At 44.6% G+C, this 72,089-nt stretch overlaps 4 pseudogenes, besides 1 other annotated feature; all 4 read right to left on the reverse strand.

Annotated features, from left to right (window-relative positions):
- MYLKP1 (myosin light chain kinase pseudogene 1) lies at positions 29,054–39,578 on the reverse strand (annotated as a pseudogene).
- Positions 31,710–32,211: an enhancer, noted in NCBI's record as "H3K4me1 hESC enhancer chr3:75380355-75380856 (GRCh37/hg19 assembly coordinates)". NCBI's record gives its function as "activates a minimal SCP1, AML or CMV promoter by ChIP-STARR-seq in naive H9 embryonic stem cells {active_cell/tissue: H9 hESC(naive)}" and the evidence as "EXISTENCE:reporter gene assay evidence [ECO:0000049][PMID:30033119]".
- Positions 48,749–49,270, reverse strand: OR7E66P (olfactory receptor family 7 subfamily E member 66 pseudogene; annotated as a pseudogene).
- Positions 56,991–58,016, reverse strand: OR7E22P (olfactory receptor family 7 subfamily E member 22 pseudogene; annotated as a pseudogene).
- On the reverse strand, positions 70,918–71,868 carry OR7E55P (olfactory receptor family 7 subfamily E member 55 pseudogene; annotated as a pseudogene).

Below are 72,089 nucleotides of genomic sequence, written 5' to 3' on the forward strand. Positions count from 1 at the left end.
ATATACAGAAACATGATACTAATCAGAAATATACATATATATTTGTCTATATATTTCTGATTAGTATTTATGAATCTAAAATCATATTTTATACACAAACATACTCCCTCCTCCCCCATGTATATTTTCCATCTATAGCAGTATTTTTTTCTGGATAGATAGACATTGAGACCTTATTTTATTGTCAATATAGTAGTTTTCTTTTTTTTTTTATTATACTTTAAGTTCTGAGATACACGTGCAGAACGTGCAGGTTTGTTACATAGGTATACACGTGCCATGGTGGCTTGTTGCACCCATCAACCAGTCATCTAATGCTATCCCTCCCCCAGCCCCACCAACCCCTGACAGGCTCTGGTGTGTGATGTTCCCCTCCCTGTGTCCATGTGTTCTCATTGTTCAACTCCCACTTATGAGTGAGAACAAGTGGTGTTTGGTTTTCTGTTCCTGTGTTACTTCGCTGAGAATGATGGTTTCCAGCTTTTTCCATGTCCCAGCAAAGGATATGAACTAATCTTTTTCTATGGCTGTATAGTATTCCATGGTGTATATGTGCCATGTTTTCTTTATCCAGTCTATCATTGATGGGCATTTAGGTTGGTTTCAAGTCTTTATAGCAGTCTTTTTGTGAGTCAGACTTGTTCTTTAGCTTGGAAATTTCTTTTGTATCTTGGAGCAATTTTACTTTGGTTACTCTGTAAGCTACAGCTCTAATTAATTTTCCCATTGCTTGGCTCCAGTTTTGGTTTCTTTCAGGGCAATAGTTTCTGAAGATAACAACTATTCTGAAGAGTAGTTGAAGAACCACAGAGAGCCTATCAGTATTAGGGGAAGTTATAAGGTTGTGATTACTCTAAGTCAGGGGTCAGCAAACATTTTTTTAAAGTGCCAGATAGTAAATATTTTTTACTTTGCAGGCCAAATGGTCTTTGTTGCAACTACTCTGCCCTTGTAACACAAAAGTAGCCATAAACACTAAGTAAATGAATGGGCACAGTTATGTTCTGATAAAACTTTATTTACAAGTCCCCTGCTCTAAGTGAACAGCAGAAAGAGATTCTCTCCCTTGAGCATGCTCTTTGTCTGTGTTTTTTCTTTTTGTCTTCATATCACCATCTTTCCTCCACACTTGTCTTTATTCCTTTTTCATCATAACTTCCCTGTTTCTCACTTTCTTTTCCACATCTTGGTCCTTTCTTGTCACTTGCTGCATGACATGTCCTCCAGGATGCCTGGCAGATCCTCCTAGTCTTGTGGGATGACATCAGAAAGGAAACATCACTCCTCCTTGGGGCCACTTGGTGACAGAGTGTTTCCTGGGATGACTGGATTACGTGTCTGGCCGCTTTTTAAGTACACCTAACTCTTTGTGGATAGCTTAAGATATGTTTTAGTTTATTAGCTGCATGATTCCTCTGGCTTCCTGGGATCTGCATCTCTGAGATGACTAAGGGGGTCTTTCTTTTAAAATGCCAGTGGAAACTGAGGCGTATTTGAGTGTTCTTTAGTTTGTTGAGTTCTCCCATCTCTTCCAAATAGGTGAAGGCTGACAGGGAACATGAATGTGGCATCTGTAACAGCAACTTCCTGAGGATCTGTAGGAAATTGACATGATTTTACCTCCTGGAGATTTCCTCATTCAGACAGGTTTTTGATCACCACATGCTTCCCCCAAAGACAGGATGAGAGTGAATGGGCTTCCACTGCAGCAGGAAAGATTAAGAGTAGAGGTCAGGAAGAACTCTGGGGCTGTCACAACTGTATATTAAGCAAGGCCAAGACCAGGGGATGTTTTGGCATTCCGTTGGAATTGTTAAAAGAAGAGGACAGATTTTTCCTGTCCTCACTCTAAACAGAAAATAGTGTGACAAAGGAAACAGCTTTCTGTTAGAAATTTCCTGTGCAGTATGGACTGAGGGCTGGGAATCAAGATTTGAGACCCAAATATCTTCCACCAGCTTCCTCTATGCAGACCACCCTTCAGGGTGCTGGCTGCTTGCTTCAACAGGGAACACACCCACCCTTCCACGATCTGAGTGATGCTGATATTCTTCTGGCTTCAGAATTCTCTATTCCTTTCTTTTTCTCTCTGCTGTGTCTTTCCCTCAGCTTTTTAGCTATGCACAGCCGCTCCATTTTGAAAACAACAGAAAAAAATAAACATTTGGAAACTTGACCATCCTGTCTAGCTATTGTCTTCTTTCCTTTTTCACTGCCCACACTTCATGAAGAGATGATTCCTCTTTGCTGTTTCCATCCCCTTACCACACACTGGCCCCTGTCCTGCCTGTGGTACGGTTCTACCCTCTGCTTTGCTCCCTCACCACACACTGTCTCCTATAACCCAGTTCTAGGCTCCTCTTTCTCTGCTGAAGCTCACTTAAAACCTGCCACTTACCCAAATTCTGTTTCCATGTCTTAATCCTCTCTGCCCCTCACTTTCCTGTGTCATCTGACATGTTTGACCCCTGTCTCCTTCCTGACACCCTCTCCCCTAGTCTACATGGCCAACATATTCCTGTGACTTGTCTCTTTGGCCTATTGTTTCATTCAATCATTGGCTTCACTTCCCCACTTTGCCAGGGGAGGCCAGTTGGCAAGCTGTTGTAGAAATTCAAGACCATAGAGCTGAAGGCTGGGCTAGGATGGCATTAGAGGGAAAAGAGGGCAATGGATGTTCTTTCAAAGGAAAACAGAGGGTTAATGATAGCACGGATGCAGGAAGTAGAGGAAGGGGAGGAACCCCACAAGTCTCTCAGATTCTAGTCTGTGAAATTAGAATAAAGAACTCAAAAAGGTGGAGAGAGGTGCTGGTTCTAAGGCACATTTCATCTGAGTAGAAAGCAGGACATACAGATAGATAATTCATCCAAAGAGGAAAGTTAATGGAAATGGATAGAAAATATTTTATCTCATTCGTTCTTGGTGCTTCAGCCAGCTCCTAGCTCCTTAATCAATATTCCCAGCTGCCAAGCCCTGTCTCAGCTCCTCTGCCAACTGGACATCACCATAGTAATTGGACATTACTAATTGCAGATTGGACATTACCACCTGGATGCCCATCATCACTTCAGGCTCCTAACATAGGCGAGGAAATGTGTGTGATAGGGAAACAGCATGGGAACCGGCCTAGGACTCATAAATTCTGGGGTCTGCTGTGGATCTTCGGGCAAGTCACTTTACTCTCTACTTTTCGGTCTTCTCATTGTTGAAATGAGGGGTTTGATTAAGTAATATCTTAATCACTTGCCCCATCTTTCCCCAGATTAGTTTCTCCTCTCTCTCTAGAGGAAAAATTTCTCCTTTAGAAGCCAATTTTTCCTGTTATGCCATTGTTCTCTCTCGGTTACCTAGTGTAACCTCAGAGGCTTCTTGGACTCCTGCTCACCCCGCTCCCTCTTTCCTGCCCACACCTGCTTCTCTCCACATATAAGGCATCAACACATGCTATTATGTTTCTTTTCTCATTGCCTTCCACAGCTTTCCATTTCAGTCACAGCCACAGCTTCATTGAAGTCCTTATACACTATTCTACGGACTCCGAACTCCTTCTTCCAGTCTTCTAGGCTCATCTACCTTCTGAAAACACTTCTTCCATCTTGTCCCATCCTGTCCATTCCTTCCTTTAAATCTTTGAGTAGGGGTGGAGGAAAGGGGGTATGTGTCAAGATGCCTTTGGAGCGGTTTCTAAATACACAGACATAAACATAGCTCTTCCCTTCCTCCACTCTGGCATTCTTATGCATCATGTGAAAAAGTTTCCCCAGGTTATGATTTTCTCTCTGTATCTCTCTCTCTCTCTCACATCATTGTAAAGAATCTACATTATGAAAATTTAAATATTTTATAGACTATAAAAGTCCCCTTAAGATAACTGGTATTTCCTTGTTAGCACATGTAGCTTTATCCCATTTACTTAAAAAATTGCCTTTTAAAGAGTTTTATTGTGGTATAATTGACATTTGACAAATTGTGTGCATTTAAAGTGTGCAATTTGATCAGTTTCGACATAAGCATACAGCCATAAAACCATCCCTGCAGTCAAGAACATATCCATCACCTCCAAAAGTTACACTGTTCCCATTTATAATCCCCCCCTCTCCCCTCAGCTCTCAGTCCCTGACTCTGGTCATCTCCAGACAATCACTGATCTGCTTTCTGTCAGTATAGTTACTTTGCATTTCCTGGAATTTTATAAAAATGGAATCACCTAGAATATACTCTTTGTTGTCTGACCTCTTTCACTCTCCATAATTATTCTGAGATTCATCCAAGTCCTGCGTAGTATTCTGTTGTATAGTTATATCATAATTTGTTTATCTGATCGCTTGTTGATGGATTTTTGGATCACTTCCTGGTGTTGGCTATTATAAATGAAGTTGCTATGAACACTTGTGTGCAAATCTTTACATGGATATATGCTTTTATTTTTCTTGGGTAAACACCAAGAGTGGAATGACTGTGTCACATGGTAAGTGTATGTTTACCTAGTTAAGAAACTGCCAAACTGTTTTTTGAAATAATTGCACCATTTTATGTTCGAAGTGTAAGAGAGTTCCATTTTGCATCCTCTCCTCATCCTCACCAACACTTGATATGTTCGGGCTGTTTGGTTTTAGGCATTCCAATAAATCACGGCATCTCATTGAGCTTTTAGTTTGTATTTTCCTCCTGACTAATAGTATTGAGCATTATCTCAAATGCTTGTTGGTGTCTGTATAGCTGCTAAAGTGAGTGTCTAGTCAAATCTTTTGCCCAGTTTTTAAAGGTTAGGTTGTTTGTTTTCTTATGAATGTCTGAGTGTTCTTTATGTATTCTGGACACAGAGGGATGGCAGTGTGAGACGGACTTGGCCCATCTTTTTTGGTTTGGAGATGGAGGAAGGGAAACACAAGCTAAAAAATGCAGGTGGCCTCTAAAAGCTAGAAAAAGTAAAGAAATGCATTCTCCCCTAGATCCTCCAGAAATGACACATCCCTGCTAACATATGTTAGCCCAGTGGGACTCATTTCAGACTTCTGACTTCTAGAACTCTGAGGTAATAAAATTGTGTGGTTTTAAGCTACAAACTTTGTGGTAATTTTTTACAGCAGTCATAGAAAACTAATACAGATTTTCAATTGTTCAAGCACCATTTGTAAAGACTATCATTTTTATACTGAATTCCCTTTGATTTTTTCATTCTTGAAAATCAACAATAGCAATTGGTGATATACGTATGGGTCTGTTTCTGGACCCCATTTTATTCCATCAATCTATTTGTCTATCTTTACACCAATACCACATTGTCTGGATTACTATAGCCTCATAAGTCTCTTGAAATTGGGTAGTGTAAGTCCTCCAACTCCTTCTTTTTAGTTGTTTTGGCTTTTCTAGGTTCTATTCATCAAACCAACTTGTAAATGTCTACAAAAAAAAGCCTATTGGGATTTCATTGAATCTACAGATCAATTTGGGAAAAATTAATGTCCTAAGGATTTTGAGTCGTCACAAAATTCCATGACACAGTATTTCTCTCCATTTGCTTAGATCTCCTTTAATTTCCTTCAGCAATTATTTTATCTTTGAGTGTATGGATCTTACATATTTTAAAAATTAGACTAAGGCTTCAAATTTCATATTTCCATGCTAATATAGTGATGTTTTAAAATTTCAAATTCTAAATCTTCATTGCTAGGTTATAGAAATACAATTTAATTTTTATATTGATCTTGTACCCTGAAATCTTGCTAAACTCATTATTAAATCTAGTAGTTTTAAAAAATATATTTCATGGAATTTTCTAAGTCGCAATCATATCATCTTTAATACAGACAGTTTTACCTCTTCCTCTCCAATTTGGAGGCCTTTAATTTCCTTTTCTTATTGCACTGTACATCCAGTATGACATCTTGCCTTCTTCTGATCTTAGGGAAAAAGCTTGCTGTTAACTATAGATTTTTGGTAGATGCTCTTTATTAAGAGAGCCCTTTCTATTCCTAGTTTGCTGAGAGTTTTGGTCAGAAATGCATATTGGATTTTGTCAAATTATTTTCCTGCATCTACTTAGATGATCATATGCTATTGCTTTTTAAAATTTTAATTTAATTTTATTTTTTGAGACAGGACCTGACTCTCATGCCACCATGCCAGCTACTTTTTGTATTTTTTGTAGAGATGGGTTATGCCATGTTGCCCAGGCTGGTCTCAATATTCTGGGATCAAGTGATCTGCCCACCTCGGTCTCCCAAAGTGCTAGCATTACAGGTGTAAGTCACCACGCTCAGACTAGTATTTCTTTTTAAATATGGTATATTAGTTTCCTAGGGCTGCTGTAACAAAGTAGTGCAAAGTGGGTAGCTTAAAATAATAGAAATTTATTCTTTCACAGTTCTGGAGAGAAGTCTGAAACCAAGTGTTAGCATGGCCATGCTCCCTCTGAGACTCTGGGCAGAATCTTTCTTTGTCTCTTCCTAGCTTCTGGTGGTGGCTGTCAATTCTTGGTATTCTTTGCTGCTGCGTCACTCCAATCTCTGCCTCTGCCATTACATGGCATTTTTCCCTATGTGTCTCTGTCTTCATATGCAGTTTTTTTTCTTCTTATCGGGACATCAATCATATTGGATTAGGGACCATCCTAGTGACCTCATCCAAATTTGATTATATCTGCAAACACCGTGTTTCCAAATAAGGCCACTTTCACAGCTACCAGGGATTAGAACTTTAACATACCTTTTTTGGGAATACAAGTCAACCCGTAACATGGTAAGTTACATTGAATAGTTTTCCAAATGTTAAGCCAACCTTTTATACTTGGGATAAACCCACTTGGTCATGATGTATTATCCTTTTTATATATTGTGGATTTTATTTGCTAAAATTTAATTAAGAATTTTACATTATATTCCTAAGGAATAGTAGTCTACAGTTTTTTTTTTTTTCTTACATGGCCTTTGTTTAGTTTTGGCATCAGAATAATGCTGGTCTCATAGAAGTTGTTGGGAAATATTCCCTCCTCTTCACTTTTCTGGAAGAGCTTTTTGTTGTTGTTGTTTTTTGTTTGTTTGTTTGTTTGTTTTTGAGACGGAGTCTTGCTCTGTCGCCCAGGCTGTAGTGCAATGGTGAGAACTAGGCTCGCTGCAAGCTCCGCCTCCCGGGTTCACACTATTCTCCTGCCTCAGCCTCCTGAGTAGCTGGGACTACAGGCGCCCGCCACTACGCCCAGCTAATTTTTTTGTTTTGTATTTTTTAGTAGAGACAGGGTTTCACCATGCTAGCCAGGATGGTCTCAATCTCCTGACCTCATTATCCGCCCACCTTGGCCTCCCAAAATGCTGGGATTACAGGCGTGAGCCACCGGGCCTGGCCTCTGGAAGAGTTTTTATGGAATTGATATTATTTCTTCCTTAAATGTTTCACAGATTTACAAAAAAAAAGCCATATGAATCTTAAGTTGTTTTGTTGGGGGGGGCGGTGTGTGGGGGAAGCTTTTGAGCTACAAATTTAATTTCTTTAGTAGATAAATACCTATTTAAGTTAGTGATTTCTCCTTGAGTGAATTTTAGTAGTTTGTGTCTTTCAAGAAATGTGATCATCTTGTGAAAGTTGTCCAATTTGCTGGCATTAAGTTGTTTATAATATTCTCTTATTATTTTTACATTTATAGAATCTGTAGTGATGCCACCTCTCTCATTCCTGCTGATAGTAATTTGAGATTTTTCTTTTATTTTCTGATCTGTCTGGGTGGAGGTTTTTTGATTTTATTGATCTTCTCAAATAACCCACTTTGGTTTCATTGATTTTTTTGTTTTTGTTTTCCTGCTATTTTATTGCTTCTGCTCTGATCTTTTTTATTTCTGTTCTTCCACTTTGATTTCACTTGCTCTTATAGTAGAATAGGAGCTTATTGATGGGAGATCTTTATTTTCAAAATAGGTATTTAGCACTATAAATATCTTTCTGCGTTAGCTGCATCCCACAGATTTAGTCTCCCTTAGCTGCATCCCACAGATTTTTATATAATGTGTTTTCATTTTTATTTACTTTGAGATTCTTTCTAATATCCCCCTTCGAATTCTTTTTTTTGGGGGAGCCGGCAGGGGACAAAGTCTCACTGTGTCACCCAGGCTGGAGTGCAGTGGCACAATCTTGGCTTACTGCAACCTCTGCTTCCTGGGTTCAAGCGATTCTTGTGCCTCAGCCACCAGAGTAGCTGGGATTACAGGCGTGCGCTACCACGTCTGGCTAATTTTTGTATTTTTAGTGGAGATGGATTTTGCCATGTTGGTCAGTCTCATCTTGAACTTCTGGCCTCAAGTGAGTGATCCACCGGCCTCAGCCTCCAAAATTGTTGGAATTAAAGGTGTGAGCCACGGTGCCCAGCCCCTCCTTTGAATTCTTAGTAGCTCAGTTGTTATTTAGAAGTATGTTATTTACTTCCCAAATATTTGGGAGTTTTTTCTAGATTCTTTTTGTTTTTGATTTCTAGTTTAATTCTGTTGTGGTCAGAGAACATACTCTGTATGACTTAAAAAAAAAAACCAACTGAGGTATAATTTATATAGCACTTTGCATGATTTTAATCCTTTTAAACTTATTGAGATTTGTTTTATGGCTTAGCATATGGTTTACCTTGATAAATGCTACCTGTGCATTTGAAAAAATGTGTATCTGCTGTTATGAAGTGGAATATTCTATAAATGTCAGTTCGGTTAGGTTGGTTGATAGCATTGTTCAAGTCTTCCATATCTTTACTGATGACCTGTCTCCTTATTCTATTAATTGCTGCATTTTTCAGATATTAAATTATCTGACTATAATTATAAATTTTTATATTTCTCCTTGCAATCCTATCAGCTTTGCTTCATGTACTTTGAAGCTGTCTTATTAGGATTGTTAGGTCTACTTGATGAATTGAAATGTCCCTCTTTATCCCTGGTAATATTCTTTGCTGTGAAATCTTCTTTGATATTAATATAGCCATGAACATTTAACATTTTGATAGAAATTGCCAAATTTCCTCTCAAAAAAGTCTATGTCACTACATAAGGTGTTCCCCCATTCTTGTCTGTATCTTGAGATTTTGATATGAACCTTCCTCTAAACATGTAATGTTTCTTCTGAATTGGGGTGAGCTAATGCCTTGCCAGGCTACTGGTTCTTTAGCTGCACAATGGTGGCAATTAATAGCAGCTCTCCATCACATATGTGTGTTGGGGGGGGGTAGGGGAGCAGACAAGTTAAGGGGAAGGAAGATTTTGAAAAGACAAGTGAGAAGCATTTTCATTGTCAGAAAAGGCATAGGTAAAGGGGCATCTTGAGCCAGTTCAAGATACTAAGGCCACATGAATTAGATCTCAGGGCGGTCAACTTGTGATGTCAGAGTCACTACAGAGGTCTGATAGATGTACTCAAGGTTGGAGACAGGTCTGATAGGTGTATCCAAGGTTGGAAACAGGTCCTTTTTTTTTAAATGGGTGAAAAAAAATTAGACTATTTGTGTCAGTGAAGAAAGTGATGAGTACAGGGAGCCAGGAAGTGTTCATTAAAAACTTATTTAATTCATTTTATTTGTCACTAGGGTTACCCAGTTAGTGGATCTGCCTTGGCCCCAAGAGAGAGGTGGAACCAAATATGTTACTGGAGACAAACAGATCCAGGAGATGCTGTCTGATGGGTTTCAGGTCATCAACTTTAGACCAGTATCTGGTTTCCCTATTAGGCGTGTTTTAACCATTAGGTCAGGCCACCACCTCTCCAACTGTCTGGATGAGGCAACAGTGAACAGCGCTCAACAGACCTTATTGAGAGGTGAAGCTGGCTGGGCTTCTGGGTCGGATGGGGACTCGGAGAACTTTTCTGTCTAGCTAAAGGATTGTAAATGCACCAATCAGCCCTCTGTGTCTAGCTAAAGGTTTGTAAACACACCTATCAGCACTCTGTAAAAACGCACCAATCAGCACTCTGTGTCTATCGTACATATCCAGTGTTTTATCCTGTATGTTTACTTGTGTCTCTCACATGGTCTTGGCTACAGTGGGGCAGGAGCTACATTGGGAAGGTGGGTCTTTTTCACTCAGGAAAGACTGCTTTGTACTAGATTTATACCAGAATTGAGTGGAAGGAGTTCTGGAGTAAGAGAGAAGGTTTCTTATTTTTAAAGACTAAGAAGGAAAATCATAGCAAGGAGCATATAGCATCATGATGATAGGGCTGGGTGCTGATGTGGCTTCAGCAACAGCATATGAGCCAACACTGCAACAATTTCAGCAAGATGAGCCTGGCCCTGTGCAAGGAGGATGTGTGAATTCAGAAGGGTTACATATTTTGGGGTGAAGTTAGGGAAATTTGTATATAGGTTGGTTATTAGATGATGTTCAGAACTATTATTAATTTTGTTAGATGTGGTAATGGTATTGTAGCTGAGTGCCCTCATATTTAAGAGATTCATATTGTAGTATTTATGGGTGAATTGTCAGGATGTCTGTAATTCACTTCAAAATAACTCAGCAAAAATGATGGAGCAAATATGGCAATAAGCTAATAATTGTTAAATCTAGGTTATGGTGACTAGTTATGGTATTCTTTGTACTTTTCCACATGACTAAAACATTGCTTAGTTAAAAAAAAAGAGTACAGGCTCTGAAGCCAGACTGCATGGGCCCAAATCCTGGCATGTGGTTTTAACCTGTGTGCCATTTTCTCCTCTTTAAAGTGAGATGAGATAATAAAGGTTCCTACTGCACAGGGTTGTGTAAAGATGGAATTGTATAACACAGAATGCTTAGATCAGTATCTAGTCCATAAATTCTCAACAACTGTTTATTATTATTACTAAAAAGAAACCATCTCAAGAAGTTGAGATTTCAAGCTTAGAGTGGGGCTGAGAGAGAACATAACTTTTCTGGAAGCCAGTCAGAGACATCCAACTCAGCTCACCTACCAGTTTTGGTGAGTTGGTGGGAGCAGGAGAAGAGCTGGGCTTGATGGGGATCCAGGATCCCTAATGACACTCTTTTCCTTGGGAGGGTGGCCTGAGTGTTGTCAGGGAGAGGGGCAGCGGGTCATCTCCCACAAGAGATATTGAGTCATCAGGCTAGGTGGGAGAGCATATTAGACAATGACATGAACATTGTGTTGTGTTGCTCATCTGTGCTCAGAACTGAGAGTTCTAGCCATTATGATTTTTTTTTCTTTCTATGTTGCACAGGAAATTTTGCAGGGGATGAAGAGGGGTGTAGAGAAAAGAAAACTCAGCTTCTGTCTGGAAATTCCGCCGCACCAGAGAGAGTCCTGAATGTGCTGAGTTGCATAGTATAGAGATTTTCAGAGCGAATCAATTGTTCAAAGATGACACTAGGGTGAAAATGGGTTCATTAGATGTACCAGTCAGGGCTTTAGCAAGAAACAGATGACCCAGGCATGTTGGGTAACTTGAGGAAGGTTTAATGAAGGGACTCTCTTTTTTTTTTTTTTTTTTTTTTTTGAGACAGAGTCTCGCACTGTCGCCCAGGCTGGAGTGCAGTGACGCAATCTCGGCTCACTGCAACCTCCACCTCCCAGGTTCAAGGGATTCTCCTGCCTCAGCCTCCTGAGTAGCTGGAATTACAGGCACCCACCACCACGCCCAGCTAATTTTCTGTATTTTTAGTAGAGATGGGGTTTCACCGTGTTAGCCAAGATGGTCTCGATTTCCTGACCTTGTGATTCACCTGCCTTGGCCTCGCAAAGTGCTGGGATTATAGGTATGAGCCACAGCGCCAGCCTAATGAAGGGACTCTTTACAAAGGTGTGGGGAGGGATTTAGACTTGAACAAGTAAGGGAAGTGGGTGGTTACCAGAATGTGTGTGAAAGAGCAACCTCAAAAGGAGCTATGACCTGGGTTAAGGGACATAGCGAGCTCATGGGCAGCCGTGACAGTGTCTGGAATAGGGAACTCCGCAGCTTCACCCTCCTTGCTTCTTCTGATCTCCTGCCATGACTTTTCAAAGGCTGAGCTCAGCAGAATGCCAGAGGGCAAGGGAGCCTTCATATGATCCATCTAGGTCAGCCTTGGGCACTCAGCCAGCTGGAGAGGGACAGAAGATGTGCCTGGAACAGGTGGAGAGTGATGGAAGGGCAAACAGGAGCCCCTGGTTGACTAGGAGAATATGAGGCTTTTAGGAGACACAATTTTCTCCAACCCCACTTTCAGTTAGTTTCCCAGTACTAATATGTGAGCTAGGTGATCTCCATGCTCTAGCTACATAAGCTCCAATATCTTTACACAAACTCCACTTTATAAGGATGCAGTGTTAGCTGCAGTGCAGGCTGAAGCAGACTTTAAATCCCCAAATGGGAGATCCAGAAGGTTCCAGAAGAGACATTAGAGATAATTTAGTCTATTTGCCTCATTCCTTTAGATTAAAAAACAGTTCCCAGGAGGCAAAGTGATTAGTCCACAACTTCTTCGTGGCAGAGCCAGAAAGGGGATGCTCATATCCAGGCTCTCAGTAAAATGATATTTTCTGAGGCCCTAATCCTACTCTGCCTTCAGATATGATATTAGCACTTATCCTCTCTTCCTACATCCCTGACCTTGACTGTTCTTTCCTACCCCACCCACCCCTGTTGTGATGGGGAATTACTCTGATGCAATGGTGGCCTTTTCAAGTATGCTCTACACATAGTTGTCACCCAAACCAGGGGTCATGGAACTGGAAGCTCACAGCCAAATTAGGATGCTCAGATCACATGGTTTATTAAATCAATTTGAAGCACACAGCAAAACAAAACAAAAAACCCAAAAAACAAAAACAAGAGGAAAGATATGGGATAGGTCTGTGCACTTAGGATAAGGTAGAAATGGGGAGAAGGATCACATCCCTGACTTCTGGGTTACGTATCAAAGTCTATGTCCTGTGTATCTCTCTGCCACGTCAGCCTTTCTTGCTGATGATGTGTTTATGGAAACCAGAATTGAGAAGTGAGCAGGAGGGCACAGCAGGCAGGAGGTACCTGTTCCTAACATACACTCACCTTTTCAGAGAGGCACTGGGGCAGCTATGCTGGCCAGGGGAGCCACTCACCAGTTATCCTGATGAACTGCTCTGGGTTCTGGGTGCATGAATTGGGCAGAGGACTGGTGAGGCCTGACTAGGATGTGAAGACACAGTTTGAGAGACTCCTGACGTAGTCTCGTAACTACCCACCTGCTTCCTGATGTACTGCACGTGTTTCCTGAGGCCCTATGCCATAGCTCAGCTGGTTGGCAGTGGCCTTAAGGAGGTCAAACCATGGGTCTGATTCCTATGGGGCCCAGCTAGACTTACACAGAGGAACAAATGGTTTCTACTCCATAGGCAGTGCCTCCTTTAACCCTGAGTGGCTAGTCTGAAAATCTCATCATTGAGGGGGCAGGATGACAAAGTTTGGATAACTTAACCAAATTCCAGTTCTAGGATCTAGATCCCAATTCTAGAAGTTGGGGCTAGGGATATGGTCTTCTTTCTGGGAGGAAACCACCCACCTCCATCTGTCGAACTCAGTATACTTGTCTGGGCCCTTGTCAGCCTCCACTTGGTGTAACCTGCCTTTCCACAGGTAGCATCCTCTGTGACATCCAGTGAGGTTGCAGCATGTGAGCATCCAGACCATCTTGTGAAATTAGAACTAAAACCAAAAAGGCTGGTTGGCCCAGTGACACCAATGACAGTCCCACCTCCATCTACATTTCATGTTCCTGGGAGGCTTCTTTTTTGCTGAGTGTGCTATAGAGTGAGATTTAATCTTTAGAGTTCATCTAGCAGCACCTCTGTTTCCACCTGACATACTCAATATCTGTGCTTAGGCAAGAGACAAAAATAAGAGGCAGCTAGTGCAAAACCCCCTTCCCCATCTGCCTTCATCATAGACTAACATCGAGGCCTCTGCCCTTCCATGTCTGGAGATGATGGAGAAGCCTAGTAGATTTTAAATATTTATTGATTTACACTCTTTCCCCAGCAGTTGAATAATGCTTATTGACAGAAGCACTGGGGACATATCCTTTTTACAAAAAGAAAAAAAAATATCATGGCGCTTGGAGGAATTGGGGAGGGGTAAAGAGGAGCCCGCACTGAGTGATGGCCTCAGGAAGGAACAACGTGACATTTTCCACTGGATGCATGAGGTAGCAATGTGATTTGTGATGTGAAAAGGGCCTCCAGGCCCTGGGAGTGCCTGCATTGAGACTGAAGACTGAGGATGTAAAGTGGGTGTCTGACCTCCTGCTTTGGTCTGTCTGGATGTGGAAGCATGAATAACAGTAAGGACAATAATCATTAGTAATCATACCTAGTATTTATTGAATACCCTCCACACGTTTGGTATAAAGTTGAACATTTTCACAAATATCTCATTAATCTTTAAAATGACCTTTGTGGGCCCTATTTTTAAGATAAACAGACCCAGAGAGGCTAGGAACTTGCCTAAAGTCACACAACTGTTAAGTGGCAGAGCTAAGACTTGAACCAATTAGTCTATTTGTCTATTTCCATAGTCCACATTCTTTCTATTGGATCACCCTGTGGGAAGAAGGAATTCATGGAAACCTGGCAGTAGTAGTAGGAGGTAATACTGAGGGAACATGGTTAAGATGTCTGAGAGACTGGGGATCTCCCAGAGCTGAGTCGACACGTGTCCCTCTATGTCGTGCACAGCCCAGGGTTAGTGCTAGAGAGAATTACATGAAATCTGCTGCTCCCTTTTACTTGTAGCAGGGAACAAGGCATGCTTGAGAAAAACAGGCAGGTTGGATTTTTAGGTGTATAGGGCAAAAATAGAAAATCAAACAATGTAAACTGTAGTAAAGTGAGAGAGTTCTTCACTGTGCAATGGGGAACCATTGAGTATTTTGGAGTGAGAGAATTATATGGTAGGACTGCTTTGCTTTAGCAAAATTAATTTTTTAGCAGTGTTTAGAGTGGATTGCAGAGTGGACTAGGGTAAATGCTCTAAAGGAGTAGATACCACATGCAGCTGAAGCTCAGAGGAAAGGGAGGTGAGCTTTGCCTGGGGGAGTTAGGGAATGGTTTGTAGAACACTTGACCTAGGCCTGGAAGGATGAATTTGGTGAGTCAGTGAGTGGGGCGACCAAGATATTTCTGGAGGAGAGACTGGAGAACCTCCTCATCAGGCTGCTGTGCAAATGGGCTTGACTAGCAGGCATGTATTTAGATACCATCTTGCTTTGAAAGGAATTTACAGTAGCTTAAAAAATGTGCCATGACAAGATAAAATAAAGAAAAATAAGGAGGTGATGAAATAGAGGCAGAGGAAAAATTAAGGTAGGAAAAATGAGATGAAGATAGGATTACAGTTAGTACAGTTAGCTGGATTTGATCCCTATATTCTGGGGACTTGCTCTCTAGGGCTTATGGACAGAGACCACTGTTAAAGATAGCATGTGTGGAGTGAAAGCAGAGACTGTGAAGTGGTGATGGCTGAAAGACTTGCAGCCCTGAAAGTCTCTGCTCTCAGTACCAAGCTCAATGATCCGTGCTGAGAGGTCCAGGAAGCATACACATACATACTTACCAGGTCCTTGCAGAACCTGCTGGCATTCTTTGTTTACTGAGAACATACCATACTGAGTCTAGATTCCAAGGCTTTGTTCCTGCTGGAACTTTTGCTTGAATGTTCTTTGCATCCTAGCCATTGTCTTTATGAGGCTGCAGCATATCCCACTGCCTATGGGGAAGAGATCTTCTATGACATCACCCTGTTTCCATCTCTGATCTCTCTGAACACGTTCCATGACTTGTCATCACAAACCCCCTTTCGTTATTGCTGTTTCACATGGTAGGTGTTTGCTACCCAGCTAGACAGACGTTAAGCTCCTGGCGGACAGCTGGGAACTTGTTTCCTAAGTCTCAGTGCCTATCCCAGTGTTGTTTATAAAGTAGCGGCTATGTAAATGTAAGCTTGACCTTCCCTTCCTCTGGCATTTGCCTTGTGTGTCCATTTCAGTGGGTCCTCAGCCCAGTCAGGAGGTCTTGGTTTTAGGACTCCTCTGTCATTGTCGTGGGTCTGTCCCTTCTCCTTTCTAGGTCTCAGTTTTGCCACCTATAAAAAGAGAGGATTTCACTGAATGACTGTTAAAGTCCCTTTCACATATATAATATTTGTGTGATTGAAATTGACTTAATTAGGGATAGTTTCTGCCTTGTCTTGCTCGCTTCAACTATCTTTTTTTTGTGTGTGTGCTGATATCTGTCATTGAAAGGTTTCTATTCATGTTTAAACCTCATGTTTAAAACTTAGCATTTCTATGTGGAAGGTGATCAGTAAGGGGAGGGAGGCAGCCTTGTGCCTGATTAGATGACATGGGTGGCATGGTGTACATGCCTGCATAGGTGTGCTGGGATGCTTGGTGATCTGAGCTCAGTTAGGTGTTACGTGGTGGGTGACTTCTGTAATGGTGTCATCCCATCCCTTGCAGGTATAAGTTTGCTGGAAATTCATTGACTAAGCACTTTCCAAATGCAATCTCTATTTCTCCCAACAACTCTGAAATGTAGTAGTCACTCCCATTTATAGCTGCAAAAACATACCCAGAGAGGTTAAGTGATTTGCCAGAAATGTTCAAAACGAAGATCTCACCTAAGGCTGTCTGGCTCCAAAGCTTGGGTTCTTTTCATCAACATTGCCTTGCAACTCAACCCAAAAGAGGAGAGCTGAAGACATCTGTCTTAGTCTATCTGTGCTGCTATAGCAAAATACCTGGTACTTGGTAACTTATAAAGAACAGAAATTTATTGCTCATAGTTCTGGAGGCTGGGAAGTCCAAGATCAAGGAGCTGGCAGGTTTGTTGTAAGGATTCAGTCTCTGCTTCCAAGATTGTGCCTCGAACGCTGCGTCCTCTTTTATGAGGGCCTTAATCTCATTCATAATGAGGGGAGAAGCCCTCATAATTTAGTCACTTCTTAAAGACCCCACCTCTTAATACCATCACATTGGCCATCAAGTTTCAGCATCTGAATTTTGGAGGGGATCCATCTGAACCATAGCTCTTTTCATCAACATTGCCTTGCCCCTCAATTAAACCCAGAGAAAGAGAGCAAAAGATGTCCATGTCACAACTATGTAGGAAGGTGAGAATTTCCCAAATTACAAAGTGTCTCCTCTGTTAGAATTTCCCTTGGGCACATCAGGTCTTGAGTCAGAGAGATTCCTAAAAGACCTCTTGAAGATCTCTTCTAGGCTAAGGAATCTGAGACTTGAGGAATAAGATGTATTTCTATGCCAGGTTTCAAGTTTCTTTCTTCTAACAACTAAAGCTGGATGTTTTTTCCATAGGCTGTTGACACCAGGGAAGAAAAAGAGGATATTGTACAGGATAAATGTAGTGGGAGAGGAGCTATTCCTTTTTAAGTAGTGGATATCAATTTCCTAAATACAATCCAGGAACATATTACACTTCCTTCTGCAAGTCCTTGTAAAGGCAGCAGCTCAGTGCATTCTTATTCCTGGACTTGTTCTGTTCTGATCTGCTCCCTGTATCTGCTCTCTGTGTCTCTTTCTGTTCCTCTGTCTGTCTGTCTCCCTCTTTCCAACCAACACTTGAAAGTGGTCTCTTCCTGTTGATAAAGCAAATATCTGCAGTTTCACCTGACAAGTCAATCAATGCCATTGATGAGGTGGTTACTGCAAATGAATTCCTGTTCTACTTGTGAGATAACCTTGAAATGAAAGAGAAGATGGGGATCTTGGCCCAGGGGAATTTAGCCCATAGAGGTTTCCTGGAGGTAACAGTGAAGCCCATCCTCCCACACCCCCAGGAACCTGGAAATAATAGAAATGAAGCTGCCTCTGAAGGTTCAATTAGGTCCATCCATGTATCCCCCATGGATGTGATCTACCATCTGTAGCTATGGACCAGGAGGTGTTTTGCAAGTATGTGAAGCCAAAGACTCCATCAGCATGACCTGGAAATAATCTCAGGGATATTGGCTGAAATGAGATTGTAATTTAGTAACATAAAACCTAATTAATTGCTCTGAGTGCAATTTGGAGAAAGATTGTATAGAAGGTGCTGGCCAGCCAGGGCACTTCTGAAAGGCAAGTTGAAGCAGAAGCTGGTGGTGCCCATTCAGACTCTGGCTGCCCACCAGGGCCCTTTGGTTCTCCAACAGGATGAGCACTATTCTTGCTAGTCCATCCTATCATGGCCTGCTGATGTTGAACCATGACTTGCTCTGCAGACTTCCCAAGCCTTGATTACATGTTCATCATGCAACGTTCTGATGACAGCTTGGCATCTCCAGTGCATCAGCCTACACTGATTACAGTGAACTGAGCATTCCAGGGTCCTGTGGCAGTTGCGTTTCACTGTTACTTTTGGCACTCAAGATATGGAGTTTCTGGCTTATACATCAGCCTTGTGAGCTTGGTTAATACGAATCTTCACCCAGTGATAGATCTGCTCCCAAAGTCCTGACCCAGTCTAGTTTCAGAGCACACACACTTTACCTTGTGGGTTAATCAAGAACAATGTCATCTGTGGAGCCTCTTGGAAGCAGTAAATGGCCCACTCCTTTTAAAATTGCAGGCATGCTGCCTTTTCTATGCAAACTTTACTCAAGAACAGGCAGCAATGACATTGACACATAGGAAGGACTTCACAATTTATTAAGCAATATATAGACAAGCCTAAGAAAATAGTGTGCAAAAAGATACTATAGGCACAACTAAGAGCCAAGGAGCTGTAGAACACAGAACTACCATCAGTCACCCCCATTTTTTTTAAGTAGCCTTTTAAAAGCCGCATTTAGACTGAGGAGAAAATTTAAAAAGGAATAAATCTTCTGTTTAGGAAGATGTTAATATTAGCTAATATCAATGGATTGCTTATTATGCACTAACTACTGTATCAAGCTCTGTAAAATAAGCATTACCATAATTGATCCCCAGAACTACCCTTTTAAGCAGATAAACACTATTTTACCTGTTTGGCAAAGGAAGATATTGAGCTCTGAGTTCACTGAACTCATAATTAGGAGTGCCAGGATTCGAACCTATGCACATAGCTACTATAATTTATTGGAATAGGCTTTTGCAGGTGACACAACATGGAAGTCCTTTGTCTCTGACTTCTCCATCAAGGCACTGACCTCAAGCCCAGAATAGTGTAGTAACTTTCAAGTTCTCATCATGCTATAGGATGACTGAGGGGAGAAGTTCTGTGGCCTGTAGTTTGAAAGGAATGAACGGACTTGGACAGCAGAGATAGAGGCTAAGAAAGTGTTGCAATGCCTCTTACCAGGTTGGAGGTAGTAGGAGAAGCAGAATAGATGGATGGGATAGGTTACAAGGGAACAGTGGGGCTAGGCAGGGGATGCTGAGCTAACTCAGGTTTGCATTTCTACAGTCAGCTTCCTGCTATATGCCCAAGACAGAGATGCAGTAACAAAAATGGAAGGAATGGATAAATCCAATTATACTCTATTGTTTGTTTTAGAATTCTCAGTTCATAGCTTCAGAATGACTTTTCTATGAATGTTTGCCCTGAATTTCTAAATCTGGAGTTCCATGAATTGAATGGGCACCGTCATGAAGAAGGAAGGGCAGGGCCATGGCAGGCCTGACTGGTCAGGGTTTAACCAAATCAGTGGACAATCTCTTTGATAGTCTAGTCAGAAGCATTTTCTGTGAGTTAAATCTGGATTTGTTCCTGTTTTCCAGGCATATGTAAGTTTTGGAGCCCACAATCACAAGGTCCAGAGAATGGAGCCCAGAATTTATCTTATCTGGAGAGAGGAGACTAAGAAACTATTATGAAGTAGATAGATCCCTCACGCTGAAACTCAGTTACCTCTTCCTCATCAACTCTTAGAACCTGGAAAGACTGTCCTATCATTTCTCTTGGTCTGTGCTTCTTTCTCCTGCCTGGAAAGTGTAGACCCATAGAGTACCTCACATTAGCTCCCTCCTACAGATTATAAGAATGTTATATAAGACAAGTTCTAGTGTCCTGATGGCTTATGAACAGCACTTTCAAAATTTCTTTAATTTGGAGACATGTCAGTGTATTTTTTCATTTTGTTTCTGGCCTCCAAGTAGTTCACTGAAAAAGTGTTTTTCCTGTTGTGTTGTTGTTCAACTTAAAAAAGCTTTTTACTATAGTATCTTGGAAATTTCATGTAAATTAGATTTATGTAAATAGACAGATTTTCATTAGTTCACATTCATATTTACTCTCTCAAAAACTATTACAAACAAGCTTTGCTTTTATAAGAGCCTTACTGTCTTTTCCTTTCATAGATCATGCTTGCTTGCATGCTCAGAAGTCCTATTCTTAAGCTATGTCCTGCCTACTTTCCTGGTATGAAAATTAGAATTCTCCCTGGATCCTTTCATATGAATGGAGGCTACATGGGCACTCTGCCAGTTCTAGAGCATGAGTGACTTTGTAATCAGAGGTTACACATTTTGGGCAGCCTCACCACAGTTTCACCCTTGACTTCCTTTAGGACTCCCAGGTGGATGCCATGTGGTTCTGGTGATTTATTTACACTTCATTTGTCAGTCAGGTTCCCATGCCCTCACTGCAGTTTCAACCCTGACCTCGCTCCTGTCCATCAAGGAGAGCAAGTTGGGAAGGATTTTCATTCTTGAGGACACCACTTGTACTAAGAGTATCATCAATTGTTTCCACTGATTTGGTCCCATTGGAACAAAATAACCTTTGGGATTGACCTTGGCATTGGCATCTCTCAGGTTTATTTTTGGTCTCATTATTTTCCTGGTTGTTCCATTTTTATGAGCCATTTCTTTCTCCAGGTTCTCTGTGAAATCTCTATCTGGTCATGCAGGGATGCTTGCTTTCTTGAGGGTCTGCTATTTTAGGCCCTGGCCTCACCCCATCTATCCTGGAATTCTAATACTATTTAAAAATAATAGACTGTGACTTTATAAAATTTTCCTTTTCATCTTCCCTTAATAATCTCACTCTCTTTCTCTGAAATTTGGCATTCGGGTTTGGGGTGCAGCTTGAGGCAGGAGCAGGACAAGCTGTAGAGAGGGAGTATTGTGCATTCTTACCAAGAGGCCCTTTGGCAATGCAGATGCAGAGCTGAGCATGCTGTCTGAGTCAGGGCAAACTCTGTTCCTGAGGCTTGTGTTCTGAGTCAAGATCTGCACCAAGGACGGCCCAAGGTTGCCAGCGTTGTGAGTGTACCCCTGTCTCTGCAGTGTGGCCTATGTGCAGGCTTCCTTCCACACCCCATCTCGCATACTGGCCTGACATGCTTCCTGTGATGAGGCCAGAATCTCTGCAGGACAGACTAAGAGAATGGGCTGAAGTGGCAGCACTAGGTGCCCCTAGTTTGCAACTTCTGATTCTGGTTCAAACTCCTCGGTTTACAGATTAGGAAACTGAGATCCAGAGAAGTTAAGCTTCTGGCCCAACGTTACAGGGAGTCAGTGAAGGAGTCAGAGTCACTACCTGTGGCCTCTAACTCCTGTCTGCTGCTATTCCACTTCTTAGTGCTGGTTTAGGACCAGACATTGTCTGTGCTGGGTCAGGCTGGCCAGAGGAGAGTGGACCTGGGTGGTAATGGTTGTGTGATGCCTCATGTCACATTATTAGCCCTCTGCTTTTGTGAGTTGCTGAGCTCAGATGGCCCAAATGGGTGGGAAGGCTCAGGGAATTCAGGAAGCTTTTTCAGGTAGCAGCAATGCTTAGGGAGAGGAAGAGAGTGGGGAGGATTTAGGCTGCCCCCTGGTTTGGAGCTCCTGAGGACTTAAGGCTGCGGTACTCCCACCCATTCATTCCTACTCTTTCCCATGGCATGCACATATGCAGAGCCACTTCCAAATCCGCATCCTGCCAGTCATTCAGGTGCATAGCTTGGGATCATCCTTAATTGTCCCCACTCTTCCTCTGGAATTCCTCAGCTCTGAATCCCCTTGCCAGTCCTACCGCCACTCTCCAGTTCAGAAGTTTAATGATACACCATTGGGACTATTGCAATAGGCTTCAAACCTGACTCCCAATCTATTCTCCCCATTACTGTCTGATATGTCTTCCCAAGCACAATCTTTGAACCTTGGCATGGTCCTGCTCAAAGTAGCTCCCATTGGATAAAGTAGCAACTCCTTAACTTGGCATCCCAGGCTCCAAAGCACCACAGCATTGCTGCCATCGTCATAAGGCTGGCCTGGGTGTGCATCCCAGCTCTGCCACTTATCAACTGTGACATCATGGGCAATTTTCTTGACTTCTATGAACACGTTTGCTTCTTTTGATAGGGGGTTTTACATGGAATTGTTTCAAAGACTAAATGAGATCATGAATGTAAAGCAGTTAGCCTGGCATATACTGACTACTCAAAGGTATTATTCAAGGACCTCTACGCTCTGGCCCCGGTATTACCTGTCCCATAGGCTTAGCTCCAGTGTGAACTACTTGGTGATCTCTGTGCCTTTGCTCCTGTTTTTCCATCCTCTAATATTCATCTTTTTGTGGTGCTCCTTTATATATTTTGTGCCATAGGTATTTGTGTATTGTCTTGACTTCCTTACTCAACTGTATGTTGTTAGAGGGCAGGACTTGGGTCTGACTCCTTCTGTACTATACTAGCATAAGAGACACAAAGTGTTTGTGGAATGGATATTTACCTCAGTAAAACAGCTGCCTAGACTGGGGTTCCATATTAAATAGTTAATTGATAATGTGTTTATTTATAATAGCCTCATGGATATTTATTGGGTCCTACTGTGTTTAGGGGCTCATTGGTAAAAGCATCAGGTACAGTCTAGGCCCTGCCATGTAATGGGGAAACAGACTGGTAGAGTGGCCATAAGGATGGTGACAGGGCAGGTGCAGGGCTGTGGTTGGGGAGGTACAGGGCTGTGATGGGAGACACTGAGGAGGCTATGGGAGCACATAGCAGAGACAACAAACATAGTCCTAAAATCCTGAGGGCTTGCTGGAAGAAGAGGTCTTTCACCTGGGACTACAAAGATGAGTAGAACCTTGACTCAGGCACATAGTAAAATTGCTTTAAGTCTCAGTTTAAAAAAATCTTGTTTTATTTGCATTTACTTGCAAGCACTTACAGAAATACTTCCTTAGTACTAGGTTTTCTGAAGTGATCTCTCACTCTCAACCAAGGCAGTTGTTAACATTTGAAGGTTTCTAGGGACTGGGATGAGGGTTATTGATTGTATTCAAATTTTACCAAGCCAACAGCTGTGGCTGGAGACAGAAAGTTTTCTCTTTTAAGAGCTGGCTGGAAGATTATTCTCTTCTATTTGGGAAAAGATAATCATATACTTTCAGGCTGTTGGGGTGGGGCCTATTCTGTTTTTGTTTGTTGCTTGCTTGTTTTGTGGCTTCAGCTGTGTGGATACAGAGCAGGAAGGCTAGAAGCAGGAAGAGGCTGGGGTGTTTTTCTGACCCTACAGATAGTTCTTCTTGGGTCGAGAAGAAAGACTGTAGTAGCAAACATGATCTGCAGCTGCAGAGAAAGCAGAGGGGATTTTTGCATCAAGGACAGACATGGGGATGAGGAACTGTATACAAGTCAGGAAACTTGACACCAGAGAGAGGAGGCCACAGAAGATAAGGGGTCTCCGTAGACCCTGTACAAAAGAAATGTACAAGAGGAAAGTAAATGGATTAAGAATCATTGTGATGGAATAATCAGAAAGATTATGAATGATACATGTTTCTTTAAAAGGGATTACTTTTTTGGCTTAGTGCTTGCACTCTATTCTCTTATTTTATCATTTTATTTTTAAAAGTATTAAACTGTGCTAACTTCTTTTTAACCACACCTAACTTTTAGGACCCAGAGCCCAAGGCATCTACTGCCACGTGGTGGTACAGTATACCACCTGTGGGATTTGGAATTGATGAGAATATACATTAATTGAAAATTGATTCTGCAGTCAAAATATGGAATCATAGAACATAGAGTTGTTGGAGATATTAAAGATTACATAGTTTTTCTTCTAATAAAACCCAACATCTTTTATATACAGTATTTTAGTTGAATACCTCCAATAACAGGGAGCTCATGATCTGGCCTGACAGGCTATTTTGTCATTCATTCTTGTTAGTTAGAATGTTTTTTCTATTTATTTATTTATTTATTTATTGATGAAGTTTAGCTCTTGTTCCCAGGATGCAGTGCAACGGCACGATCTCGGCTCACTGCAACCTCTGCCTCCCTTGTTCAAACGATTCTCCTGCCTCAGCCTCCCGAGTAGCTGGGATTGCAGGCATGCGCCACCACGCCTGGTTAATTTTGTATTTTTAGTATAGATGGGGTTTCTCCATGTTGGTCAGGCTGGTGTCGAACTCCCAACATCAGGGATCCACCTGCCTTGGACTTCCAAAGTGCTGGTATTGCAGGCGTGAGCCACCACGCCAGACCTATTTATTTTTTAATAGAAAAAATCACTTGTATTTATTTGTCTTCATGTTTACCTCTGGAGAAACTCAAGTTTAGTGATTCATCTATATAATAAGCTTTCAAATATTTGCAGGAACGTGTTTGTTTCCTCCGTAATCTTTTTGTCTTCAAGTTAAACAGTTGTAGTTCCATATTTATTATTCTGATGTCATGCTTTTCAGAATCCCCATAGCATTTCTTTCCTCTACTTTCTTTCTGTGTTGCCAGTGTTCCTGCTGCCAGAATTGGATCCAACCCAGTGTTCCAGACATGATCAGCTTAGTGAACTCTAGTACTTGCAGGCTGTCTGAACACCAAACTTCTAACACCTTCTGTATAGTATGAGTTAGCTTTCTGTAGCCTTTCCACAATGCTGACTCCTCTTAGGTTTGTGGTAACTGAAAGCCCAAGAATTTTTATCCTTTCCCACATTGTAAAACTTTTTTTTAAAAGCTGAAAGCAAGGCTGAACTTTAAAAAGAAAGCTTAATTACACAAGTTTAACACAAATACATTCTGAATTTCAGAGGTTACTCATAAAGCCAAAGCCTTTCTGAACTCCATACTAACTCAGTTTCTCTTTGGAGGTAGATCCTGGTATTAGTTATTAGGGGTCCTTCCAGACCTTTCTGTGCATTTACATAGATAGATAGATATCAGCAGAAATGTGTAAATTGTGTATGTGTGTTTGAGGTTAACATATCGTTTTGCAAGTTTCCTGCATGCAACATGTCCTGGAAATCTGCCTAGTATATTTCACAGTGTGGATATTCCGTAGTTTTCTTAACAATTCTTTGATTATTTCTCTTTTTTAAAATCATCATAAACAGCGTCTCCTTGTACGCATGTACAAGTGCTTCTCTAGGGTAGATACAAAAGACTGAGTGAGTGGTACATGCATGTTTATTTTAAAATGTAGATCTCAGATATGAAATTTGCCCTTGTTAATTTTGACCTAGTGTTAGTATCTGCCCAGATAATTTTACATCTTGATTTGGGTCATCTATTATAATATTAAGCCCACTATACCAGTTCTGCATCATCTGCCCACAGTATAAGCATATCTTTGATCTCCTGATCTAAGGAAATGATTGTTTTAAAAGTCAAACACGACAATCAAGGGAGGAGTTCTGTGGCCATTACCAGAGACCTGCATTCCATCTAAAGCTCACTGTATTCTCCTAACAAACACTTTGGTCTGTGCAGTTTAACTACAGCAATTCTACCCAACTATACGCTCATCTCATTCATTTTTCACCATTTTATATACAAGAATTTCATGGAGGACATTTGTAAAAGGCTTAGCAGAAATCCAGGCTCACCTTCTATGACATTCTCCTGTCTACTGTAGCGGGACTGTCATGGAGAGAAATGAGAATAGCACATATTGCTCCCGGGCACGTGTTATTTAAAATAGATCCTGGTAACACTTTAATGAGCAATGTGTTTATGTACCTCTATGCAAGAGTGTATTCAGTCTCAAAGATATCAAGAAAAAATAAGCTGTCCACTCCCAGTTGCCTGTCTTGCCTACATGTTCTCAGTCTAGTTGGTCTCCCAGGGAAACTGTCTGATGGCTGAGACATAGCTGCTTTAGTGACAAGCTCATGGGTTATATTTCCAATGTTATTCAAGCTAATTTGTCCTGCCTCAACATAACATAACAGAGGTAAAGGGGCCAAGCACAGTGGCTCATGCCTATAATCCCAGGTCTTTGGGAGGCCAAAGCAGGCAGATTACTTGAACCCAGGAGTTCAAAACCAGGCTTGGCAACGTAGGGAGACTTTGTCTCTACTAAAAATACAAAAATCAGCTGGATGTGGTGGCACACACCTGTAGTCCAGCTACTGAGGCCAAGGTGGGAGGATCCCTTGAGCATGAAAGTGAGCCAAGATCAAGCCACTGCACTCCTGCCTGGGTGACAGAGTAAGACCCTGTCTCCTCTTTCCAGATCTATTGAGAAAAGACTCCTTCCACCTCTCAGAATGCCCTACTCCCTGCGGAGGGACCTGCTTAAGTGGTGACTGATAGACAAGGCCTTAAGATAAGCTTTTTCCTTAACAAAACACCGGGCTCTTGAAGTCTTGGTGAGTGAAGGGACAGAAGGTGGGGCTGATTTTTTGAGACAATGCACTCTCCTGTATTGAAACAAGGCAGGTCCATTGCAAGGTCTGCTTCCACCACTGCAGGGAAAATACCAGAAACCTGGCAAGGCTGGGGGCACCATCAGTGTTTCAACCTTTGGACAACTGTTAACAAAATAGAGGAGTAAATAGTGATTAGTGTTTTCTATTGATAGACAAATTCTCAGCTGCCACCAGTATCCTGACAAAATAATAGGAATTAACTAAGAGGTCATATAGCACAGTGGTCTAGGCATGGGAACTCAGCCACCTGAGTTCAAATCCCAGCTCTGTTACCCCCAGCACCTTGCATTTGGCAAGGTACTTAACTTCTCTGTTAGTTGGACAGTACAGTCGTCGTTGGGAGGATTAAATGGGTGAAAAGTGTAAGAGGCCTAAGATAGTGTCTAGCACGTAGTGTTCAAGAGATGTCAGCTATTCTTTAAACACAATTTAAAAATATTTAGAAGATGTCTTACAGTTTGATTTGGGGCTTTCTCTGGAATCCCTTCCCACCTCTCCTGGTCTTTCTCTCCCCTCCATGTGCAGCTTTCCTTGGATCATTTCTTCTGCTGCTGCTCTGGATCTGAATTGTTCCCTCTGGGACGGTTTCCGTGGAAAGGGAGGCTGGAGTGGCTAGGATCTCTAGGCTCTTTACCACTCAGGGACCAGCAAGGAAAACACACTACATGCACTCAGGGCACAAGAAAACAGTGGCTAATGGCTCAGAAGGGTTTCTGAGAGCAGGCCTGGGGTCTGCCTTACATCGCTTAGTTGAGTGAATTATTTGTAAATGGCTGTTGATGGCTCTGGGTTTAAACCCCATGCAAGCCTGAGAGCAGCTGCTCCCAGCCGACTTAACCTCAGTTTCCCTGAGGCTGGAGCAGCCACAGACCTCCCATTGTGCAGGCCTGTGTGGCTGCACATGTCCTGAGGATGGTGGATGCCACTCTGCATCCTGCCTGGAGAGATCACTGTAGGGTGACCTGGGAAATGGTCCCAGTCAGGGTTTCTAATCAGTTTTACCAAGGACTTTCCAAGTGGGAGAGCCCCACAGGGGTGGCAGGACAGGCTGTGGCATCTGCTCCTCTGGACGTCTCACCCCAGCCCAATAATCCCCCACGCCTCAGGGGAGAGGGGCTGAGCCAGCAGAGGTGGGGGATGGAGGAGACGACTTCTGGAGGACCCTGCCAATCTGAGGACATCCACATGGAAAAGTTACTGCGTCAACACATTAGCAGAAAATAACACACTTTTCTCTCTGCCAGCCAGTGTCCGCTTCACTCTTTCAGCGCTGAGGTTCAACATGCTCAGCTGCTCCAGGTGTGCTGTCCCAGATGTAAAGGGTAGACAGACCCTTACTGGGGGCTGAGAGGGATTGTGTGATCTTCAAATGCTCCATGTTGCTTGTGAGGGGAAGGCAGGTGAGGGAGGTGAGGGAGAGAGTGGGGAGGGTGCTGCCAGGGGACAGGGAGGGGAGCAGCCCACGGGGAGAGCACTCTGACACCTCAGCTGACTCGGATTTGACAGGACCTGTCCACTCTGGCCTCTTCTGTGGCTGCCCTCTGGCCTGAAGGGCGAAATGTCACTTCCCGGGAGCTTCTTTGTACCCTGCCCTGGCCAGAGCCACCAGCATCAGCTCAGACCGGACTCTGTTCTGCGTTGGCAACCTATCCCTCCGCTGGCTGCCAGAATGGGGTGTGGAGGTCGGCTGGCCTCGGAGCTCCCACCCAGACTTGGGATTTACAAAAGCACTTCAAACCAAATTCAGGGTCCAGAGAAAATCCTCCTATGTCACCCCCATCTCTTCTCCAAGTATAAACTGGCCCCTCTGAAAACTCCAGACCCCAAAAGCCCACACAGATGGAAGGATTTGGGGGCCCCCTCCTCTCCCCACCATCCAAGAATGTGAAATACCAGCAAACAAAAGTCTCATGCAAATTAGGAAGCGAGCAGCTCTGTCTGCCCATGAGTGTGTGCTGTAGGGGCTGTTTTGGGATTTTGGCTTTCCTGACAGATCCCTTCAAACCCACAATGCTATCAAGACTTAAGTTATTGTTGACCCCAACTCAGAGCTCCGTGCCATCTGGTCACTGCCCACCCTTCCCCTAACCTAAGACGCTGCTCTAAACAGCTCTTTACTCAGAGCTCCTCGCTGGCTTGAGCCTCCGTGTCCCCCACCTCCAAGCCTGTGAACAGAGCCCTCTCCACGCTGGAGCTGGGAATTAACTCAGGCTCAGGTCTCCTCTGGGGAGCCACAGGTGGGGGTGCCATGAGAGGGCTCTGCCAGACGGATGCCGAGATGTGGGCATGTGCCACAAAGACCAGGATCCCAGCCCTTAGCCCCAGCCTTGGTGCATGTACCCAAGGCCCCTGAGCAGGGACCTATCCTTGAGTGAGCAGGAAACAGGGGCACGACCCTCCTACCCAAGCTATGGGCTGCTAACAGAGGTCAGCGAGACCAAGGCTGCATGAGCTAGCAGTGGCCCTGGTACAGAGGCCCCTTCTTCTCCAACCCCCACACTCATTTACCTTCCTGGGAGAGGACGATGAACTTGGTGGTCTTGAGGGTCTTTCCATTCAGCGTCCAGGTGATGGTGGCTGGGGGGGGTCAGAAGACACCTGGCACTGGAGCAGCAGCTTCTTGCCCTCTGCCACACGAACATCTTGCAGCTTCTCCTTGAAGGCTGGGGCTGTCTGTCCCCTGGCTCTCTGATCTCTTTTCATTATCTGTGGTCCCTGAATGGCCTCTCTTGCAGTTCACATCATTCTTAAGGTCTTTCTTGAGTTCTTCTTTGCTAGTGGATTTCAGGGTCTCAGCAGGCTTGGTGTTGCCCACGGGTTTCAAGGGTCCTGAAGGCTGTGCATTGCTCAGGGGCTTGGAACTTGCCACTGCCTTGGCATTCAGGGTCTCAGCACTGCTGCTACCATTCTCTGCTGGTAATTTCTTCTTGCCACCCAGCACTGAGTGAAAATCCGGGGTGGTAGGTTTTGGCAGTGGCACCTTCTCAGGCATGGGGTCTTGGAGTCCCCTTCTTGGCCAGGACAGAGCAGAAATCGACCTGCTGGGGGCTGTGCACCTTCCTCTCTTCCTCGCACACAGTCTTTGGCTTCACTTGCCACTGCAGGTTGGCACGGAGATCCATCTGCTTGGCTGGGATCTCCTTCAGGTCATCTTCCGATAGTGTCTTGGTACTCACCTTCTTCCCCAGGAGGTCTCGGAAGTCCAGCTGCTCCATCTCTTCCTGGTGGATCGCCTCCTCAGTGTGCTGCCTCGTCTCCATGCACCTCTTCAGCACCCCTCGCATGTCCTCGCCGTCTTCCTCCTCTGGCCAACCCTGCCCTCTTGCTGGCCAGCCAGGCATCAGGGACCCATAGCGGTCACTACCACCACCATCAGCACCAACTCCTCCACCACAGAGGCCCTCACAGCTGGCAGGCTCACTCCCCCTGCAACCAGTGAAGGGAAAAAGGAAAGTAGCAGGAGGAAAAGGGGCTGGGTAAGAAAGAAACGTCAGGGGAGAGCAAATCCCTGAGGGAGGGTAGAGGGGAGCGGGAGGGGAGGGGGGAGGCTGGCCAGGCTGTGTTTATAGATGGGAACATTGGTCAGAGGTGCTCACTTGCTTAGTTGGTTTATTACATCGGTAATGACTTCAGTAGCCTTATAGGAGTGTGTGCAAAAAAAAAAAAAAAAAAAAATCACCCCCTCCTTCCCCTGCTCTCCCTCCCTCATTCCCCTTCCAGGCTCTCCTGTCTGGCTTTGGCAGCCTCAGCTGCAGGGCACAAACAACTAGGGCTGCTGGGCTGGAGCTGCCAGGGCCAGGAGGAAGGTGGGGATGGGAACATGGCCTGGTGGGGCAGCTCCTGGGGGCACTCACTGCAGGAGGGCTTTGGCAGGGCTGTTCTCTAGCATCAGTGACATCTGGCAACTGCATTTGCCAACCCGGTTCCTGAGGAATTCCAAAGATCAATAAAGATTAAGAGGCCCTCTGGACAAAGGGCCTGTTCAGTGTGGATTTGATTGCAGGAATTCATCAACTTGGCTGTGACATTCACCCCAGCCTTAGATTTAGGGCAGGACCCTCTCATTCTGTGGTCACCCTTTATTTTCTCAGCTCTTATTTAAAAAGAAGAAACAAAGAATCTCTGGACAACAGCCAAGGCAGGCATCCAGAAGTAGGAATACTTTTCTGTAAGTATATAATATAATCAATCAATCGATCAGCTAATAAAAGGGGAAGGAGAAAGGCTAACACTGCTAGGGACTGTGATGGAGCAGCTCGGTCTAGACAGATAGGCCCTGGTGGTGGGCCTGCTCAGTGACCCTGACTCTGACTCCATGATCCCTTAACAGGGAGGTAGTTCCTTTCCCTCTCCTTCTCAGGAATGGAAGCACCCTCAACCCCCCACTCATTGATAATGCTCTCAGATCAGAAGTTTTTGTGTTAAAAACCCAACAAGTGTTTTCCTACATGAGTGGCCCTTTCTCTTCTTCCTTCAGGTGGGGAGGGCTCTGGATTCTTCCTGTCCATAAACCTGGTCAGTCTCCTGCTGGTGCACAGAGGCTCAGGCCCTCTGCTCAGGGGAGGGGCTGTACCCTGCCTGGCTGCAGTGCAGTGGATTTGCAGCAGATTGTCCCTCCAACCCCATAAGGCTGCCACCTGCTAGCATTTCTGAGCTCTGACCAGCCAAGAAGGTTCTGCTCAGGCTAGGGGAAGGGGTGGGGGCAAGTCTGCAAGCCAGAGGTGACTAGTGATGGTTATAACAACTGCATTTCATACAGCACCCTCCAGCTTTCATGACACCCACACACAGTTCTTTCTTGATATCTACAGCATGCCAGAGAGGCATAGAGTACTGCCATGCCCAATTTAAAGATAAGGAAAGGGGGCTCTGGGGTGGGACCCTCAGGGTCTCTGACAACAGTGCTCCCACTCATGCCCCTGGATGTGGCTGTCTCACTAGCACTCAGACCCAATAGCAGATGTGCCAAGCTCTGTGACAGATTCTTTACATGAAACATCTCATTTAATCTTAGAACAGCTCTGTGAGATTAGAGTCAGCACTGTTTTTATAAGGTAAGAAAAATGAGGCTTATAAAGGTAAAGTAGTCCAGGTGCAGTGGTTCACGCCTGTAATCCCAGCACTTTGGGAGGCTGAAGTGGGAGGATTGCTTGAGTTCACGAGTTTGACACCAGCCTGGGCAACATAGCAAGACCTCACCTCTATTAAAAAATAATAATACTAAAGGTCAAGGTTAAGTAATTTGCCTAAACTCACAGAGCGTGCTAGTGGAGGGAGGGGTTGGGACCTGTGACGCTATGACCTTTGCACCCCACCCTACTGTGCTTATCAGTACAAATCTGGTCTGGGACATGTGTGTGTCCATGCACGTATGTAGATATCAACCATACACATGATGCACACATATACTGGTCTAGCTGGTGGGCACCTGCCCCTGGAGGTCTGTGTTTGGGAATATGTGCACATATGAGTTACACCCACCTGGACAGGCATCTGAGCATGTGTTCTTGTACGTTCTGCTGGCGTGTGTGGGTCTCCACCTCACTCTGCCTGGCCTCCCTCCCAGTGGATGGACACTGGCAGCCCATGGCCTGGCCCAGGATTCTCAGGGGCTCTGGGGTGCTGCTCACCATTGGGTGCTGGCACCCATTTGAAGCAAGGAGAAGCCAATCATTGCTATCCTCCAGCCTCCCCTCGCCTGCTGGGCTCCCCTCTCCTGCTGAGCTCCCCTCCTTTGTCCTTCTCCCCAGTGCCCTCGTGCTGTCCCAGGCTGTGCTGGTGCAGGTGCCTTCCTGACTGCCTTAGCTCTTTCACTTCTCTCACCACCCTGGCCATGCATCCCATAGCCTGTCCCCTCCCAGCCACCCTCCTCAATGCTCAGGCTCTCAGAGGGCACAGATTCAAGGTGCAGGGAGTCTCAAGTCTGGAGAATTTTGAGTTCAGGGTGTTCCTTTGCTCAACAAACAGCAGTTAGAAACCTCATGGGTGCCAGGCCCTGGGAAGACTAAGAGGTCCTCAGCGTGCCCCGAGTTCTCAACACTCAGAAAGGCTTATGGGCTTTGGGTGAGCTTGTAGAATAACCATGTGAGGTCACCCTGCTTCTGCCAGGCTGCTGGCCAGTGTCAGGCCACTCTTTTCCTACTTTTAAGCACAGCCTTGTGGTGCCTGGATTGACATGGAGCAGGAAGATGAGATGCCCAAGGGCTGTGTTTGCCTGGCAGTCCTTTCAGCATCTCCTCAGCAGAGTTTCCTCCTGTCACCAGTAGAACACAGCCCAGATGCAAACATCAGGAGCAGACACTGCCCAGATGGCTGCTTTACCCCAGCTGAACTCCTGAGAGGCTTTGGTGGTGGCCAGCCCTGTGCACCAAGCTGGAGTAAGCCGTCTCTCCCCATGGGGGAAGCAGATGAGGGCTTCTTTCACTTTCCATGACCTGTGCTCAAGGTGGGGAGCACAGACTCAGATAAGCTTCTCAAGGGCTCCTGACCAATCTACCCCCAGGCCTTACCCTGTGGCACCCAGCAGTCTAAGGGGTCAGAGGAAGGTGGAGGACTTGGTACCAAGGCTGACCCATTAGGTGGAACATCCGGTGGTGAGGGTGATCTAGTGGTAACCATTCCTACAGCCATACACTTAAATCTCTGCTGGGCCTTAAAGACAAACCATGGGTTCATTTGCAGCCTACAAAGTTCATAGTGGCCTCCTGCCTGGGACCCACATGTCAGATCACCTAAGCTGCTGGAACAGGGTCTTGGGGCCATCTTTGACATCTGCACATACCTAGTTACAAAATCAGGGCTGGGACTGAAGATGAGGCCCCATCCCAGGAGCTGCCACAGAGCATATGGGGCTATCATCCTATATACTGAAACTTTCACAAATAAACAGAGTCCTTTTGCCTCGGCTTACTAAGCCCTGAATAAGAGTCCCACTCTTTGATTACAAAGCCTTGGATCCTGTCCCACCCTGAATCATCGACCTCTTGGATGGTTTTATATGGAAAAATCAGTTTAAAGAACTAATTTCCTGGCAAGTATCAAGTGTTTCAAGTATTCCAGCTGGAATTTTGACCTGACTTTTTGTCATTTCCCCTTTTGGCACAGTAGACAAGAGCTAGGAAGGGAAGAGAGGCAGAAACTACCCACCCATACCTGCCTCACAACCCTAGCAGGGACAAGCAGGATCTGCCCACCCCTCTGCCCTTGTACACCAGACCCCCGGCTCCCTCCCAGCCATCCAGTCGTTCCCCTCGAAAGGCACCCTGCTCTAGGTCTAGGTCACTGGAGGAGCGAGGTCTCTGGCAGGCCTGCCACGTACCCTCAGGAAACTCTACTGACTTGCTTCTTCTCAGGTGGGGACAAAGCCAAGGCCAGGGCAGTGGCCTCTGAAAGGAATGAAGAGGCTGGACTTTGGGGAAGAAAAAGAGGCAAAGGCTGCAGGCTGGAGGCTCTAGTGTGGTTTCCCAGGTCCTTCCAGTTCCCTGTGCACTTGGGAGAAACTCCCCATGCAGAGCCATAAGGAATGGAAGAGCATCTGATTTAAGTCAAAAGATGAGGGCTTGAACTTGGGCTCTGTTACTTGCCTTTGGGTGGCCACAAACAAGTCCATGACCCTGAGACCTCACTGTCCCCCGTTATTAAACAATGATGAGGCTAGATAACTTCTGAAACCCCTTCCAGCTGGGACAATCTAAATTTTTTTTTTTTTTGAGACGGAGTCTCGCTCTGTTGCCCAGGCTGGAGTGCAGTGGTGCGATCTCGGCTTACTACAAGCTCCACCTCCCAGGTTCAGGCCATTCTCCTGCCTCAGCCTCCCGAGTTGCTGGGACTACAGGCACCTGCAAGCACACCCAGCTAATTTTTTGTATTTTTAGTAGAGACTGGGTTTCACCATGTTAGCCAGGGTGGTCTTGATCTCCTGACCTCATGATCCGCCAACCTTGGCCTCCCAAAGTGCTGGGATTACAGGCATGAGCCACCATGCCCGGCCGGGACAGTCTCAATTTTATGACTGTCCCCAGCTGGCCCCAGATAGTCTGCCTGCCGACCTCCTGGTGCACGCCTCCTCTCTGGCCTGGCAAACTTCCCACAGCCCTTTGCTTGGCTCTGCCCCCACCCCACCCTTTCTTGCTCAGCCTACTCAATAGCTAAGCCTTATCACATTTGCCAAGACTCAGCCTTCCTTCTCCATCAAAATCCCAAAACAAGCTCATCTCCTCTAGGATGTCTGGCTTGAGTAATGTAAGCATTATCTCAAAGTGCTACTCCTTCTATACGACAAGATCATCAGCACATATTTTTACACATCATCAGTTTCCATTCTTTGTACTGACCTATGGGGTAAGTGTGTACCTTCTCCCCATTTTGGAGGCAGAGTGGCCTTCCTGGTAATAACTAGTTCAAGCATAAGGCAAAGGCAGTTGATGCATTCTGAGTGTACTGCTAATAATAGTAGGGTGACCAGCAGCTCACAAGCATCCCATCACTTGACCGCAACAGACATGTCATTGAGCTCAGCTGAGATTAGCCTTGCCTAAATCAGCAGAACTTTCTAGGATACCCAAAGACTCCTAAGAAATAATAAAACTGCTTAAAAAATCTAGTTATTTTTAATAGTTATTAAGTATTGGGTTGGTTTGTTACGCAGCAAAAGATAACTGATACAGGTATAAAGCACATGGTCACAAAGGACCTAAGGGGATAGGGTACATATTAGGTTTTGCATTAGCCTTGGCATTTAGCTCTAGAGCCTATTTGTAGCTCAGAGCTGTGAATATGATGGCTCAGTATGGGGAGATGATAAAGTACAGGCAAGAAAGCCACTTGCAAAGTGGTCATGCACCCGGGCCAGGACAGGTCTAACCATCCTCAGGATGTGGCACCACCTCCTATTTGTAGGTTAGGTGCAGACAAATGCTCTTCTTCGATGCTTACACCAACCCCAGGACCCACAGAAGGCATTCTGTCCCCACCAATCCAGGGCTGGCATAGGATTTTAAGAGACAGAGCATTTTCAAGGTAAAAGAGCATTTCTGAATCACATTCATCTAATAAATAGCTACCCAGTGTGGACTATGGGCTCGCCACTGTTCTAGGCCTGGCAATGTAGCAGTGTGCCTCATGGAGCTGACCTTCCTGTGCAACCTAGCAAGACCTTGAAAAGGAGAGAAGAAGGTAATGGGGAAATGTAACCTCCCTGTGGTAGTTTTAAAATGTCTGCAAATTCTTCTCTCCAAGAGGCGGAACTGAATTTACCTCCCCTTGAGTATGGGCTGTACTTAGTGACTCACTTCTAACAAAGTCGGACGTGATGGCATGTGGCTTCCAACCGTAGGTCTTAAAAGACACTGCAAGCTCCGACCTGGGCTCCCTCTTTGATCACTAGCTCTGGGGAAGCCAGCTGCCATGCTATAAAGACACTCAAGCAGCCCCACGGAGAGGTCCACAAGGCAAGGAGCTGAGTCCTCCCACCAACAGCCAGTGAGGAGCCAAGGCTTCCCACCTACAACCAGTGAGGAGCTGAGGCCTCCTGCCACAGTCACGGGAGTGAGCCTTGGAAGCGGATCCTGCAGTGTCAGTCGAGCCTTCAGAGACTGCAGCCCCTGCCGACATCTTGACTGAAACTTCAAAATCATCCAGCTAAGCTGCTTCCAAATTCCCAGCTGGGAGACGATAAATGTTTCAAGCTGCTAAGTTTCAGGGTAATTTGTTACACAGCAATAGGTAACAAATGCATTCCCTCTATCCCCCTGCTTTTCCAACTTTAATCCATTCCTCCTTCCTTCATACTCACCATACACCACATAATGGGGGAACAGGGATGTAACAAGACAGGATTCTGGGGAAGTGAGCTCAAAAGGGAAGGTTCTAATGAACACTTGCTATACTGAAGTGTAAGATGCAAAAGCTTGTGAGCAGCACTGAGCCCGCACTTGCTTTACCTGGAAGTCCAAGCCCCACATTGGTTTGTGCTTCTTCTGGCTGCCCAGACCCAGGTTAGGGGAGGTAGGAATTTGGAGGGAACGGTTAAGGGAGGCTGGCCGGACATGCAGACTCACTTGAGCAGGATCTCATAGTGGCCGGCATGCCAGGGCTGCACCATCTTTAGAACCAGGGTGAACACGTCCTCATTCTGAAGCACCTCGAAGTGGCCATTGTCTTTGGAGACGGCTTTGCCATCTCGGAGCCAGTGCACGGTAGGAAAGGGGTCACCAGCTATGGCGCAGGAGATGAGGACACTCTGGCCCAGGGAGGCTGTCACTGAGCGAGGCTTACTGATGAACCAGGGCTGGGAGCCATCGTGAGGCTCTGGAAGTTGGCAAAGGGCAGAGCTAAACAGGGAGGCCCCTCAGCAGGCAGTGTCCACTCAATTCTCCATGGAGGTGAAAGAGGGAAGATAGCATGTCACCCAAGTAACAGCTTGTCCAGAAATCACTGCGATTGGATACACAAATGCAGCACACCCTTCTCATTGCACATCCATCTCCGATATATTCTCAGAGGATAATATTAACATGACTGTATATCCAACGTAAGGGGACATAGCCCAGAAGGCACAGGGGCACCGAGCCAGGTGCTAATGATCTGTATCCAATGCGTGTGATTAAGAGTTGTCACTCACTTTATGTGTGCTTAACTTGCCTCTCCTCTTAAATATGTTATCTGATGGCAAGGACCCTGTTAAGCCCATAACTCACCTCAAAAGCTCTCGCTGCCAAATTGTTCAGTGTATTACAGATTTCCCTCTTAGTACTCTATGCACCTTGGCACCAGTAATCCAGAGAGGGCAGGGACTTCAGAAAGCTGGGAAGGACAGCCCCACTCAGTCAGAGCTTGTGATGTTGGACAGGGAGCTGGCCTCTGGGACTGGGGTGGGACTGAGGGAACAGAGGGCCTACAGTGGGAAGAAAGTAGCCTCATGTGGTTTCCTTGCCTCCAAATCACTTTTGGAGAGGCCGCAGCAGCACCTCCTTCCCACTCGCTCTGAGTGGGTCAGCCTCACCTTGTACCATCAGCATGGCCTGGGTGCGGACCTCTTCGGCGCTGTTCCAGGCCTCGCAGGTATACATGCCCGTGTCCTCCGGGAACACTTCCTGGATACAAAGGCTGTGCTGAGTGCCTCTCTGTTCAAAGTGGAAGTCCTCTGACTCTTGGATCTCATTCCCATTGTGCAGCCAGATGACTTCAGTGGGTGGATTCCCTGAACCAGGAGGAGGGGAAGGGGGACTGGTTAGGGAGGTCCTTCCCGCCATGCAGCAACTCTGCACTTAATACAGTGATATTGGATGAAACACTCCAACAACTCTCTATGCTTCCACTTCCCCATCCGTAAAACAGGAATTCAAACAGGATCTACCTCGTGGGTTTGTTGGGAGGATGAAATGAGTCAACCAAACCTCCCTTAGCAGCCCATTAGGACAGCAGATTAGAACAGCATCTGGTACACAGAAAACACCCCATACATGCTCATCAGAATTATTTAACATAAGATTTGGGGAAAATACTAAAAACCCAGAAGTGAAAATATGATTTCAGATATGAAACAGAAAACCCAGGAAGAATAGTTTTTAAAATTAGAATTCAAGCTGCTTGATAATCCTAAGTGGTGACTGGACTCCTGGGTTGAAACTGAATGTGTTTTCTGCTCTGCACTGCTTCACATGGTGCACCCACATCTAGGCAATGGTAACTTCATGGTAACTCCCTTGCAAATTTTCAGCAGAGAGAGACCTCAGGTAGCATTTCATTTTTCTATCACACAAAATATCATCCCAGGGTAAAGATAGGTACCAGCTTGAGCAGGATTTCCAAACATGGCTCTTGATGGATAGCATTTTCAGTTTTTACTGGTCTACTTTTCTGGGTAGTTTCTGGGGATTTTTTGGAGCATAAAACCATGGGCATCTGTGAGGCTTTCCTCTGATATAAGAGCTGAGCTGTTAGGCACTGCTTCAAAGGAGCAAGGGCCCTGGAGGAGGCTGCTGAGGCAGGCTGTGTGACACCAGGCCCTGGAGAGGTTCAGGAGAGGGCATGGCATGTCTGCCATGGGTTAGACATCAAATGCCTGGAGGCAGGTGCAGAGCACCTCCAATCTCTTTCAACTCAAGGACTCAGTGTGCAGCACGGTGAGTGTGGACAGGGGAGGGGACCCAGCCCTCTGCCTAGGACCATCAAAGGGTGGCTTCTAGCCCGCAGGAACAGGGAGTCCATCTAAGCATCCCTAAAAGGGCAAGTCCACAGGATCTCTGATGGCCCATCTGGTTTTGCTTATGCAGCTCAAGAGGGACTGAAAAACTAGGAAAGCGACCTTCAGAGTGTCAGAGGCACTGATCAGTGGCCAATTACCAGTTATGCACTCAGTGGAAAACTCTGGCTCCTCAGCCATGAGCGATGTGCCAGGATCTTCTCTGGGCTTCTCTCACTCACCTCTAGCAAGGACTGTGATATCTCAGACCAGGATACTAATCACATGCTCTTGTTTCCCTGCCTCTGTTTTAGAAGAACCTCTGCTCTATCATTTCACCGCAAAATTTGAATAGAGCAACTGAGAAAACATCTTCTGAGATTTGGGAAGTTCTCACATAATGTGGTTTTGTACCAGTCTTTAAAACCTTCCAGCTACACTGGCCACACTATAATTTCAAATTAATCTCTCACTGCTCTAGCTCTATGGCCATCTTCTTCCTCTGGACCATTTAATCGGAATCTAGAAAATCCTACCCAGAGAAAGCAGAAAAGAGAGGACAAGAATCTCCATTTCTTTGGGTCCATCACCTGATGGTCATCTGATTTTCTGGTGGATCAAGGATCTGAGCGGGTCCTCGGAGAGCAATACTCATTGCAACCAAGACCATTTTCATGTTAATCCCCGAGAGAGAGCTGCAGAGACAGACCTGACACTTGGGCCATCATAGTGACCTGGCTTCCATCCATGACTTTGAGATCAGAGAGGCCCTGCAGGAAGATGGGTGCATTGGGCTTGCTGGGAGCCACAGGCAGAAGGTACTCGCTCTTCCCGCTACTCTTCTTTTCTGTGTGGTAGAAAACAGAGTGTGGGGTGAACGTTCATGCATTCATTCAACAAACACAGACTAAATGACCACTTGGTACATGACTGTGTTGATGCTCAGGTTCCCACCAGAAACTGGCAGCTAACAGATGAAGAGTGTTTGGAGTTCCTAGAGATCATTAGGAACAAGATGCCTCCAATTTCTCTGCTTGGCAATGATGAGGTTCTTGCCTGATAGCCAGGAATGAACAATGAGTGCCTATAAGTTTGTGAGTTTTTAAAACATTTTATTTATTTTTCAAATAAATGATACCCTCACATGGCACAAAATTCAAAAGATACCAAAGAGTATGGCAAGTCTCCCTCCCACCCCATCCCCTGGCCACCAGTGATCTCTCCTCAGAGGCAACGAGTTTTCAGTTTCTTGTTCATCTTGGCAGAGATGATCTACGTGTGTAACATATGGAAGCAAACAGCATTTATTATCTTCTTAAAAAGTAAATGAAAGCACGTTATACAAAATAATTGGCATGTTTTTAACTTAACAGTACGTCTTGGTGTCTCTCATAAGGCAGAACTGAAACGCTTCTTTGTCATTTTCTATAATTATATGGTGCTCCATTCCCATCCTAGGAAGTTTTAAGCACCTCATGAAAGCCAAGGACACTACACTCATTAGAACGGCTAAAAATAAAAAGACATCACATCCCAAGAATTGGTCTTGACAAGGATGTGGAGCAACTTGCAAATCTCATATATGGCAGGTGGTACAGAACCTCCTGAAAACAGCTTGGCAGTTTCTTAAAAAGTTAAACATATACTTCCCTTAGGATCTAGTCATGCTACTCCTGGGTATGTCCCCGAGAGAAATGCAAGCACATATCCATACAAAGTCGTGTACACAAACTTTCAGAGCAGCTTCATTCACAATAGCTGCAAACTAGAAATGACCCAAATATCCATCAACAGGTGAGTAAATAAACAAATTGTGATATATCCACACAATGGAATATTACTCAGCAACAAAAAAGAATGAACTACTGAGGGCACCACAACAGGGATGAATCTCACAATAATTATGTTGAATGAAAGACACCAAGCTGTAGGACCAGCTACTTGGGAGGCTGAGGTGGGAGGATCACTTGAGCATGGGAGGTTGAGACTGCAGTGAGCCATGATCACACCACTGCACTCCAGCCTGGAAGACAGAGTACGACTCTGTCTCAAAAGCAAAAACAAACAAACAAAAAAAAAAAAAAAAAGGAAGAAGCTAGACAAAGAGAGAGTACATACTGGATGACTCCATTTATATAAAATTCTAGAAAATGCAAAGTCCAGTGACAGAAAGCAGGTCAGTAGTGGTGTGGGGCAGGGGACGGGAGGTTGGATTATAAAGGGGCATGAGGAAACATTTGGAGACAATGAGAATTTCACTTTAAAAAATCATGGCAAAGGTTTCATGTGTGTACATATGGCAAAACTTAACAAATTAAACAACTTAAGTATGTGTAGTTTATTGTACATCAATAATACCTTAATAAAAACTGGGAGAAAAAATCAATTTCTCAGAGAGGGAGTGCGTCGGCAAGTCGAGGAGGGTGAGAGGCCTGGCCCCTCACTCACATTCAGTTTCTTGTGGAGGTGGCTGCAGCCTTTCCTCATTCTTGGAATCCCCGCCTCACAGGAGCTGAAGGGGAGGGGGCTGTGGAGTGGCTGGTCCTGCCGTCCACATCTCACAGGGAACAATCCTGGTGCAGGACAAGCCATGGGTGCCCAGCCTCTGGTATCTCCCTTGGTCCTATGAGCCAGGCAGCTTGACTTTCAGTAATGCCATTTTAGCATTTTTTGTTTTTGTTTTTGGCAGATGCAGCTGTTGAGAAGGGGAGGGTTAGGATATTTCTAACTTAAACCCTAAGTTTCTGGGGAAAGCACCGCCGGCATTTTGGGTTTTTATCAACACAGGACCACAAATACTAGACCTTCTTCAGGAAGCGGAGCCATGGGGAGGTTTCCACGGTATGTAATGTATCTGGGCAGGTGTCACCTCCAAAGTTGCCACTGAATTTTTATCCACTGCCACTGAAAATGAAAGCAGGCCTACTGTAGAACTCTCCTAGCCCAGCCTCTGGGAACCTGGATGGGGAGAAGCTGGGAAGGTCCAGGAGGCTGGAGGAAAACCCCAAAGCAGGTGCAGTTGAAGGGCATGGAGCCTGAGTGTGACAGCAGGTAACCCCCAATGGTCCCTTTCGAAGATGGGGCTCTCAGGCCCCTGCTGCTCTCCAATGCTCCTGACTCAGCATTGCAGCCTTTGATGGAGGGCTACCAGGGGCCTTGGCAGAAGCTCCAGGAGTGGGCTTGGGGACATAAGACTGGAAATACACAGGTCTATCTCGTTTCTCTCACTAGGCTGCAGCAGTCAGGGAAGCTGGCTGCCTCAGGAGAATTGAGGAATTTCCTGTCTTGCACAGACTGAGAAGGCTCAAGGACAAAAATGTTTTTGTCTTTCCACAGCACTCCCTATTCCTGCCTCTCTGCAATCTCAGCGAGTCCCCAGCCTTACAGAGCTCCGTGCAGATGGGCTCAAATTCCTAGGTGCTACCGAAACGTCACCAACTCCAGCGCACTCCCCTTTAAGCCTGTGGCAGTCTTCTCTTCAACCCCACCTTCTCTGGGTTCTTCCCACCGCCCCTGTTTCCTGGGGATTTGGCAAAGCCAAGCCACCCTGTGGGTCTCAGCCATTGGGAACTAAAAGCCTATCTTCCCCTCCCTCCCCTGGGAGCTCAGAAGTATGCATGAAAGGGTGGCCTGGGAGCTGCCTCCCACCTGGCAGCTCACTGGTTCCACCTGCAGCCGTGGAGGGGATCCTGGCCTCAGGCAAGTCTGCCTCCGTCTGAAGCCCCGCTTCCTCATCGGTCTCTAGGGGGAGTCGTGGTATCATCACAGGACTTTGGGTAGTTTTAAAGAGATAATAGGTAAAAATACTTTGTACAACCATTCATTATCAATGAGAATATTTGTATGAGCCTAGCATGAGAACTGACTCACATCTATCCACTTGGGCTCAATTACTCGATGGGTTTATCAGCAGCCAAAGAACAAATGGAGTCTGGGCCTCACCCAAGGATTATGGACTCATATTTATACAACCTGAGGCAAATACTGTTAGGAATACAAATGCATTGCTTAAAAATATCATGGTATATATCTCAAAGTAATTGAGGACAAGTTTTCATTGCACCCCCTCCAGGAGATGACTGAGTGAACTTGGGAGGAACAGCTGATATTTAGTTCTGGTGTCACTCATTGCCTCTGGCCCTGTGTTTTGTTCCCCAAAGCCCTACAGCAAGATTGAAGGGAATATGGAAATGATTGGGAGTGAATGTTCAGAAGGAGCCTGTTCTCAGACCGGCAAGGTGGGACCCAGTTCCAACTCACCACTCCACTGTACTGGTGTAGAGACCAGAATAGAATTAAGGGGAAGTGACTTGGCTAAAATCATGGGGCCAGTGTGGGCAGACCCAGAGCCTTCTGGCGACAAGGCTGGGATGTTACGTAGGCATCTCTTCAAAGGGAACCAGTCTCCACCAATGGTGCCCATGGTGACCGCTCCAGGACAAACACACTGTCAGCTGACCCACATCCTAGATCCTTGACAACTGAGAAAAACTAAAGCAGAACAGAGACAAGCCAGGTGAAAAGGGCAACACGTGTGTGTGTGAGTGTGTGTGTGTATTTCAATTCATTCCAAAGCCAAACAAATTATTCTAGCTCATCTCTGGCCTCTAGACTCTATCAGTTTCTGCTCACTCTTCTGTGGACTTAGGAAAAATACAAAGGGACAGATGGAAACTGCCATTCTTAACTCATGGCCCTGGCTGTGTGATCTGAAGCAACCTTCCCAAAGCAAGCCTTGGTGTTCTCTCCTCCAAACTTATGGCAACATAATACTGAAAAGTGTGATGTCTACATCATCAGTCTAATGCATGGTAATATTGCAGGGTTTTACATGATTCAAAAATAACAATATAAAACAGCTAGAACAATACATGGCATACAAGAAGTATAAAAAAATCAATGTTTTCTGACTTTCCCAACCCAACTGACTCCTTTGGTTGTGGAAATTCAACCTGATAATAACTGCAATGAGAAAAACCCCCCAAACCAGAACTTTCGTGTAACAATGATTCCTTATAAAGCCCAGTGCTCCAGGATTCTAAAAGATGTTCACAGCTCATTCAGTGTTATCCTCAACATCTCAGAAATATTGGGCAGATTGTGTCTGTTTTACAGTGGAGGGAGCTGAGACTCAGAGAAAGAAGCTCACCTGTCCTAAGGTCCCGGGGCTGCGATGCCCCACGAGGAGGGGGATGCTACTGGCAGGGTCCTGGTCTGAGTGCTTTCCCTTGACTGTCCTGGGAGCAGAGGCAGGTCTCCTCATTTCTGCGAGGAGCTTTCTGTCATCATTCACATCCATGTCCAGAGCTACCCGTTACCCTGGGAGTCACTCATCTCTGCTTGTCCTTTGGCCTCCTTCTAGCATCATCCTGGTTTAAGGACCAGGGTCTGAGGCAAGAGGCCCCCGGTGGCAAGGTTGTCTCAGAGAGCCCAAGCCTTCTTCATCTTGGGAGGACACACACTGGCCATGGCACACAAATAGCAAGGGATGCTTTGCTGGGACCTGCCCAGCTCAAATGGGGCCACACTAAATATACCCTGGGTTTCCCCACAGCTGTGCCTCCTGCTGCTCTACTGAGACTGAGCCCAGAGAGGGCCTTCTTTCTGGAGTGCAGAAAGGGCTGAGTCTCCTTGTTTTCCTTGCCTAGGATTAAGGATCTAAAGCGTATATTTCTGTTGCTCTGTTACTTGGTATTAGCCAATTCATTCACAGACTCAGTCATTAAACTGCCACTGTCCCATTTTGACAGAATGGAAAAGGATTGATCCGGCTATCCTCCAATGGGAAAGACAAGCACAATGACTAAGAATAAGCCAAAGCAGATGCTGACAAGTAAAAATGATGCCATGTAGACAAAGCTGTTAATAGGACTTAAGAAAGAGCAAGAATGGGAGAAAGGGAAGAACAGAGAGAAGAGAGAGAGAATGTGAGGAAAAGAGAGGGGGAAAAGGGAAGCAAAGGAAGGTGGAGAGAATGAGAGACAGACAGATATATGCACTCTGCCCTTTATGATTCTACTGACCCATGGATTTTTTCCATCCTTGCCATTTTGGCTGTTTTTGACTCATTAGAAGTTGTTTTTGAAGCCAGTTCCTAGTCATGAAACTATACATGAAATGATTGCTCTGGTGAAGCAAAGTCATCAAATAAATGACCTATCAGGATCCCAGGCAGCCATGCAAAAAGCCCATGGGCTGAAGCAGGTGGGGGCCTGGTGCTGCTTCTGATCGGCTGGGCTACTGTGGGCAGCTGACACCACCTCCTGAGCATCACTTTCTTCATCTGTAAAGTGAATTTGGAAGTGTCAAGTGGAGTTGTGAGAATTAAATAAAACAAGCCAGCTTTTCTAGCCTATTAGACTTTTCCTATCAAACAATTCCTTCTTAAAAACAAATTGATAGTGGTTTTACTTTAAAAACCTTAATATAAATTGATACGCAACATGGCGTTTTGGAAAGCTTTTATTTAGAGGACGAGTTAGACATCCACAGAACGGGAGCAGTTTGTTACCTCATGCACTAATTCTTCTTGTAAAATAACCAGTAAAGCCTCTTCTTCAAACCCAGCACCAGGAGCGAGGCCTTTACCTCCTCTAGGACCTGACACTAGGAATCCACTGCTGCCTTTGTCCTGGTGGCTGGCCAGGATCTGGCATCTCCTTCTGCACTACAATAATTCTGCTGTCTTCCCTTCACGGCCCTTGCTTTTCTTTCCGTGGTTTTAGCAGGAAAAACAACTAACTTCTGAATTTCTCCTTATAAGTGTGTTTTTCTACCTGCCAACATTTGCTGGTCAACTTGCTACTTTCTGAAGCCCCATGCTCCTGGATCCAAATTTGCATTCAACGCATGTTTGCCTTAATCTTGGATCTACCAAATATTTTCCTTAAGCTTTGAACATGAGCTGTATTCCTTAGTTATTACAATGCAAAATACCATTCCAGCAGCAATTCTGATTCACTCCAAACCCCGTTATACTATGAAAATTCAAGAAATCACCAATTGAGGGGGCACCATGGAAGCACAGTTCCCCCATCTTCCTTTATTTGGAGTTGAAAATCCAGCATGGTCCAGGGATCACCACCAGCCTCCTCCTTTCCCTAAATTCCAGGATTGTGAACTCTGGAGGATTCATCAAAGGAGAGTTACATTCTCCCTGCTGACATGCCACACAGCCCCTTCCCATTTCCAGGGGGTTTGTGCAAGCTGTAAATCCCCAGGGCATCTGAATTCCCCTTAAACAAAAGGCTGTCTCCTAACCAAACAGAACCTTCTTGAAGTCAGCAAAATGGCTACTTTGTGGCATAAAAAGGATTCTTCTTCCCAGAGCCTTGTTCTCTTTTGGCCTCCCTTCCTCCCAGAACTTAAGAAGCAAATAGGAAGAGAAGTGTGCAAGGAAAAGAATGAAAGGAACGAAGATGTATAATATCCCAAAAAAGATCTCTGACCAGTCATTACTGGTCAGGGTTGCTAGCTGGGAAGCAAGGATCACTGAAACCACAGCATTTTCCCTGTCTTAGAAGTTATAATCACACTCTAAACATAAAGGTATGGCACCTAAACTACCCACTGTTCCCTCCCAGTGTGGGCCTGAAAACCACACTCTTAGTTACACTATCATCACATGGGTCACATTTTGCCACTAGGAGCTCAATGCTGCGATTCTGAATAGCATTCTTGATCTGGGTCTCCATGTAATTATGACCGACTATAGGCTGTAGAGGTGGAGAGTTATAAAGCTCTATAATGGCCCTATTAGTAAAATGAGGCTCAAGTTCTATGGTATGGGCATAAACTTACAAGTATATGCTCAGAAGTCTTTCTGTAACATGAAGAACCCACATGGTACACAAACCCAACTCTGTACTCTACCTACATAAAATGAAAATATTGGTTATAAATTTTAACACCTACTGTGTACACCTACTCTGATACTATTCCTAATATCCTAAAAATAAATAGGACTCCCAATATCACAGTTGGTGTACACACTGTGATATTATTTGTAATATTCCAGTGGGATGTTACTCCTCAGGTCACAGGGGGTTAATAGCCTGGGTCAGTATTCCTCATATTCCAGGGCAGTGATACTCCTAAAGTCACAGGGTGTGTACCCCCTGTGATGTTATTCATCCTATTCTAGGGGGATGTTACTCCTAATGTCACAGGGATGTACACCCTGTGATATTATTCATAGTATACCAGAGGGATATTAGTACTAATGTCACAATGCATCTACACCTTGTGATATTATTCATAATATCCTAATGTCACAGGGGGTGTGTTCCCTGTGATATTCTTCCTAACATCCTAGACGGATATTGCTCCTAACGTCACAGGGTGTGTACACCTTGTCACATCATTCATAATATCCTAAAACCACGTTATTCCTCAGGTCACGGGGTGTTCACCCTGTGATATTATTCATCATAGTTTTGTGGGATGTTACTCCTAATGTCACATAGAGTGTACACAGAGTCACACAGTGATATGACTTGTAATATTCTGTAGAAATTTTACTCGTAAATCACAGGGGCTGTACGTACCTCCTGTGATATTATTCGTAATATTCTAGGGGAATGTTACTACTATTGTCACAGGGGGTGTACACACTGTGATATGACTCGTCATATCCTAGCGGGATGTTACTACTAATGTCTCAATGCATGTACACCCTGTGATATTATTTGTAATATCCTAAAGAGATGTTACTACTAAAGTCACAATGCATGTACACCCTCTGATATTATTCGTTATATCCTCGGGGGATGTTACTCCTAATGTCACAGGGGGTGTACTCCCTGTGATATTATTCATAATATCCTAGGGGGGGAATTATTTTTAATGTCACTGGGGGTGTATATCATGTGTATTCAATGCCTGTGATACTATTCTTAATATCCTAGGGGCATGTTCCTACTAATGTCACATGGGGTGTACACCATGTGTGTACACCTGCTATGATATTATTCCTAATATCCCAGGGGAATGTTACTCCTGATGGCGCAGGAGGTGTACACCACGTGTGTACATGGCCTGTGTTATTATTCATAGTATCCTAAGGGGATGTTTCTTTTAATGTCACAAAGAGTGTACAAAATGTCACAGAAGTTGTACACCTTGTGACGTTATCTGTAATACCCTAGAAGGATGTTACTCCTAATATGTCACAGGGGTGTACACACTTTGATATTATTTGTAATCTCATAGAGAGATATGACTTCAAATATCACAGTGGATGTATGCACATAGTGTATACCCTGTGATATTATTCATAATATCCTAGGGAGATACAACTCGTGATATCACAGTGCATGTACCCCGTGTGTACACACCCTTGATATTAGTCATCATATCCAGGGTAAATATTACTCCTAATATCACACAGTGTGCACACCCTGTGATATTTTTCATCATATTTTAGGGAGATATTGCTTCTAATTTCACAGTGGGTGTACTCCATGTGTGTAGACTCTGTGACAGTATATTTTATATCCTAGGGAGGTATTACTCCTAATATCACAGTGGGTGTTCACCCTGTGATATCATTCTTATTGACCTTGCTGCCTTTTTTAACCCACACTACAAAAGGAATGGAACAGATAAGAAGATATTGAGATTAGACCGTGCTGCCATGCGGCCGCTGCACGACACTTTTAATATCCCTGTTTCTCAGGCTGTAGATGAAGGGGTTCAGCATGGGTGTGACCACCATGTACATCACTGAGGCCACTGCAGCCTTTCTCAGGGAAGATGACACATCTGAACTGAGGTACCCTCCAAAGCCTGTTCCATAATATCAGCAAACAACTCACAGATGGGGAAGGCTTTACACCTCCCACAGATGATGAAACCCTCAGAATGGAGGAAACAATTACATGGTAAGAGAAAAGGGTCCCCGAGATGGGAAGAAAACCAAATATGGCAGCGGGGAAATACATGATTATGTGATTGGTGAAGGTGTCACAACATGTGAGATGGGGGAGTTGAGAAGGGTCACAGAGGAAATTAGGAATTCCCACATTCTTGAAGCAGGTCATTTGTAAGGCAATCAAGTTGTGCAGCTGAGAAAAAGAAAGAAAAAAAAGACAGCAAAACTAGGAAGCCACAGAAACACGGGTTCATGATGGCTGAATGATATAGAGGGTGACAGATGGCTACAAACCAGTCATAGGCCATCACACTCAGGAGCATGTCTCTCTTCCATGCCTCCAAAAATGGCAAAGAGAGACATCTGAGTCAGGCAGCCTGCATAGGAGATGACTCTGCTGTGAGATTGGATTCCACAATCATCTTGGGGACCGTGGTGGAGGTGAAACCGATGTCAGGCAAGGACAGGTTGGAGAGGAAGAAGTACATGGGGGTGTGGAGGTGGGAGTCAGGGCTGATGGCCAGGATGATGAGCAGGTTCCCCAGCACCTTGACCAGGCACATGGACAGGAACAGCCCAGCGAGGACCGGCTGCAGTTCTGGATCCTCTGAGAGTTCTAGGAGGAGGAATATAGAGACACCTGTTAGACTCTGTCAGTCTGTAGAGTTTGGACACCTTTTACCCAGAAAAGAGGGTTGAAAAATCGGAAACAAGTAAACCAACACCCAGCGTTGTGTCTGCATTTTGGATAGAAGCAATTCACAAGTAATGTTTTCAGATTTCAGAGCAATCCACGCTCAGCAATATTTTGCAGTTCTGACAAACTCAATTGTCTTCTAATGCTTTCATCATTGATTTCTGTGTTATTCACTTCTTGCTGTACACACCTGCCTTAGAGACACTAGATTCAAGAATGTTCCAACAACCAGATCATTATATATAACAAATTGGTAATTGCTGGAAAATACAGCCTATCTTTTCCGAAGAAAAATATGTAATAAAACCATTCTCTTCACTTTAAGAAAAAGGTTATCCTAATTAAAGGAAATTAAGACCTCAAATATTTTATTTCATTCGAATAGATTGATACAAATTCCTTTGATTGAGAACATTTATAAACACCGTATAACAGCTGAGACCATGCCATCTGGAAATGAAATGAAAGTTGATAGTTCATAAGCAGAAAATAGTTCCACAGGCCAGTTAGGTCCTGGTGATTTCATCATTCTGTTTTCTAACTTTTCTCCTTGAAGAGATAATTGCTTACTCAAATCGGTGGGTCTTGTTTTAAAATTCATGTAAGCTATCACTCCTGTCCTTAGCTGAGGTAGACTTAGACTTTTCATCAGAAAGTTTTTCCAGACGCGGTGGCTCATGCCTGTAATCCCAGCACTTTGGGAGGCCGAGGAGGGCGGATCACGAGGTCGGCAGATCAAGACCATCCTGGCCAACATGGTGTAACCCCACCTCTACTAAAAATACAAAACCTTCGCCCTGTATGGTGGCGCGCGCCTGTAGTCCCAGCTACTCAGGAGGCTGAGGCAGGAGAATGGCTTGAACCTGGGAGGCAGAGGCTACAGTGAGCCGAGATCACTCCCCTGCACTCCAGCCTGGGCAACAAGAGCAAAACTCCTTCTCAAAAAACAAAAAGCAAAAAGAATCAAGTAAGTCGAAGTCACACTGATGACAGCCAATTTTTGTGAACCAAAGAAGTGTCAATTCAATAATTAACATAGATTTTTACTTTTGCTATCTCCTACGTACCAAGCAAGATATAGCCCCTGCGGAATCAGAAACAAAAGAGACTCGCTTGTTCCTCCCACAATACTCAGTACTTACTGAGATAAGGACAAAATAAAATGTCCTGTCTGGAATGCAGGGAAACCAGAACTTCAGGTCAGGGGATATTTCCGTTGAATTGTATGGAATTTAAGCCTAAAATGTTAACGAATGTATCTAAAATTCAGTTTGCCTTTACTTTATGCATCCATCATGTAGAGATCACGAAGCAGGCACCCATGATCGGTTTAATCATCGCTCACTTCCATTGGCTCAATTAGAAATCAACTCAGATGAGAGTGCTGAGTCTCAGAGGATGGACATCTCACCCCTTACTGTACAGATAAGTAGAAAGGGTGGTATTGAAAATTAATGGCCAGACTCTGAGTCCCGGGTACTATACATGATGGTCTTCCAACTCTCAAAAAGTTGTGGGTTTTTCTGTTTCTGTTTTTGTTTTTTTGAGACGGAGTCTCGTTCTGTTGCCCAGACTGGAGTGCAGTGGAGTGATCTTGGCTCACTGCAACCTCCGCATCCCAGGTTCAAGCTATTCTCTTGCCTTAGCCTGCTGAGTAGCTGAGATTACAGGCGCCCGCCACTACGCCCGGCTCATTTTTTTCTCTTTTTAGGAGAGACGGGGTTTCACTATGTTGGCCAGGCTTGTCTCGAACACCTGACCTTGTGATTCGCCTGCCTCAGCCTCCCAAGGTGCTGGGATTACAGGCGTGAGCCACCGCGCCAAGCTTCCAAAAGTTTTAAGCAGAGCTCAGAGGTCTTAACCACAGGCACATCGGAGGAGCATTTTTGAAATGGTTTCCAGCCTCCTCAATAGGAGTGGAAGCCAAACTCCGAATTTATGGCTCCTTTGAGGAAGTCGAGAGCTGTAAGGAAAGCCAGAAACAGGGGCAAGGGAGAGATGCATCCCGAATGATCCTCTCCCAATTCTTTCTGGAATTTTTGATGTGATCTCAGCTGCCCTTTCTATACTTGACACAGTGATTGTGGCACCCACTGGTCTAGCTGTGGTCTACAAGGAATCCCCAAAAGGAAGGGCACAGTGAACAGGGGCATAGGCCTGAGTGATAAGGATTTGAGAGGGCAGGTTGGATGCAGGGACAGGACTGGCCAAATGCCATGTGTCTGGATTTAGACTGCCTGGTTCAAATTGGACTCCACCCTTTTTGACTTCATGATCTTGTAGAAGTTATATGAAAATGCGTTGCTCCTTTTCTAGTCTGTAAAATAATAATGAAATGTGCACTAATAACTGGGAGACTATGCAGATGAAATGAAACAGGCTGCATACACCACAGAGCTCAGAGCCTGGCCTTTAGGAAGCCCTCAGTAAGGGTTCATGACGCCATGGTGTCTGTCATCATCCTCTTTATCCTCATCATCACCTTCATAATCTTTTTGTTGTTCTGAGGGAATAGTTTAGAGGGATTCCTTCTCTGCTGTCATGGGTGAGATGTCTATGAAAAGGACAACCAGTGGGGGAGGAAAGCAACATTTTGAATAAGATTTCTGAGACCCCCCCACCACAACCAGGAGCAGTATCTCCACAGTCTGCTGAGCTGACAGTTGGCACATTGGTCTCCTCCCATCTGCCCACCACACTCTCCTGTTTGTCCTGAGGATGAGGAAACAAAACAAGGCTCCCGACCATCCCTTAGCACTCACTGAACTGCCCTTCCTCTCTGCTGGGCCATGACCACGGAGAACAGGTCCACTATCCTCCCTGCGTGGTGCAGTTTGGAGGCCCAGACTCCGTCCTCAAGGCTGGCCAGAAGACAGGGTGAGACATGAGCCTCCTGATACAGGTGACGGGTGTGGAGCCCACAACACTGGAACCTCACACTGCAGGGCTGGAGGCACAGACTGAGTATTTACTATTCTATGGCCTGGGGGGCTCAAGGCACAGAGCTCCTCATTAGCCAAAGTCGCCCAAGTTACCTCTAAGGATTTTCTCATAATAATGCAAGAAGAAGAGAAAAGTGAGTGTCCACAGAAGCTTTGGGGCTCTTCCTCTAATCAGGAGGAAGCTTGTGTGTACTATTCGCTTCTTTCTTTTCTTTTGAAAGATCCAACTGCTTTAATTTTCACCTTTTATTATGCAAAAATATACCACCTATAAATATGAGAAATGATAAATATATATTATTTCATATGGAATGGCCAGTGTAAACATTAACGATTTCCACGCTTTTTCAGTTTACAGTTTAATCACATTAAGTACATTCACATTGTTTAGCAACCATCACCGCCATCATCTCCGGAACAGTTTTATCTTTCAAAATGGAAATTGCACCCATTGACCAAACTCTCCATTCCTCTCTCTCGCCCACCCTGGGGGCCACCATTCTATTTTGCCAGTCTATGAGTTTAACTACTCTAGACCCTTGATCTAAGTGGAATCATACCGTGTTTAATTTTTTTTGTTGTTTTTGTTTTGGAGACAGAGTCTTTCTCTGTCGCCCAGGCTGGAGTGCAGGGGCGTGGTCTCGGCTCACTGCAACCTCCACATCGTGGGTTCAAGCCATTCTTGTGTCTCAGTCTCCCGAGTAGCTGAGACTATAGGTGTGCGCCACCACGCCCAGCTAATTTTTGTATTTTTAATAGAGACGAGCTTTCACCATATTGGCCAGGCTGGTCTACAACTCCTGACCTTGAGTGATCCGTCTGCCTCAGCCTCCCAAAGTGCTGGGGTTACAGGTGCGAGCCACTGAGCCTGGTCGTCTCTATCCTTTTGGGATTTATTTATTTCACTGACGATTATGTCTTCAAGGTTCATCCATGTTGCAGCCTGTGTCAGAAGTGCCTGTCTGGGTTTTTTGGTTTTTTGTTTGTTTGTTTGTTTTGTTTAGTTTTGTGTTTTCATGGAGTCTCATTCTGTCTCACAGGCTGGAGTACAGTGGCACAATCTGGGCTCACTGCAACCTCTGCCTCCCAGGTTCAAGCGGTTCTTGTGCCTCAGCCTCCTGAGTAGCTGGGACTATAGGCACACGCCACCATGCTCATCTAATGTTTTGCATTTTCATTAGAGACAGGGTTTCACGAAGATGGCCAGGCTGGTCTTGAATTACTGACCTCAGGTGATCCGCCCACCTCGGTCTTCCAAGATCCTGAGATTACAGGCGTGAGCCACCGCACTGGCCAGAAGTGCCTGCCTTTTGAAGGGTGAAGAGTCTTCCATTGTATGAATGAACTGCAGTGTGCTTTTTCATTCATCTGTCCATGAACCATTGGGTTGCTTCCACATTTTGGCTGTTGTGAATAATGCTGCTATGAATATGGGTGCACAAATATCTCTTCCACTCCTGGCTTCTAATTCTTTTTGGTAGGTATCCACAAGTGCAACTGTGGGAACATCTGATAATTCTGTTTCTAATTTTTCCAGTACACGCCATACTATTTTTCCTGTTCCTTCATGGTTTTACATTCCCTCCAATCATGTTCAAGCATTCCTACTTCCCTCTAGTTTCACCAATTCTTGTTTGTTTATTACATCCATCCTAATGTGTAATATCACATTCTTGGTTTGATTTGTGCTTCCCTATGATGAGTGATATTGAACATCATTTTAGATGCTTATTGGCCATTGCTATATCTTCTTTAGGGACTCGTCTACTCGAATCTTCTGACCATTGTTAATGGGATGCTCTGGTTTCTTGTTGTTTAGTTCTAGCTGTTCTTTCTCTATGATGGATATCAGCCCCTTTCCAGATGTATGATTTGCAAATACTTTTCCTCATCCATGGGTTATGTTTTCACTCAGTTCACGGTGTTTTTTGATGCACAAAAGTGTCTGTCATTTAGACGTAATCCAAGGAATCTAATTTTCTTTTGTTGCCTATGCTTTTGATGTCATATACCAGAAAGCATTGCCCTATCTGATGACATGGAAATGTGGCCAATGTTTTCTTTTAGGCATATTATACTTTTAGCAGTTGGGTTTAAGGCTTTGATCCAGTTTGTGTTAAGTTTTGTACCGGGTGTGACATAGGGTCCACCTTCATTCTTCTGCATGTGGAAATCAAGTTTCCCCAACACCATTTCTTGAAAAGGCTGCTTTTCCACCAATGAACTTTCTTAGCACTCATGTTAAAAATCATTTGAACACATAGGTGAGAAGTTATTTCTGGGCTCAAAAACAAACAGACAACAGATAAGGATATAGCATGGGCTGGGCGTGGTTGCTCCTGCCTGTAATCCCAGCTGTTTGGGAGGCCGAGGCGGGCAGATCACCTGAGGTCAGGAGTTCAAGACCAGTCTGACCAACAGGGAGAAACCCCCATCTCTACTACAAATACAGCATTAGCTGGGCGTGCTGGGGCATGCCTGTAATCCCAGCTGCCTGGGAGGTGGAGACAGGAGAATCGCTTGAACCCAGGAGGCAGTGGTTGCAGTGAGCCAAGATGGCACCATTACACTCCAGCCTGGGCAACAAGAGCGAAACTGCATCTCAAAACAGAAAACCAAAACCAAAAAAACCCAGCATGATTTCAAGAGCAAAAAGAGAATAGCTTAGAAACCAGCATAATGAGAAAGGTAGGAAGCTTCTTACCAAAGCATCTGGAAATACGCAAGAAATTCTTGTGTGCTAAAATTTTCATACTGTGCTGTCAAACACTAGAACTCACTTATTCCATCTTTCTGTATTTTGGGACCCAGTTATCCACTTCTCTTCCTTCCCCATCCCACCCGTTTTCTTCCTAGCATCTGCTAACCACCTTTATACTTTCCACCTTCCTGAGATTCCTTTTGTGTGTAGGTGTATGATGGAGTCTCTTTCTGTTGCCCAGGTTGGAGTATACAGGCACAATCCGGGCTCACTTGAACCTCCACCTCCCAAGTTCAAGCAGTTCTTGGGCCTCAGCCCTCCGAGTAGCTGAGACTACAGGCACGCATCACCAGGCCCGGCTAATTTTTTGTGTTTTCAGTAGAGACGGGGTTTCACCATGTTGGCCAGGCTTGTCTTGAACTCCTGGACTCAAGTGATCCGTGCAATTTGGCCTCCTAAAATGCTGGGATTACAGGCCTGAGCCAATCCACCTGGCCAAGATTTTCTTTCTTGTTCCTGAATATATGTGAGGACATGTAAGATTTGTCATTCTGTGCCTGGCTTATTTCACTTAACTCACAGACCTGCAATCTCATCCATTTGGTCTGCAGTGGAGAGGATTTTATTCCTTTTTAGGCTGAATACTACTTCTTTGTGTGTGTATACCACAGTTTCTTAATTGAACAAATTTCTAGAAAGCAAATATTTTTAAAAAGTCTCGGAATGTGAAACTTTAGAGATACTCTGCCCATTTTATTCTTTTCTATTTCCCATCTTATGTATATGCAAGTGTATAACAAAGCAGCAATCAGTGTGTGTATAAATCTATCACTTCAACAAATGTAAAATGAAAATGCTAAATGGTGGCTGGGCGCGGTTGCTCACGCCTGTAATCCCAGCACTTTGGGAGGTCGAAACCAGCAGATCACCTGAGGTCAGGAGTTCAAGACCAGCCTGAGCAATATGGAGAAACAGTGTCTCTACTAAAAATACAAAACAAAACAAAAATCAGCTGGGCATGGTAGTGCATGCCTATAATCCCAGCTACTTGGAAGGCTGAGACAGGAGAGTCGCTTGAATACGGGAGGCAGAGACGGCAGTGAGCCGAGACCGTGCCATTGCACTCCAGCCTGGGCAACAAGAGTGAAACTTGGTCTCAAAAAAAAAAAAAAAGGAAATAAAAAATAAAATGCTAAATGGTAAGAAAAAACAGCATAATAAACATTTGTATGGTGTTGATGGACAATTCATTGGAAGATAATATTTGAAGAAATCATATTGCAATTAACTTCTGTTCTTACTCATTGGAACTTGATGCCTCTAAAAACATTGGAACCACCTCTAGTGCTTTAAAAAAAAAAAAAAAAAGCCACATACCCACACAGGCCCAAGTAGATCAGAATCTCAGCTAATGAGACCCAGGGCTCATCATTTGTAAGCTCACCAGGTGATTTGACTCAAAGCCAAGATTGAGGATGGGTAACATGGATCTCTACACATAGCCTGCCTAAATAGATTCTCTAGAAGCAGTTTATAAAGAAATTCCACATGAACTCTGGAAGAGGATATGAATTTGATGTACAGTATGTCCTCACTTAACATCTTTGAAAGTCTCTTGGAATCTTCACCTTTAAGCAAAGTTATGGATAGTGAAACCACTTATTCCTCATCAACATTATAACTAGACAACTTTGAACGCACCAATGGTGTTGGAGGACCTGCTGTGCATTGTTTCCATAAAGTCAGTTTTCAGGGAATTCCAAAGTGAAGTGAGGACTTCGTGTATATAAGTGATGGTTGTGATTCCACCTAGATGACAGGCTTATTGCTCAGAAACTAAAGGAGGCCGCCTAGGTATAGAGGACTCAGTCAAGAGGTTTCTGCTAAACAAAGGATTCCAGAATACTCACCCATTCCAGTTAAAGGCATAACGAAGAAAGCAATATTCACATAGCAAATGTGGAAAGGAATAAAAGCCATCAAGCAACAAAAAAAATGTGACTAAGGGGCAGGATTTGCAGATGTAGGGATTTAATGTGGTTGCCCTTTCTTACAGACACAAGAAAAAGGATGGAAGAGATCATGAGATTCAACTGTTGTGCTGCGCAGCCTCCACGGGGCACTTTGAATGTCCCTGTTTCTCAGGCTGTAGATGAAAGGGTTCAGCATGGGGGTGACCACAGTGTACATCACTGAAGCCACCACACCATTGCCGGAAGGTGGTGACACAGCTGAAGTCAGGTACACGCCAATGCCTGCTCCGTAAAATAAGCAAAAAACTGCCAGGTGAGAGCCACAGGTGGAGAAGGCTTTATACTTCACATCTGACAATGACATCCTTAGAATGGAGGGGACAATTTTATAGTAAGACAAAAGGATCCCTGAAATGGGAAGAAAACCAAACATAGTACTATCTAAATATATGAATATGATATTGATGACGCTGTCAGAACAGGCAAGGTTGAGAAGTTGAGATGGCTCACAGACAAAATTAGAGATTTCCACATTCTTGAAGAAGGTGAATTGTAACACAATCCATCTATGCAGCTGGGAATCCAACAGGCTAAGGAAAAAGGACACCAAAACTAAGAAGACACAGAAGTGAGGATTCACGATGACTGGGTAGTGCAGGGGGTGACAGATGGCCAAAAATTGGTCATAGGACATCACAGTCAGGAGCATGTCTTCTATACATGCAAAAAAGACCAAGAAAGACATCTGTGTCAGGCAGCCCGCATAAGAGATGACTCTGCTATGCGACTGCATGTCCACAATCATCTTGGGAACCGTGGCCGAGGTGAAACCGATGTCAACCCAGCGCAGGTTGGAGAGGACGAAGTACATGGAGGTGTGGAGGTGGGAGTCAGAGCTGACAGCCAGGATGATGAGCAGGTTCCTCAGCACCGTGACCAGGTACATGGACAGGGTCAGCCCAGCGAGGACGGGCTGCAGTTCTGGATCCTCTGAGATTCCCAGGAGGAGGAATTCTCAGACACCCGTGAGATTCCGTGGCTCTGTGTGACTTGGACGCCTTGAGAAGAAAAGAGGATTGGAAAAATAAAAGATAAAAACCAGCGCTTAATGCTGTGTGTATATTTTGGATGCAAGCAATTCACAAGGAACATTTTCACACTTGAGGGCCATACACCATCAGCAATATTTCTCAGTTGTGACAAACCCAAAAATCTCAGAATTATTACATGATTTACCTTTTTGCTCTTCAACTCTTTCTGTACATACTACTTTAGAGAAAATCCACTGAAGAATGTTAGAAGACCAAAACGTAACATATAACAAATCCATGATCTCAGTAAAACATGGCCTACTCTTTTCAGAGAAAATAAAATGCAATAAACATATTCTTCTCTCTTCAAGAAAAAGATCTCAGTCTAATTGAAAGAAATTAAGAAGCAGTGGAATATACTCTATTTCATTCTGACACGATGCTACAAATTCCTTTGATGTAGAATATTTAAAAGGACGATACAAGAGCTAGGACCGCATTATCTAAAAATGAAATCAAACCTTAGAGTTCTTAATTGGAAGACCCTTTAACATTCCAGTTACTTTTCATATTTATTATCATCCTTAGGTTTTCTGACATCATTTCTTCATAAAGGTACATGCACACTCAAATATGGGAGCTGTGTTTCTAAATGAATTGAATATGTAACTCTTGTCCGAGCATGATGGCTCACACCTGTAATCCCAGCACTTTGGGAGGCTGAGGCTGATTTATCACCTGAGGTCAGGGGTTCCAGACCACCCTGGCCAACGTGGTGAAACCCGGTCTCTAGTGAAAATAGAAAAAATTAGCTGGGCGTGGTGGCGGGTAACCCTAGCTACTCGGGAGGCTGAAGCAGGCGAATCCCTTAGAACATGGAAGGCAGAGATTGTACACCCTGTGATATGATTTTTGATATCCTAGGAAGATATTGCTCCTGACATCAGAGTGGGCCTACACCCTGTGATATTATTTGTAATATCCTAGAAAGATATTGCCCCTAATATCACAGTGGCTGTACACCCTGTGATCTTAATTGTAATATCCTACAGAGATATCACTCCTAATAATACAGTGAGTGTACACCCTGTGATATTATTCATAATATATGATGGAGATAGGACTCCTGATATCACAGTGAGTGTGCACCATGTTTGTACACCCTGTGATATTATTTGTAACAACGTAGACAAATATTATAGCTAATATCAACGTGGGTGTACACCCTGTGATGTTATTTGTTATGCACTAGCTAGATATTACTCCTAACTTCACAGTGAGTGTACATCATGTGTGTACACACTGTGAAATTATTTGTAATACCCTAGGAAGATATTACTCCTTGTATCACAGTGGGTGTACTCCATGGGATATTATTTGTAATCATCTAGGGATTTATGATTCCTTATATGACAGTGGGTGTACACTCTGTGATGTTATTTGTGATGTCCTAGGAAGATATTACTCCTAATAGCAAAGCGGATGTACACCATGTACATCATAGTATCCCAGAGAGATATTTCTCCTAATATCACAGTGGGTGTACACTCTGTGATATTATTTGTACTATCCTAGAGAGATATTGCTCCCAGTATCACAGTGGGTGTACACCCTGTGATATTATTCATAATATCTAGAGAGATATTACCTCTAATATCACAGTTTCTGTACACCCTGTTGTATTATTCATAATATCCTAGGGAGTTATTATCCCTAACATCACAGAGCATGTACACCATGGGTGGACACCCTGTGATGTTATTGGTAATATCCTAGGGGGATATTACCCTTAATGTCACAGTGGGTGTTCACCATGTGTGTACACACTGAGATGTTACCCGTAATATCTAGGGAGAAATTACAGTGGGTGTGCACCATGTGTTTCTATTCTGTGATGCTATTGGTAATATCTTAGAAAGTTATGAGCCCTAGTGCCACAGTGGGTGTATACCATGTGTGTCCACTCTGTGATGTTATTGGTATTGTCTAGGGAGATAGTTCTCATAATATCACCGTGGGTGTACATCATGTATGTACTCCCTGTGGTCTTATTGATTATGTCCTAGGTTGATAGTACTCCTAATATCACCGTGGGCGCACACCATGTGTGTACATTCTGTGATGGTATTCGTAATATCCTAGGGAGATATCACTCCTGATGACATAGTGGGTGTACAGCCTTGTGATATTCTTGGTAGTATCCTTGGGAAGTATTACTCGTGTTATCACAGTGAGTGTACACCCTGTGATAGTAGTTGTAATATCCTAGGGAAATATCATTGTATACCCTGTGATATTGTTTGGGACATTTGAGAGAGCTATTTCTCTTAAAGTCAGAGTGGGTGTACATCCTGTAATATTCTTCCTAATATCACAGTGGGTGTACACCGTGAGTGATATTTTTTTCTAATATCCAGCGGGGGAGAGGATGATATTGCTTCCAATATCACGGAAGGTGTACACCCCCCTGTGATATTGTTCCTAATATCCAGGGAAGGAGAGGATGACATTATTCCCAATATCACTGGGGGTGTACCACCTCCCGCCGGGATATTGTTCTTAATATCCGGAGGTGGAGAGAATGATGTTACTCCCAATATCACAGGGGGTGTGCACCACCCCTGTTTGTAAACACCCCCTGTGATATTGTTCCAAATGGCCTGTGAAAGAGTAAATATGACTCCCATTACCGCGGGGGGTGTTCAGCCCTGACGATATTGTTTTCTAACATCCAGGGAAGGAGAGTATGCTATTACTCCCAATATCGCAGGGGTTGTACACCCTTTTGTGTTTTTGTGCCCAATATCCAGGAAAATAGAGGATGATAGTACTCTCAATATCGAAGTAATTGTACAGCACCCCTGTGATATTCTTCCTAATATCCAGAAAGGAAAAGAATGAAATTACTCCCAACAGCATAGGAAATGTATACCCACACTGTGATATCTTTCCCAATATCCAGGTGGGGAGAGGATCATATTACTTCCAATGTCGCAGGGTGTGTACACCCCCTCTGTGATCTCATTGCTAACATCCAGGTTTGGGGAGGACGACATTACTCCCAATATCACAGGGGGAGTACACCCCCCCGTGACCTTGTTAGTCATTTCCTGGGTGGAGAGGATGATCTTACTCCCAATATCGCAGGAGGTGTACACACCCCTGTGAAAATCTTCCTCATATTCAGAGGGAGAGAGGATGATATTACTCCCAGTACCGCAGGGGGTTTACACAGCCCTGTGATACTCTTCCTAATATCCACAGGGAGAGAGGATGATATGACTCCCAATATCGCAGGGAGTGTACACAACCCTGTGATATTGCTCCTAATATCCAGAGTGAAAGAGGATGATATGACTTTCAATATCGCAGGGGGTGTACACCCCTCCTGTCCTATTGTTCTGAATACCCTGGGAGGGAGAGGATAAGCTTACGTTGAATATCGCAGGGAATGTACGCCCTCCCCCTCTGATACCCTTCCTAATGTCCAGGGGAAGAAAGGAAAATTTTATTCCCAACATCGCAGAGGCAGTATACCCCACCTGTGATGTTGTTCCCAATATGCAAGGGGGGAGAGGATGATACTACTCTCAATACCGCAGAGCTGTTCACATCCCCAGTGACATTTTTCCTAATATCTAGGGGAGAGACAATTATATGACAGCAAAGGTCGCAGGGTCTGTACATCCCTTCCTGATATTGTTCCTAATATCCAGATGGGAAGAGGATGATATCAAATATGAAAGGGAGTGTACACCCCCCACCCCTACGATGTTGTTCTTAATATTCGTGAGGGGAGACGATGATATTACTCCAAATATCGCAGGGGTTGTTGACACCCCTCTGTGATATTGTTTCCGATATCCGGGGGGGGGAAGAAAATCATATTACTTCCAATATTGCAGGTGGTGTATACCCCAGCTGAAATATGGCACCGAATATCCAAAGAGGGAGAGGATGGTATTAATACCAATATCGAAGTGTGTGTACACGCCCCTTGTGATATGGTTTTTAATATCCAGTGGGCGGGAGGATATTAGTCCCAACATCCCAGAGGGTGTACACTACCCCTGTGATATTGTCCCTAACTTCCAGAGGGGAGAGGATGATATCACTCCCAATATCTCAGAAGTTGTACATCCCCCATGATCCTGTTCGTCATATCCAGGGAGGCACAGGATGACATTCCATTGAATTTCGCGACAGGCGTACACACACAGTGTGATATTGTTCCTAATATCCAAGAAGGGAGAGGATGATATTACTCCCAATAAAGCAGTGGGTGTACATCACCCCTGTGTTATTGTCTCTAATATCCGGGGCCGGGGGAGGTGGGGAGAGGATAACATTCCCTCAAATTTAGCAGGTGGTTTGACGCCCCTTGTGGTGTTGTTTTCAATATCCAGCGGGGAAGACAATAGTACTATTTTTGATAGTCTGATTCATCCGCTCCACCTTTCCGGAACTCTGAGGCCGGGAGGCGGCATGCAGTTTCCCTGTGATCCCCAATACCTTTGCCGTCTTCTGTACCAAGGCAGCCAAAAACGCAGGCCCATTGTCTGAGCCAATCCGTAAGGGCGTCGAAATCTAGGAATCAGATCTCGAAGAAGCACAGAGGTTACTTCACGAGCTTTCTCAGTTCGTTCTGGATAGGCCTCCACCCACCCAGAGTAGGTACGCCCAAGAACTAGTACATACTTATTACCTCCACACTTTGGCATCTCTGTGAAGTCCACCTGGAGACCTTCAAAGAGGGCTGCTCCATAAGCTCGTATGCCGGGCGGAACAGCTGGACCTTGCCTCACATCATGCTGTCGGCAGGTAACACACCGCTGCCTCACCGTTTTGGCAAGGGCTGAGAAACTCGAGATGTAGAAATACCGGCCTAACAACTTTTCCAATGACTGTTGACCTCGATGGGTGGTTTCTTGCACAGCCAGTACAACTGCAGCTCCTAGCAGCTGTGGCACAGCTACTCTCCCATCTGGTAACCGAATCCATCCTTCCTTCATCACTTGTCCTTCCCTCTACCTGGAGAAAGTCCTTTTCTTCTTTAGAAGAAGCAGGTCCAAGATCAGGTGCTTGAGGGAGCACTGATGCCCAGAAGGGGGCAGATGCTGCTTTTTGAGCCTCTGAGTCAGCGCGGGGATTCCCCAAACCCAGCAAGGTGGAAGCTCGCTGGTGTCCTCTGCAATGCGTAACTGCCACCTTGTGGGGTTTCCATACTGCTTCTAATCATTGCAAGATTTCTTGTTGATATTTTCTGTCCTTTCCCCCAGAGTTCAATAGGACCTTTTCTTTCTATCATGCTCCATGCACTTGAAGGGTTAAAAAGACATACCGAGAATCAGTGTAAATGTTGACAGTCTCACCCTCACTGAGTTCTAAGGCCCGAATGAAAGCAATGAGTTCAGCTTTCTGGGCTGAAGTGGCCTGGGGCAACGATCTGGTTTCAACAACAGTGTCCAGGGTTCCCACTGCATACCCTGCACCTCTCTCTCCTTGGGGGTTGAAGAAGCTGCTCCCATCCACGTATAGTTCCCAGTCTACTGATGCCCAAGCCTGGTCCCGGAGGTCAGGTCTGCTAGAGTCAATTGAGTCCAACACTTCTACACAATCAGGTTCGACAGGGCTCTCTGATACCGGGAGCAAGGTGGCGGGGTGTAGGGTGTTGCAAACTTCAATGGTTATACGGGGATTTTCGCAGAGCAGTTTGGTACTTGGTGAGTCTGGCATTCGTTAGCCAATGATGTCCTTTAGTATTCATTAAAGTCACCACAGCACGGGAGGACTTTATGTCCAGGTTTTGACCAAGAGTCAGCTTATTTGCTTCTTGTACTGGCAGGGCAGTTGCTGCCAAGGCCCTCAAACAGGGGGACAATCCTTTAGAAACCCCGTCTAGTTGTTTAGAGAGGTAGGCCACCGGCCTCGGCCAGGGCCCCACAGTTTGGGTTCAAAGTCCAGCTGCCATCTTTTCTCTCTCTGATGCATACAATGGAAAAGGCTTTGTCAGATCGGGTAGCCCCAGGGCTGGGGCTGCCAGAAGTTTTTCCTTTAACTCACGAAAGACTTGCTGTTGTTGGGATCCGCATTCCAAAGGTTTCCGGTCCCTGCACCCTTGTGACCTCCTACAAAGGCTTGGCTAATACTGCAAAGTTTGGGATCCACAGTCTACAAAACCCCACAGCTCCTAAGAATTCTCTCACCTGCCTTCTGCTCTTAGGCTCCGCTAGATTGCAAATGACCTGCTTTCATTCTGATCCCGGGCTGCGTTCCGACCCCTGTCGGATAGTAAATCCCAAGTAACGTACCTGCTGTCGGCAAATCTGAGCTTTCTTCTTGGACACCTTCTACCCACCGTCCTCCAGGTGCTGGTGTAGGGCATCTGTTCCCTTGGCACACCCGAATGCCGTGGGGTGTCCCAGCAGAAGGTCATCAACCTACTGGAGCAACACGCAGCCTAGGCCTCTGCTGGGAAAATTCTGGAGGTCTCGAGCCCACGCCTCCCCGAAGATGGTGGGGAAGTTCTTGAACCCTTGGGGAAGCCCGGTCCAAGTGTACTGAGTAGTGACACCTGACTCCGGATCTTCCCACTGAAAGGCAAACAGCTTCTGCCTCTCAGGGGCTAATCTGATAGGAAAGAAAGCGTCTTTCAGGTCCAAGCAGGTGAACCAGCTGTTCTCAGCTGGCGGCAACCCCAACAATGTGGACGGGTTAGGTACTGTTGGATGTAAAGTCAGTGTAGCTTGAAGAAGAAAGCGCAAATCCTGTACCGGCCGGTAGTCCTTGGTCTGTGGCTTGGGAACAGGCAGGAGGGGAGTGTTCCATGGACACTGACAAGGAACAATAATTCCATAAGTTCTTAGGTGCTTGAGACAGACCTGGATACCTTGAAGGGCTTCTCTGGGGACCGGCTCCTGTTTTTGCCTCACCGGCTGGGCCCCAGTCTTAACTGGCCAATCCTGGAAGGTTGTCTTCTGCCCGTACTTTTGGCCACGGCTTAGCCAGAGCTGGTCTTCTCTCTTGGCCCGGCTCATTTAAGAAAAGTCTCCATTCCTCCTCTCAGGGGACCATAAGGGTCATAATGACTCCCGTTCCGGGTAACTTTAGCAGAGAAGAGCCATTCTCTGTCAAAGAGATAGTGGCTCCCAGCTTGCTGAGCAAGTCCCTTCCCAAAAAGGTCAAGGGACAGTCAGGCATGTACCAAAACTGATGAATGACTTTATGTCCTCCTACAGTACAAGTCCGAGGCAAGCAGAAAGCTTGCCTTGCTGAAACCCCTGTGGCTCCAATGACGTCAATAGTCTTTTTGGATAAGAGGGCGACTGGGGCTGTTACTAGCGACTGTTGCGCACCGCTATCTACAAGAAAGTCAATGTCTCCACCCCCGACTGTCATTCTGACCAGAGGCTCTTTGGGGACGCTTGAGCCCAGTCTCCCTCAGTCCAAGAACCCTTCTGCAGGTTGAGCAGGGCCCCTTCCTCCTTGTCCGGGGCCTCCTGCTCTGAGTCACCTTGTTTTCTTTTGAGCTGAGGGCATTTGTTCTTCCACTGTCCTATTTCTTTACCATGAGCACACTGGTTACGCTGCAAACTCTGACAGCCAAGCTGAGTTTCTTTCCCAGGGCCCCCCTTCCCTTGCCTCTTTGGGGAGGCCCCTCTGATTGCTGCAGCTGACAAACAGGTCGGCGTGTCGCCGGGCCTGACCTCCATTCTCTTTGCCGTTTTCCTTACGGCTTACTGCATCCCTGTTTACAAACACCTGGCTAGCTATTTCTAGTAATTGTGATGTATTCATCCCTGCAAGCCCAGCCTGTTTCTGCAGTTTTCTTCTCATGTCTTCTGCGCTTTGACGGACTAAAGCCATGTGAATCATGCGCTGATTTTCAGGGTTATCGGGATCAAAGAGAGTATACATACGATAGGCCTCCCACAGTCTCTCGTACAATTGTGCTGGACTTTCTTCTTTTCCCTGAATGACCTCAGAGAGCTTGTTAATGTTTGTGGCCTTCTGAGCTCCACTCGTTAATCCTTCCAAGAGAGCTTCCCTGTCTCGGTTTAGCCTTTCCATATCCTCTCTTTCATGTGGGTCCAACTGGGCGTCGGTTCCTGGCCACTGAGTCCTTCCATACTCTTGGGGGTTTTGATAATCAGCTGGTGCATATTCCTCTGGCCACTTAGTTGCTGCTTGGAGGACTCTCCGCCTTTCTTCGCTGTTAAAGAGGAACATGAGCAACTGGTGCCAATCAGCCCAGGTGGGGTTGTGGGTCTGGATAATAGCTTGGAGCAAATCAATTAGGGCTTGTGGCTTTTCGGTATAGGGCGGTGTATTGTTTTTCCAGTTGAGAAGGTTGACGCAGGTGAAGGGCTGGTAACAAAAAACACGCCTCTCCACCACGTGACCATCCTCATCTATCCCAGTCTACCGCTGCTCTCTCAGGGGCATTTGTGTCCCTGTTTTGGGTCATAAACGAGCTGCCGAGGGAGGGGTGCAATGGAGCAATGCGACTTACCGCAATTAATAATCTCAATTATCAATTGACACTAATAATTATCAATATTAATAACCCATAATATAATTTTTAAAATCAATACTGATAATAATGATAATTAATATTAGTTATACTAACGATAAGAATACATGATTAATATTAATGATTAATGAAGCCTGATATTAATAACTGATATTGATCTTATTCATTAGAAAACAGTAATATTAGCTCCTAATAATTAATATTAATAATAATCTGAAAACTTTTTATTAGCAATTATTTCTTAATATTAATATTAATATCAGTCATTCATATTCATGTTAATAATAAATGAGGAATAATTCATACTAATATTATGCCCTAATACCTCAGTGGGTGTACACCCACGTGTGATATTGCTCCTAATGTCCAGGGAGGGAGAGAGCATGATATTACGTTCAATATCGCAGTAGGTGTACACACAGGCGGTGATATTGATCCGAATATAATCTCCAGGGGTTGGAGTATGACGTTACTCCCAATATAACACTGGGTGTGCATCCATCCGGTGATTTTGCTCCTAATATTCACGGAAGAAGAGAATGCTATTACTCCCAACATCGCAGGAAGTGTACACCCCCTTGTGAGGTGGTCCTTAAAAATATTCCAAGACGGAGGGGTTGATATGACTACATATATGGCAGAAAGTGGACACCCCCAAGGATATTGTTCCCATGATCCTGGAGGGAAGAGGATAATATTACTTTCAATATCACACAAGGTGGACATGCCCCCAGTGATATTGTTTCCAATTGCAACATGGGAGAGGAGGACATGACACCCGATATCCCAGAGAGTAGAAACAGCCCTGTGATACTGTTCCTAATATTCAGGGAGGAAAATGATGATATGACTCCCCATACAGACGGGTGTACAACTTCTGTACACCCAGGTTGTACACCGGTCTGTGAAACAGTTCATAATCTCCAGAGGGGGAGATGATATTACTCACAATATGATAAACAGGCTGTGAGTCCACCGCGGATCCTAAGAGCCAGGGGGGCAAGAGGGGCTGGCTCTTTCTTACTCCCGGCATCTCGGGGGGCGCCTCGCCCCACTGTGATGTGGGTCCTACGAGCCAGGGGAGCAAGAGGGGCTGGCTATTTCTTACTCCCCTCATCGCGGGGGCTGCCTCGCCCCCCTGCGATGGGGGTCCTAAGAGCCAGGGGGGCAAGAGGGGGTGATATTACTCCCCTTCTCCTAGTATGTTTTCTGTACTGCCACACTTGGTTAACACCCTGGGACATTATTTTCCATATTCTAGGAAGGTGTCACTGTGTAAGTCCCCGCGGGTATACACCCTGTGATATTATTCGTGATATTGTAGCGAAATGTGAATCCTGATGTCACAAGTCTCTACACACTCTGATATTGTTCGCAATACCCTAGCGGGACGTTAATAATAATGTCACAATGTGTGTACAGCTTGTGCTATTATTCTTAATCTCATAAGGGGAGGTTGATTTTATTGTCACACGGAATATTTTCCCTTAGGTATGATTCGGAATATCCTGGAGGGATGTCACTCCTTATGTCACAGGGTTTGTACACCTTGTCAAATTACTCATATTACCCTTATAAGATGTCACTCCTCATATCACCGAGGGTGTACACTCTGTGATATTATCGTCATATTCTAGGGAAATGTTACTTTTAATGTCACAGATGTTGCACACCTTGTGAAATTTTTCGTTATAGTTTTGTGTGATGTGACTCCTAACGTCACACGGGGTGTACACACAGTGATATTATGTGTAATCTTCTATAGAAATGTTACTCGTAAATCACAGGTCCTGTACACACTTTAGTATTCTTCATCATATTCTAGGAAAACGTGACTACTAATGTCACAGGGCGTGTAGACCCTGTCATAAAATTCATAATATCCCAGCGGGAGTTCACTACTAATTTCACAATGCATGTACACCCTTTGATACTGTTCGTATTATCCTAAAGAGATGTGACTACTGATGTCCCAATGCATGTACATTCTCTGATATTATTTGTTATATCCTCAGGGGATGTGACTTCTAATGTCACAGGGTGTGTACTCCCTGTGTTCTATTTCATAATATCCTAGGGCAATTGTACTGTTAATGACACAGGGGGTGTACACATTGTGATATTATTCATTATATTCTAGAAGGATTTTACTCCTAATGTCACAGGGGTGTACACCCTGTGGTAGTATTCATAATTTCCCAGAGGTCTATACTCCTAATGTCACAGAAGATAACACCCTGTGACATTATTCGTAATATTCTGGTGAGATGATTCTCCTAATATCACAGGGGGTGTACACCCTGTGATAGTATTCTTACTATTCTAGGGAGATGTCACTCTTAATGTCACAGGTGTGTTCCTTCTGTGATATTATTGCAAATATGCTAGCTGGATATTACTACTAATGTCACAATGCGTGTACACCTTGTGATATTATGAGTAATATTCTGGGGGGATGTTACCCCTAACGTTACAGGGGTGTACACTGTATGATATTGCTCCCAATATTGTAAGGGGATGTTACCCCTAATGTCACAGGGGGTCTACAGCCTTCGATATTATTTGTAATCTTATAGAGAGATATTACTTTAATGATCACAGTGGGTGTACACACATGGGCTACACCCACTGGGATATTATTTGTAATATATTAGGGAGATATAACTCCTAATATCACAGTGGGTGTACCCCATGTGTGTGCACCCTGTGATATTATTTGTAATATCCATGGTAAACATTACTTCTAGTATCCCACAGAGGGTACACCATATGATATTTTTCATAATATCATAGGGAGATATTGCTTCTAATAACACAGTAGTTTTACACCACGTGTGTACACTCTGTGATGTGATAACTTATATCCTAGGGAGATATTCCTTCTAATATCACAGTGAGTGTACACCCTGTGATATCATTAGTAATCTCCTAGAAAGATGTTGCTGCTAATATCACAGAGAGTGTGCCCCCAGTGACATCATTCGAAATATCCTAGGGAGATGTTACTCGTAATGTCACAGGGGTTGTACACCCTGTTATATTATTGTAATATTCTAGGGGGGTGTTACTTTTAAAGTCACAGGGGTGTACACCCTGTGATGTTATTCGTAATATCCTAGGAAGGGGTTACTCCTAATATCACATGGGTTATCCTAGGAAGAGGTTACTCCTAATATCGCACTCCTAATATCACACCCTGTGATAGCATTCGGAATATCCAAAAGGGATGTTACTTTTAATGTCACATGGGGTGTACACCCTTTGATAATATTCGTAAGATCCTAGGGATATATGACTTCAAATATCACATTGGGTGTACACCCATGGTGTACACATTGTGTGTGAACACCTCCTGTGATATTATCCATAATATCCTAGGAAAATGGGACTCCTAATATCACGGTCAGTGGACACCCTGTGATATTATTGGTAATATCCTAAAGAGATGTTACCACTAAGGTCACAATGTATGTACGCCCCCTGATATTATTCGTTATATCCTCGGGGGATGTTACTCCTAATGTCACATTGGGTGTACTCCCTGTGATATTATTCATAATATCCTAGGGAGATGTTACTTTCAATGTCACCGGGGGTCTATATCATGCGTATTCAATGCCTGTGTTACTATTCCTAATATCCTAGGGGCAGGCTACTTTCAATGTCACCGGGGGTCTATATCATGCGTATTCAACGCCTGTGTTACTATTCCTAATATCCTAGGGGCATGTTCCTCCTAATGTCTCAGGTGGTGAACACCATATGTGTACACCTGCTGTGATATTATTCGTAATATCCTAGGGGAATATTACTCCTGATGGCACAGGAGATGTACACCATGTGTGTCAACCGCCTGTGTCATTATTCGTAATATCCTAGGGGGATGTTTCCTTGAATGGCACAAAGTGTGCACAAAAGGTCACAGAAGGTGTACACATTGTGATGTTATCTACAATACCCTAGAAGGATGTTACTCCTAATATGTCACAGGGGTGTACACACTTTGATATTATTTGTAATCTCGTAGAGAGATATGACTTCAAATATCACAGTGGATGTTCACACATAGTGTATACCCTGTGATATTATTCATAATATCCTAGGGAGATGCAACTCCTGATATCACAGTGCGTGTAGCCGGTGTGTGTACACCCTTGATATGAGTCGTGATATCCAGGGTAAATATGACTCCTCATATCACACAGTGTGCACACCCTGTGATATTTTTCTTAATATTTAAGGAAGATAGTGCTTCTAATATCACCGTGGGTGTACCCCATGTGTGTGTACTCTGTGACAGTATTTTTTATATCCTAGGGAGGTATTACTCGTAATGTCACAGTGGGTGCTCACCCTGTGATATCATTCTTATTTGACCTTGCTGCCTTTTTTAACCCACACTACAAAAGGAATGGAACAGATAAGAAGATATTGAGATTAGACTGTGCTGCCGTGCGGCTGCCGCAGGACACTTTTAATATCCCCGTTTCTCAGGCTGTAGATGAAGGGGTTCAGCATGGGGGTGACCACCGTGTACATCACTGAGGCCACTGCACCCTTTCTCGGGGAAGATGACACATCTGAACTGAGGTACCCTCCAAAGCCTGTTCCATAAAATCAGTAAACAACTGACAGATGAGACCCACAGGCGGAGAAGGTTTATACTTCCCACCTGATGATGAAACCCTCAGAATGAAGGAAACAATTTTATAGTAAGAGAAAAGCGTCCCCGAGATGGGAAGAAAACCAAATATGGCAGCAGGGAAATACAGGTTGATGTTCCTGGTGAAGATGTCACAACATGCAAGATGGGGGAGTTGAGAAGGTTCCCAGAAGAAATTAGGAATTTCCACATCCTTGAAGCAGGTCGTTTGTAAGGCAATCAAGTTGTGCAGCTGGGAGTCTAAAAGACTGAGAAAAAAAAAAAAAAAAAACAAGGACAACGAATCTAGGAAGCCACAGAAACAGGGGTTTAAGATGGCTGAACGATATAGAGGGTGACAGATGGCTACAAACCGGTCATAGGCCACCACACTCAGGAACATGTCTCTCTTCCATGTCTCCAAAAATGGCAAAGAGAGACATCTGAGTCAGGCAGCCTGCATAGGAGATGACTCTGCTGTGAGACTGGATGTCCACAATCATCTTGGGGACTGTGGTGGAGGTGAAACCGATGTCAGGAAAGGACAGGTTGGAGAGGAAGAAGTACATGGGGGTGTGGAGGTGGGAGTCAGGGCTGATGGCCAGGATGATGAGCAGGTTCCTGAGCACCGTGACCAGGCACATGGACAGGAACAGCCCAGCGAGGACCGGCTGCAGTTCTGGATCCTCTGAGAGTTCGAGGAGGAGGAATATAGAGACATCTGTTAGACTCTGTGGGTCTGTATCGTTTGGATACAACCCTCTTTTGCCTGGAAAAGAGGGTTGAAAAATCGGAAACAAGTAAACCAATACCCAGCATTGTGTCTGCATTTTGGATAGACGCAATTCACAAGTAATGTTTTCAGATTTCAGAGCAACCCACACTCAGTAATATTTGTAGTTCTGACAAACTCAATTGCCTTATAATGCTTTCAACATTGATTGCTGTGTTATTCACGTCTTGCTGTAC

Source organism: Homo sapiens, chromosome 3 (genome assembly GCF_000001405.40).
Source record: "Homo sapiens chromosome 3, GRCh38.p14 Primary Assembly".
Taxonomy (NCBI): domain Eukaryota; kingdom Metazoa; phylum Chordata; class Mammalia; order Primates; family Hominidae; genus Homo; species Homo sapiens.